The sequence below is a fragment of the Oreochromis aureus genome, linkage group 13, assembly GCF_013358895.1.
Source record: "Oreochromis aureus strain Israel breed Guangdong linkage group 13, ZZ_aureus, whole genome shotgun sequence".
In the NCBI taxonomy this organism is placed as follows: domain Eukaryota; kingdom Metazoa; phylum Chordata; class Actinopteri; order Cichliformes; family Cichlidae; genus Oreochromis; species Oreochromis aureus.
In genome coordinates this window covers 32472674-32544762 of record NC_052954.1, presented here as the reverse complement: position 1 = coordinate 32544762, position 72089 = coordinate 32472674, and the positions used below count along the sequence as shown (strand labels likewise).

The window sequence follows — 72089 nt, the reverse complement described above, 5'->3', positions numbered from 1 at the left end:
ACATTTGAAGGACCCTTAGCATGTTCAGCATTTTTCAGCTGTCCATTTTGCTTTTCCAATTTTTCTGTTTAAGTTATTACTATTGTGCTGAATCATACTATTTCTGCTATTTTATAAGATTTGTGCTAAATATAGTATTTCTGCCCAATATAGTATTTCTGATTAATTATAGTTTTCTACCAAATCATATTACAGTATTTTTGCTTTTTATAGGATTTTATAGGATATTTATATTGCTTAATATAGTATTTCTGCTTTTTATAGGATTTGTGCTTAATATAGTATTTCTGCTTTTATAGGATTTGTGCTTAATATAGTATTTCTGCTAAATGTAGTATTTATGCTTAATCACACTATTACTATATATTTCTGCCAGCTCCCCAGCCAATCATATCTGAGGTCTGCCGTTTCTTCTCTCGTCATATCTCAGCGACGGATGTACAAAGAGCAATGAAAATCGCAGTCAAAGTACACCAAAGTCCGCTGATTCACCCAGTACAAGAATTATGCTTCTAGTCCACCTAGTTTTTGAGTTACACGACGTTTTGTAACTCCAAAAACGGCGCTCTTTGCCTCTCACTGCGATCTAATTCTGACTGCTCATCACCCTGTTTCCCAAGAGCCCACTGTCTTTCCCAGTGGCGCAGCTGGTAATGACACAGGTCTGCAACACAAAGGTCGGGGTTCAACTCCACCTTGGACAATATGTTTTTGCCCTACAAATTAATACACTATCACAGACCACTAATTCATATTCATCATTTATTACAATTCTGCAAACTTTTACCAGCTTTTCTAATATGGACCTCAGATTCTTCTTAACACTCCATGGCACAAATACTCTTCCCTTTAGGCTCTGTGAATATGTGTGTGTATCAATATTTCTCCCATTTTAAAGTATTACTCCTCCATAATTGGATTTCTCTTAAATCAAAGTACTTTTACTACATCTTAGTACTTCTGCTCAATCATAGTATTTCTGCTCAATCATAGTATTTTTGCCAAATCATGGTTTTTGTGCCAAATCATCAGAATCGTGTTTATTGGCCAAGTATATGTGCAGACAAATACAAGGAATTTCGTTCCGGTAGATGGTGGCTCTCGAGCACAGCAATGTAAATCTCACACACACACACACACACACGCACCCACACACACACGTATCTATATATACATTACACATGCATACACATACATACACAAAGCTGTGTAAACCAACTATAAATAACTAATCTAAACGTATATACATAAAATACAGAAATGAAATGAGGTGGAATGAATACTACAGAATGTACATAAGGTGCAGTTGCAGTCTGGCAGTGGGGAGCAGTGTGACAGTTCAACTGTTTAGAAGGGAGATGGCGAGGGAAAGAAACTGTTCCTGTGTCGGGTGGTCCTGGTCTGCAGGCTTCTGTACCGTCTGCCAGAGGGCAGCAGATCAAAAAGTCTGTGTCCAGGGTGTGAGGGGTCTGTGATGATTTTCCTGCCCGTTTCCTGGTTCTTGAGAGGTACAGATCCTGGATGGAGGGCAGGGGGCCGCCGATGATCCTTTCTGCTGCCCGTACAGTCCGCTGCAGTCTGCACCTGTCCTGTTTAGTGGCTGCACCATACCAGACTGTGATGGAGGAGCACAGGACAGACTCAATGACTGCAGTGTAGAACTGGATCAGCAGCTCCTGTGGAAGACTGTACTTCCCCAGTTGTCTCAGGAAGTACATCCTCTGCTGGGTCTTTTTGAGGATGGAGGTGATGTTGGTCTCCCACTTCAGGTCCTGGGAGATGGTGGTACCCAGCAACTTGAAGATCTCCACAGTCGACACAGGGCTGTCTGATATGATGAGGGGTGGCAGAGTTGAGGGATGTCTCCTGAAGTCCACTGTCATCTCTACAGTTTTAAGAGTGTTCAGCTCCAGATTGTGCTGACTGCACCAGAGTACCAGCCGCTCAACTCATCATAACATTTGTGTTATGTTATAGTATTACTACTAAGTGGAGGAATTTCTAAAATGTTACAGTATATGTGCTGATTACAGTATTTCTATTAATAGAATTTTGGCAAATCTCCTCACACCAACACAAAGTCTGAAAACTGCATAGAAAGTCAATGGAGAGCTTGTTCAAAATCACCGCTGGATTTCTCTAATGAGAGGCATTTTCAAATCGTCATATCTCAACGCAGCAAAGTTAAGACATGAGGCTTGTGCCAATATATCTTCAGACACTCCTGACGCTCACAATTCAAGAATTTCTTTCTCACCTATTACCATTTGGCCATGAATTGGGTTTGTTTGAGGGTAGGAAATTCATCCCTCGCTCAGATTTCTTCAGATTTCAAACTCTGGAAATGAGGCACTTTTTCTCTCGTCATATCTTTTGATGGATTTCCACACAGACCTGAAAATTTCCATGATTGTTCACCAAAGCCTGCTGTCTCTTACGGTGAAAGAATGATATCGATACTCCAAATAGATTTAGAGTTAGAAAGCATTGTTTGAGGGCATGTCAAGGCAGTTTTCGCTTTGCCTCTACTCAGTTATGGTACATTAGAAGTCAAATATCTTCAATAATTCATATTGTAATGATAAATTGTCAATACGTTAAGATCCCCCATCTCTTCTGAACAAAACGGTGTAAGAATGACTGTTCTAGCCCCTACGGTTAGGAAATTATAGCCATTTGTTTGAGGGGAATCCTCACTATGAAAAATAGACAGCACAAATCCTGTCTCTGTGCTGCATGTGTGTAAAAACAGCTGCACCTGTTTTGGCGGAAAAAGTATACAGCCTCTCTGATTGGTGGATTCAAATTCAGCAGCTCCCAGGCTATTTGGCTGCTGCTGCTGCTAGTGTGTGTGTGTGTGTGTGTGTGTGTGTGTGTGTGTGTGTGTGTGACAGAGAGAGAGAGAGAGAGGCGAGAGGCGTTTTTATGGGAGCATCTTATTGTATGATTTAAATTCAATATATTTAGACTGGTTGACTGAATTTGATCCTGTGTCTCTCTGTGCATGTGTGTTTCCATATGTCCATATATTTTTGATTTGTGTACTTATACTTTTTTTTTTTGCTGATTTTTTTTTTCATTCAACAATTACATTTGAGGGAGCCTTAGAATGTTCAGCATTTTTTCAGCTGTTCATTTTGCTTTTCCAATTTTTCTATTTCAGTTATTACTATTGTGCTAAGTCATAGCATTTCTGCTGCTTTTCAGTATTTGTGCTAAATACAGCATTTGTGCTAAATCATACTATTTCAGCCATTTTATAGTATTTGTGCTAAAACATAATATTTCTACTAAACGCAGTATTTCTGGGTAATCATAGTATTTCTATGTATTCCTGCCAGCTCCTCAGGGAGCCAATCCTCTGTGAGTACTGTAATTTTCAAATTGACATATCAAGTCATGCATGACTTCCCAACCAGCCCATCACATCTGACGGCTGAGACATTCAAATTTCCATATTGGGGCTTTCATGGGTTGTAAGTCAACCACTCATCCATGTCATGTATCTCTACAAATTATATTTTTACTTTAAACACACAACCCTTGACAATCCCCCATCTCTTCTGAACAAAACAGTGTAAGAATGACCGTTCTAGACCCTACGGTTAGGAAATTATAGCCATTTGTTTGAGAGGAGTCCTCACTATGAAAAATAGACTGAACAAATCCTGTCTCTGTGCTGCGTGTGTAAAAACAGGTGCACCTGTTTTTGGGGAAAAAGTACATAGCCTTTCTGATTGGTGGATTAAAATTAAGCAGCTCCAGGCTTTTTGACCTACCTAGAAACATACAGGAAACACTGTATGTACAGCCCCTATTTGTTCACTTGCTGCTGCTGCTGCTGCTGTGTGTGTGTGTGTGTGTGTGTGTGTGTGTGTGTGTGTGTGTGTGTGTGTGTGTGTGTGTGTGTGTGTGTGTGTGAGAGAGAGAGAGAGAGAGAGAGAGAGAGCGTTTTATGGGTGTATCTTATTGTGTGCCTACTGGTGGTGGTCAGAGGGCCCGGTGGCGCCAGTGTCCAGCAGCCTCACCTCTGTCAGTGCGCCCCAGGGTGGCTGTGGCTACAACGTAGTTTGCCATCACCAGTGTGTGAATGGGTGAATGACTGGATATGTAAAGCACTTTGGGGTCCTTAGGGACCATAAAAGCGCTTATATAAATACAGGCCATTTACCATGTCCATATTTGTAATTGTGCAAGTTATTACTATTATGCTAAATTATAGTATTTCTGCTACTTTTCGGTATTTGTGCTAAATACAGTATTTCTGCTAAATCTTAGTATTATTGCTTAATTATATTATTTGAGCAAAATCATAGTATTTGAGCATATTCTTTCTATTTGTGCCATAGCATAGTATATTTGCTGAATTACAGCATTTCTGCTATGTTGTAGTATTTGTCCTAAATCACAGTATTTGTGCAATGTTTAGGTATTTTTGTTTAAATAAAGTATCTATGTAATCTGGTACCATGGTTGCTAAAATCCTATATTTCTGAAAAGTTATCTTGTTTCTGCTAAGTTACAATATTTATTCTAATTTCTGCTGCTAAGTTCTGCTATGTTATTGTATTTCTGCCAAGTATTATGTTTTCTTTACATTATTGCAGTTCTGCTAAGTAATTACATTTTGCTAAGTTCTTATGCTTCTGCAAAGTTATTACATTTTTTGCAAAGGTTTTACAATTTCTGCAACTTTTCAGCTTTTTCAGCTAGTTTCAGCTGACAGCTTCAGCTTTATAGCATCCACACTGCATTTTCGCAGGAAATGCAAATTTTTCTAGTTATTATTCCAGTTGCTTCCGTACGTTTTTTGGCACTTTTCTACTTCCACAATTTTCAGCCGATTTTCACCGTTCAAATTTTAAACTATTCTGCTATTTCTGCTAATGATTGCTATGACTTTTGGTATTTTTAACTCTTATACTTTTTAAAATATTACGTTTTTTTCCTTTAATTTGTCCCATTGAAATGAATGGGAAACTTCCGCAATTCTGCTAAAACTTACTCTTTTTTGAAACTTAACTACGTTCTCATACTTTCGCCTAGAACAACCATTCAAATTTTAAAATGTTCACAAATTATTGGGCTATTCATGAATGATTCAGCTTTTTCATATCTGTTACCGTTTTCATCGTATCCTCTCTAAGTTTTGAGTTTCATCTTTGTGATTTTTCACAAAATACATGCGTTGTTATGGTTGCTATGCAGTTGGTTCTAAGTGAGCCACTGTACCTTTGGCAATTTTCTCTTCATGTCCGAACAACTTCTTGCTACTCGCTCAATTTTCACTTAACCCACACAAATTATACATCAAAACGTAGGTATTTTTGCTGGCTTTCAGAAAATGTTACTATCATTGTTGTGAGATTTATAGAATTTTGGCAAATCACCTCAGACCAACACAAAGTCAGAAAACTCTCCATAGAAAGTCAATGGAGAGCTTGTTCAAAATCATCGCTTGATTTCTCTAATGAGAGGCATATTCGAATCGTCATATCTCCTTAACGAAGCGAAGTTAAAACATGAGGCTTGTCCCCGTATATCTTCAGACACTCCTGATGCTCACAATTCAAGAATTTCTTTCTCACCTATTACCGTTCTGAAATGAGTTAGACTTGTTTGAGGGTAGGAAATTCGTCCTTTGCTCAGATTTCTTCAGATTTCAAACTCTGGAAATGAACCACTTTTTTCTCTTGTCATATCTTTTTAATGGATTTCCACAGAGACCTGAAAATTTCCATGATTGTTCACCAAAGCCTGCTGTCTCTTACGGTGAAAGAATGATATCGATACTCCAAATAGATTTAGAGTTAGAAAGCGTTGTTTGAGGGCAAGTCAAGGCAGATTTTGCTTGCCTCTACTCAGTTATGGTGCATTAGAAGTCAAATATCTTCAATAATTCATATTTTAATGATAAAGTGTCAACACTTTAAGATTCCCCCATCTCTTCTGAACAAAACGGTGTAAGAATGACTGTTCTAGCCCCTACGGTTAGGAAATTATGGCCATTTGTTTGAGAGGAATCCTCACTATGAGAAATTCACTGCATAAATCCTGTCTCTGTGCTCTGTGTGTGTAAAAACGGCTGCACCTGTTTTGGCGGGAAAAAGTACACAGCCTCTCTGATTGGTGGATTCAAATTTAGCAGCTCCCAGGCTGCTTGACTGACCTAGAAACTTGATTTTCTCTGTGTGTGTGTGTGTGTGTGTGTGTGTGTGTGTGTGTGTGTGTGTGTGTGTGAGAGACAGAGAGAGAGAGATAGAGAGGGCGAGAGAGAGTTTTTATGGGAGCATCTTATTGTATGATTTAAATTCAATATATTTAGACTGGTTGACTGAATTTGATCCTCTGTGTGTCTCTCTGTGCATGTGTGTTTCCATATGTGTCCATATTTGTGATTGTGTCACTGTTATACTTTTTTTTGCTGATTTTTTCATTTAACAATTACATTTGAGGGACCCTTAGCATGTTCAGGATTCTTTCAGCTGTCCATTTTGCTTTTCCAATTTTTCTATTTAAGTTATTACTATTTTGTTGAGTCATATCATTTCTGCTGCTGCTTTTCAGTATTTGTGCTAAATATAGCATTTCTGCAAAATCATACTATGTCTGCTATTTTATGAGATTTGTGCTAAATACAGCATTTCTGCTAAATCATACTATTTCTGCTATTTCATAAGATTTGTACTAAATATAGTGTTTCTGCCAAATATAGTATTTCTGCTTAATTATAGTATTTCTGCCATTTTATAGTATTTGTGCTAAAACATAGTATTTCTACTAAATGTAGTATTTATGCTTAATCATACTATTTGTATATATTTCTGCCAGGACCCCAGGCAGCTAATCCTCTGTGAGGACTGATACATATAAAATTTACATATCAGGGCCTGCACGGCTTCCCAGCCAGCCAATCATATCTGAGGTCTGCCCTTTCTTCTCTCGTCATATCTCAGCGACAGATGTACAAAGAGCAATGCAAATCACAGTCAAAGTACACGAAAGTACGCTGATTCACCCAGTACAAGAATTATGCTTCTAGTCCACCTAGTTTTTGAGTTACACGACGTTTTGTAACTCCAAAAACTGTCTTTTTGCCTCTCACCGCAATCTAATTCTGACTGCTCATCACCCTGTTTTCCAGGCGCCGCTCTCTTTCCCAGTGGCGCAGTTGGTAATGACACAGGTCTGCAACCAAAAGGTCGTGGGTTCAATTACACCTTGGGCAACATGTTTTTTTTCCTACAAATTAATACACTATCACAGACCAGTAATTGATATTCATCATTTATTACAATTCTGCAAACTTTTATGATTTTAGCAGCTTTTCTAATATGGACCTCAGATTCTTGTTAACACTCCATGGCACAAATACTCTTCCCTTTAGGCTCTGTGTATGTGTGTGTGTATCAATATTTCTCCCATTTTAAAGTATTACTCCTCCATAATTGTATTTCTGTTAAATCAAAGTACTTTTACTACATCTTAGTACTTCTGCTCAATCATAGTATTTCTGCTAAATCATAGTATTTTGCCAAATTATGGTTTTTGTGCCAAATCATAACATTTGTTTTATGTTACAGTATTACTACTAAGTGGAGGAATTTCTGTCATGTTACAGTATATGTGCTGATTACAGTATTTCTGCTAAATCATAGGATTTCTACTATATTATATTTTTCTTTCTAAATATAGCATTTCTGCTATATAATTGTATTACTGCTATGTTATAATATTTGTGCTAAACCAGAGTATTTCTGCTGAAACATAGTATTTCTGCCGAATGATAGTATTTCTGTCAAATTACAGTATTTTTGCTAAAACATAGTATTTTTAAAAAAAAAATTCAATATTAATAGTAAATTACAGTGTCTCTGGTAAATCGCAGCATTTCTGCTATGTTGTACTGTTTTTCTAAATCATAGTATTTCTGTAATGTTTAAGAATGTTTGCCTAAATATATTCTTTCTGTTATCTTATACTATTTCTCCTAAATTCTTGTATTTTTGAGAAGTTATCGTGTTTCTGGTAAGTTACAATATTTCTGCTAAGTTCTGCTATGCTATTGTATTTCTGCCAAGTATTATGTTTCCTCTAAGATATTGCAGTTCTGCTAAGTTACTACATTTTAGCAAAGTTCCTTTTCTTCTGCAAAGTTTTTACAAATTCTGCAACTTTTCAGCTTTTTCTGCTTGTTTCAGCAGACAGCTTCAGCATTACAGCATCCACACTGCATTTTCGCAGGAAATGCAAATTTTTCTAGTTATTATTATTCTTCAGTTTCCGCCTGAAATTTTGCAGCGAAACTCGCCCCGCAGTTTTGAGACAAGCTTCATATATGTTACCTCATTTTGTGCGGCTGGATCAGGAATGGTGTGCTATGACTTTTGGTGTTTATAACTATTATAGTTTTTTAAATATTAATATTTTAGTGAAAATTTTCCCGCGCTTCTCTGCCAAACAGTTTTGAAAATAGGGTTACATATGTTAGATCATTTTGTGCGGCTGGAGCTGGACTAGTATGGTATACACTTTTGGTGTTTATGACTTTTATAGTTTTTGAAATATTTAGATTTTAGTGCAAATTTAGGCCAATTTCCATAGAAACAGACTTTATTTGTGGTGGGTTGGCTCTCTCTAGTGGTATACCGGGAGTAGTACGGCTGAAAATCTGTATGCTTGTTACAAAACTCCATATCCCATAATTCATAGCACCCTCTGCCGAAGTTAAACAATGGCGGACACCACTGCGTTTTATATGTCTTTTATTCGTGTTTCTAGGTCACAAAATACACTTTTAAGATATTTTCAGGCGAGAATGTAGGTGTGTAAACTTCAAATATCTGCTCGTTTTATCAAGACATCCCATATTAGCGACAATTCTCTTAAGTGTTGCTGATAGTCGGCTAGTTAGCTAGCACCGCTAGCTTAGCTAGCTAGCGCCTTCGTGAAAAACCACCCAGGCTTGGCTGATAGTGAGGTGGCTAAAATTTGTTTAATCGCCTGATCGCCGGCAAGGGTCTGTCTTAGCTGGACTTATTTTTCGTTATATGGGCCGATGATGCTGGTCGATGTGGAAAAAATAACTGAGTTGTTTGGTGGTGGAGCTACAACAGAGGGCAGCTATCCACCGGTGTGTGACAGAAAGGACATGCCGCGAACGAGACATACAAGGCGGTGAGGCTACCGCCGATCGTCCGGTGTTTGCTAACGCGGAGGTCAATCGTGGATCAGGGAAAGCGAAGGCAGGAGCGTGAGGTGAACTGAATTTCAGGTAAGAAGTTATGACCTGCACTCTATTTGGGTCAGATATAAACCGAGTTTAGGTGTAGTTTATTTAGCAACAGTTCTCTTACGTGTTGCTGATAGCCGGCTGGCTAGCTAGCTAGCGCCGCTAGCTTAGCTAGCTAGCGCGGCTAGCGACCCTTCGTGAAAAACCACCCAGGCTTGGCTGATAGTGAGGTGGCTAAAATTTGTTTAATCGCCTGATCGCTCGGCAAGGGTCTGTCTTAGCTGGACTTATTTTTCGTTTATATGGGCCGATGATGCTGGTCGATGTGGAAAAAATAACTGAGTTGTTTGGTGGTGGAGCTACAACAGAGGGCAGCTATCCACCGTGTGTGACAGAAAGGACATGCCGCCAACGAGACATATGAGGCCGGGCAGGCGATTGCTAACGTGGTGGTCAATCATGGATCAGGGAAAGCGAAGGCAGGAGCGTGAGGTGAACTGAATTTCAGGTAACAAGTTATGAACTGCACTCTATTTGGGTCAGATATAAACAGAGTTTAGGTGTAGTTTATTTTCGTTGTGCTGACTTTTTACAATCGTACTGCGTGCTAGCTAGCGCGACGGGAGTTTATATACAGCTGTGTGCGCGCTAAGTTACTGACGTTGGACTTTATTTTATTCATAATGGTTAGTTCGTAGAGTTGCCGTACAAACGGAATCGTGCCACATTCAGAGAAAATATTACGATTTATTCTGTCGTTACGAAGCCTCCCCTGTCATTCTCTCGCCTGTTGAAACTTCAGTCATGAAACTGATCAATGATCGGCTTTTCTCTCTTGTTTGTTTATCGCGCTAAACAACAGCAGCACGTTTAAGCTTGATCAGCTGTTGTTAGAATTCATTTGCTTTTAATTTCTAGTATCAGCTGATGTTTGCTGCAGCCACAGCTGTAAAAACGGCTGTTCCAAACCAGATATCCTTACTGAATCATCAGAGCTGAACAGGTGATGGAGAAACAGGTTTACCCTTAGGTGACATGAATGAGTTGAAGGAAGTTATGAACTGTTTCTGAGACAAACACCAAGCTCATTTTTTTTGTGTAGCTGACAGCTGGTAACTGTGCAGGGGCGGATCTAGCAAAGCTTTTGCCAGGGGCCAGGTAGGGCATTAACAGAGAAAGGTGGACACAAAGATATACTTTTCTTTCTTACTCTCATACAGGGAGTGCAGAATTATTAGGCAAGTTGTATTTTTGAGGAATAATTTTATTATTGAACAACAACCATGTTCTCAATGAACCCAAAAAACTCATTAATATCAAAGCTGAAAGTTTTTGGAAGTAGTTTATAGTTTTAGCTATTTTAGGGGATATCTGTGTGTGCAGGTGACTATTACTGTGCATAATTATTAGGCAACTTAACAAAAACAAATATATACCCATTTCAATTATTTATTTTACCAGTGAAACCAATATAACATCTCCACATTCACAAATATACATTTCTGACATTCAAAAACAAAAACAAAACAAATCAGCGACCAATATAGCCACCTTTCTTTGCAAGGACACTCAAAAGCCTGCCATCCATGGATCCTGTCAGTGTTTTGATCTGTTCACCATCAACATTGCGTGCAGCAGCAACCACAGCCTCCCAGACACTGTTCAGAGAGGTGTACTGTTTTCCCTCCTTGTAAATCTCACATTTGATGATGGACCACAGGTTCTCAATGGGGTTCAGATCAGGTGAACAAGGAGGCCATGTCATTAGTTTTTCTTCTTTTATACCCTTTCTTGCCAGCCACGCTGTGGAGTACTTGGACGTGTGTGATGGAGCATTGTCCTGCATGAAAATCATGTTTTTCTTGAAGGATGCAGACTTCTTCCTGTACCACTGCTTGAAGAAGGTGTCTTCCAGAAACTGGCAGTAGGACTGGGAGTTGAGCTTGACTCCATCCTCAACCCGAAAAAGGCCCCACAAGCTCATCTTTGATGATACCAGCCCAAACCAGTACTCCACCTCCACCTTGCTGGCGTCTGAGTGGGACTGGAGCTCTCTGCCCTTTACCAATCCAGCCACGGGCCCATCCATCTGGCCCATCAAGACTCACTCTCATTTCATCAGTCCATAAAACCTTAGAAAAATCAGTCTTGAGATATTTCTTGGCCCAGTCTTGACGTTTCAGCTTGTGTGTCTTGTTCAGTGGTGGTCGTCTTTCAGCCTTTCTTACCTTGGCCATGTCTCTGAGTATTGCACACCTTGTGCTTTTGGGCACTCCAGTGATGTTGCAGCTCTGAAATATGGCCAAACTGGTGGCAAGTGGCATCTTGGCAGCTGCACGCTTGACTTTTCTCAGTTCATGGGCAGTTATTTTGCGCCTTGGTTTTTCCACACGCTTCTTGCGACCCTGTTGACTATTTTGAATGAAACGCTTGATTGTTCGATGATCACGCTTCAGAAGCTTTGCAATTTTAAGACTGCTGCATCCCTCTGCAAGATATCTCACTATTTTTGACTTTTCTGAGCCTGTCAAGTCCTTCTTTTGACCCATTTTGCCAAAGGAAAGGAAGTTGCCTAATAATTATGCACACCTGATATAGGGTGTTGATGTCATTAGACCACACCCCTTCTCATTACAGAGATGCACATCACCTAATATGCTTAATTGGTAGTAGGCTTTCGAGCCTATACAGCTTGGAGTAAGACAACATGCATGGAGAGGATGATGTGGACAAAATACTCATTTGCCTAATAATTCTGCACTCCCTGTAAACAGCAAGCTCCTTTTTTTGTGTAGCTGACAGCTGGTAACTGTGCAGGGCCGGATCTAGCAAAGCTTTTGCCAGGGGGCCAGGTAGGCCATTAACAGAGAAAGGTGGACACAAAGATATACTTTTCTTTCTTACTCTCATATAAAATATTTAGCTTTTATTAAATAGTTATCTGAATCTTACAACCAAAGTTTGTATAATAATACACAAGATTGGCTGTAGACCATTGCTCATCATTCAGAACACTGTGTAAAAATAACAAAAGACAAAAAGTGAATGCGAAAGTGCATAAATATTTATTTTACGTGTTTGATGTGTGTGGCGGGGCTTGGTCTGCAGTGCCGCTGCAGGGGAGGTGGACCCACCTGAGCGGCATCTGCAATCACGCCTCTCGGGCGTTGTCTGTGCTCTCGCTGTTTTTGGGTGTGTGTAAGTTGAAAAGCTACAGCCGGTTGTGTGGGTACACCAACCATGTGTGAAAAGTGGTCCATAACGTAATGCTTCAAAGCGTGTTCATGCAAACATTGTCGGGTCTGCCGTGCTACAATGGGGACTTCTGCTCATGAACCTGTGTGCACAGCGTCTGCAAATCGGGGCTGTACAAAGCAACTTCATCTTTACACAAAACTGTAAGCTGTCATCTGTGAAGTGTGAGCGGTGTTTGTTTTTACCATAGTTCATGGTGGAGAATGGCTGCTCTTCTGAGTTTTGCCCTAAGCAGCCGTAAGAATGGCAAACTACACAGATTAGCAGCGGCATAGGCACACATAAAATTTCTTCAGAAATTTTCCCTTTCTAGTTATTATTATTATTTTCCTTTTTCCGCCTGAAATTTTGCAGTGTATCTCGACCCGCAGTTTTGAGACAAGCTTCATATATGTTACCTCATTTTGTGCGGCTGGATCTGGAATGGTGTGCTATGACTTTTGGTGTTTATGAATTTTATAGTTTTTAAATATTAATATTTTAGTGAAAATTTTCCGCGCTCCTCTGCCAAACAGCTTTGACAATAGGGTTACATATGTTACATCATTTTGTGCGGCTGAAGCTGGACTAGTATGGTCTGACTTTTGGTGTTTATAACTTTTATAGTTTTGAAATATTTAGATTTTAGTGCAAATTTGGGCCAATTCATCTTTTGGCGCCAAATAAACAGACTTCATTTGTGGTGTGTTGGCTCTCTCTAGTGGTATGCCGGGAGTGGTACAGCCTGTCTACCCTTATTTGGATTACCGTAATGATGACAATTTCAACGGTGCGCACAGCGTCGCTGCTTTCAGGAGCCATTGGAATTTTTAAGGTTGCGCAAATCATTCAAAAGTTACGGTAATGCTTGGTGGAAAACTCAATATCCCACAATTCATAGCACGCCTCTACAGAGTGAACAATGGCGGCCACCACTTCGTTTTATATGTCTTTTATTCGTGTTTCTAGGTCACAAAATAAGCTTTTAAGATATTTTCAGGCGAGAATGTAGGTGTGTAAACTTCAAATATCTGCTTGTTTTATCAAGACATCCCATATTTAGCGACAGTGCTCTGACGACGTCGGTCCTGCCTGACAGCTAGCCGGCTACCTAGCTAGCTGCCGCACTTGGCTGCAAATGGATAGCGAGGGGACTCTCTCTCTCTCGCTAGCTAGCACGACGGGAGTTTATATACAGCTGTGTGCGCGCTAAGTTACTGACGTTGGACTTTATTTTATTCATAATGGTTAGTTCGTAGAGTTGCCGTACAAACGGAATCGTGCCACATTCACAGAAAATATTACGATTTATTCTGTCGTTACGAAGCCTCCCCTGTCATTCTCTGCCTGTTGCAACTTCAATCATGAAACTGATCAATGATCGGCTTTTCGCTCTTGTTTGTTTATCGCCTAAACAACAGCTGCACGTTTAAGCTTGATCAGCTGTTGTTAGAATTCATTTGCTTCTAATTTCTAGTATCAGCTGATGTCGATGTGGAAAAAATAACTGAGTTGTTTGGTGGTGGAGCTACAACAGAGGGCAGCTATCCACCGGTGTGTGACAGAAAGGACATGCCGCGAACGAGACATAAAAGGCGGTGAGGCTACCACCGATCGACCGGTGTTTGCTAACGCGGAGGTCAATCGTGGATCAGGGAAAGCGAAGGCAGGAGCGTGAGGTGAACTGAATTTCAGGTAAGAAGTTATGACCTGCACTCTATTTGGGTCAGATATAAACCGAGTTCAGGTGTAGTTTATTTAGCAGCAGTTCTCTTATGTGTTGCTGATAGTCGGGCTAGCTAGCTAGCGCCGCTAGCATAGTTAGCTAGCGCCGCTAGCAACCCTTGGTGAAAAAGCACCCAGGCTTGGCTTATATTGAGGCGGTGAAACTCGTGTCAGCACCGGTCGCTCTCTATTTGGGTCAGATATAAACCGAGTTTAGGTGTAGTTTATTTAGCAGCAGTTCTCTTATGTGTTGCTGATAGCCGGCTAGCTAGCTAGCGCCGCTAGCATAGTTAGCTCGCGCCGCTAGCAACCCTTCGTGAAAAAGCACCCAGGCTTGGCTTATATTGAGGCGGGTGAAACTCGTGTCAGCACCCGGTCGCTCTCTATTTGGGTCAGATATAAACCGAGTTTAGGTGTAATTTATTTTCGTTGACCTTTTACAATCGTAATGCCACGGGAGTTTATATACAGCTGTGTGCGCACTAAGTTACTGACGTTGGACTTTATTTTATTCATTAGGGTTAGTTCATAGAGTTGCCGTGCTGTACAAACAGAATCGTCCCACATTCAGAGAAAACATTATGATTTATTCTGTCGTTACGAAGCCTCCCTGTCATTCTCTCGCGTGTTGAAACGTCAATCATGAAACTGATCAATGATCGGCTGTTCGCTCTTATTTATCGCGCTAAACAACAGCAGCACGTTTAAGCTTGATCAGCTGTTGTTAGAATTCTTTTGATTTTAATTTCTAGTATCAGCTGATGTTTGCTGGAGCATGAAGATGAAATCAGGAGATGTCCTTACTGAATCATCAGAGCTGAACTGGTGATGGAGAAACAGGTTTACACTTTAGGTGACATGAATGAGTTGAAGGGAAGTTATGAGTTGTTTCTGAGAGACAAAGACCAAGCTCCTTTTTTGTGTAGCTGACAGCTGGTAACTGTGCAGGGGCGGATCTAGCAAAGCTTTTAGGGGGGGGCATTAACAGAGAAAGGTGGACACAAAGATATACTTTTCTTTCTTACTCTCATATAAAATATTTAGCTTTTATTAAATAGTTATCTGAATCTCACAACCAAAGTTTGTATAATAATACACAGGATTGGCTGTAGACCAGGGGTGGAGCAATTCCAGGCCCCGAGGGCCGGTGTCCCTGCAGGTTTTAGATGTGTCCTTGAACCAACACAGCTGATTTAAATGGCTAAATTAGCTCCTCAACATGTCCTGTTCTCCAAAGGCCTGATAACGAACTAATCATGTGATTCAGGTGTGTTGACCCAAGGTGAGATCTAAAACCTGCAGGACACCGCCCTCGGGCCTGGAATTGCCCACCCTGCTGTAGACCATTGTTCATAATTCAGAACACTGTGTAAAAATAACAAAAACAAAAAGTGAATGCATGTGTGAAAAGTGGTCTATAATGTAATGCTTCAAAGTGTGTTCATGCAAACATTGTCGGGTCTGCCGTGGTACAATGGGACTTCTGCTCATGAACCTGTGTGCACAGCGTCTGCAAATCGGCGCTGTACAAAGTAACTTCATCTTTACACAAAACTGTAAGCTGTCATCTGTGAAGCGTGGCGGTGTTTGTTTTACCATAGTTCATGGTGGAGAATGGCTGCTCTTCTGAGTTTTGCTCTCTGTAGCCGTATGAATGGCAAACTACAGTGATTAGCAGCGGCATAGGCACACATAAAATTTCTTCTGAAATTTTCGCTTTCTAGTTATTATTATTATTTTCCTTTTTCCGCCTGAAATTTTGCAGTGTATCTCGACCCGCAGTTTTGAGACAAGCTTCATATATGTTACCTCATTTTGTGCGGCTGGATCTGGAATGGTGTGCTATGACTTTTGGTGTTTATGAATTTTATAGTTTTTTAAATATTAATATTTTAGTGAAAATTTTCCCGCGCTCCTCTGCCAAACAGCTTTGACAATAGGGTTACATATGTTACATCATTTTGTGCGGCTGAAGCTGGACTAGTATGGTCTGACTTTTGGTGTTTATAACTTTTATAGTTTTTGAAATATTTAGATTTTAGTGCAAATTTGGGCCAATTCATCTTTTGGCGCCAAATAAACAGACTTCATTTGTGGTGTGTTGGCTCTCTCTAGTGGTATGCCGGGAGTGGTACAGCCTGTCTACCCTTATTTGGATTACCGTAATGATGACAATTTCAGCGGTGCGCACAGCGTCGCTGCTTTCAGGAGCCATTGGAATTTTTAAGGTTGCGCAAATCATTCAAAAGTTACGGTAATGCTTGGTGGAAAACTCAATATCCCACAATTCATATGCGCCTCTACAGAGTGAACAATGGCGGCCACCACTTCGTTTTATATGTCTTTTATTCGTGTTTCTAGGTCACAAAATAAGCTTTAAGATATTTTCAGGCGAGAATGTAGGTGTGTAAACTTCAAATATCTGCTTGTTTTATCAAGACATCCCATATTTAGCGACAGTGCTCTGACGACGTCGGTCCTGCCTGACAGCTAGCCGGCTACCTAGCTAGCTGCCGCGACTTGGCTGCAAATGGATAGCGAGGGACTCTCTCTCTCTCGCTAGCTAGCACGACGGAGTTTATATACAGCTGTGTGCGCTAAGTTACTGACGTTGGACTTTATTTTATTCATAATGGTTAGTTCGTAGAGTTGCCGTACAAAGCGGAATCGTGCCACATTCACAGAAAATATTACGATTTATTCTGTCGTTACGAAGCCTCCCCTGTCATTCTCTGCCTGTTGCAACTTCAATCATGAAACTGATCAATGATCGGCTTTTCGCTCTTGTTTGTTTATCGCCTAAACAACAGCTGCACGTTTAAGCTTGATCAGCTGTTGTTAGAATTCATTTGCTTCTAATTTCTAGTATCAGCTGATGTCGATGTGGGAAAAAATAACTGAGTTGTTTGGTGGTGGAGCTACAACAGAGGGCAGCTATCCACCGGTGTGTGACAGAAAGGACATGCCGCGAACGAGACATAAAAGGCGGTGAGGCTACCGCCGATCGACCGGTGTTTGCTAACGCGGAGGTCAATCGTGGATCAGGAAAGCGAAGGCAGGAGCGTGAGGTGAACTGAATTTCAGGTAAGAAGTTATGACCTGCACTCTATTTGGGTCAGATATAAACCGAGTTTAGGTGTAGTTTATTTAGCAGCAGTTCTCTTATGTGTTGCTGATAGTCGGCTAGCTAGCTAGCGCCGCTAGCATAGTTAGCTAGCGCCGCTAGCAACCCTTGGTGAAAAAGCACCCAGGCTTGGCTTATATTGAGGCGGGTGAAACTCGTGTCAGCACCGGTCGCTCTCTATTTGGGTCAGATATAAACCGAGTTTAGGTGTAGTTTATTTAGCAGCAGTTCTCTTATGTGTTGCTGATAGTCGGCTAGCTAGCTAGCGCCGCTAGCATAGTTAGCTCGCGCCGCTAGCAACCCTTCGTGAAAAAGCACCCAGGCTTGGCTTATATTGAGGCGGGTGAAACTCGTGTCAGCACCGGTCGCTCTCTATTTGGGTCAGATATAAACCGAGTTTAGGTGTAATTTATTTTTCGTTGACCTTTTACAATCGTAATGCCACGGAGTTTATATACAGCTGTGTGCGCACTAAGTTACTGACGTTGGACTTTATTTTATTCATTAGGGTTAGTTCATAGAGTTGCCGTGCTGTACAAAGCGGAATCGTCCCACATTCAGAGAAAACATTATGATTTATTCTGTCGTTACGAAGCCTCCCCTGTCATTCTCTCGCGTGTTGAAACGTCAATCATGAAACTGATCAATGATCGGCTGTTCGCTCTTATTTATCGCGCTAAACAACAGCAGCACGTTTAAGCTTGATCAGCTGTTGTTAGAATTCTTTTGATTTTAATTTCTAGTATCAGCTGATGTTTGCTGGAGCATGAAGATGAAATCAGGAGATGTCCTTACTGAATCATCAGAGCTGAACTGGTGATGGAGAAACAGGTTTACACTTTAGGTGACATGAATGAGTTGAAGGAAGTTATGAGTTGTTTCTGAGAGACAAAGACCAAGCTCCTTTTTGTGTAGCTGACAGCTGGTAACTGTGCAGGGGCGGATCTAGCAAAGCTTTTAGGGGGGGCATTAACAGAGAAAGGTGGACACAAAGATATACTTTTCTTTCTTACTCTCATATAAAATATTTAGCTTTTATTAAATAGTTATCTGAATCTCACAACCAAAGTTTGTATAATAATACACAGGATTGGCTGTAGACCAGGGGTGGGCAATTCCAGGCCCGAGGGCGGTGTCCCTGCAGGTTTTAGATGTGTCCTTGAACCAACACAGCTGATTTAAATGGCTAAATTAGCTCCTCAACATGTCCTGTTCTCCAAAGGCCTGATAACGAACTAATCATGTGATTCAGGTGTGTTGACCCAAGGTGAGATCTAAAACCTGCAGGACACCGCCCTCGGGCCTGAATTGCCCACCCTGCTGTAGACCATTGTTCATAATTCAGAACACTGTGTAAAAATAACAAAAACAAAAAGTGAATGCATGTGTGAAAAGTGGTCTATAATGTAATGCTTCAAAGTGTGTTCATGCAAACATTGTCGGGTCTGCCGTGGTACAATGGGACTTCTGCTCATGAACCTGTGTGCACAGCGTCTGCAAATCGGCGCTGTACAAAGTAACTTCATCTTTACACAAAACTGTAAGCTGTCATCTGTGAAGCGTGAGCGGTGTTTGTTTTTACCATAGTTCATGGTGGAGAATGGCTGCTCTTCTGAGTTTTGCTCTCTGTAGCCGTATGAATGGCAAACTACAGTGATTAGCAGCGGCATAGGCACACATAAAATTTCTTCTGAAATTTTCGCTTTCTAGTTAGTTTTAATCTTTTAACTTTATGCATCAAGCAAAAATTTAATTATATGCAACATTCTCTGACTGGAAGAAATTTGTTTAACATTTAAACCTATTTTCTGCACATTCCAGCACATAAAATAAAATATTTTTTTGTGTTTACATTCACTCTTTCAAATAGATGCAAGTAAAACACAGCAGAAAATAAATAAAATCAAAGACTAGCGGTGTCAGGGCTCTGTGTGCAGGCGGATGAAGAGGTGGATCCAAATGCAGGACTCAGACACTAACTTGAAACTCAAAAACCTCAGCTTTATTGCTGGTACGAAAAACGAAACATGAAGTGAACACTGAACATGGAGAACCAAAACACACAGGCATAATCTGATGGTACGACGCGACACTGAGCAAGGGCAAACACAGGGCTAATATACACAGGGAAGTAATCAGGGAATGGACAACAGGAGGGAGACGAAGCTGGGAGAGATCAGGGCTAACGAGACAGGGGGAACAAAGCTGCACACACTAACATGAGGCACACTCCTTCAAAACAAAACAGGAAACTATAAACCACTAAACAAGGACGCAGACTGAAAGGCAGAATATAACAAATGAAACTCAAACAATACATGACCACAATTCCTAAAACACAAATAAACAGAAACATGAAACTCTAATAATAATCATCACCATCATCATCATCATCATCACCACCACCACAAGAGAATGAGAAAACAATCCCAGACGCAAAATTAAACCAAAACATAATAAACTCAAAATACTGGGTCCAACGGACCCAGAACCGTGACAAGCGGTCCTGTTGCTCTATTTTCACCTGTAAAGCAGGAGTGGGGTAGGCGGAGGTTTACCCTGGTGCAGGTGAGCCGCAGCGGTCAGTTGAAGACTGCTTGCTTGGAAATTTAGGGGTTATTTTCGCTGTAAAAAAAGAATATGTCTGTGAAGATTCTCAGTCATCCAGGTCATCGTAGTCAAAGGAGTTTGCAAAGAAAAAAGCGTCTGGACTTCTTTAAGTTGCACATTCAAGCAACTTAAAGAAGTCCAGACGCTTTTTTCTTTGCAAACTCCTTTGACTGTAAAAAAAGAAGTTTTCTTCCCACGCACAACGGACTGTTTTTGTCACTTTTTATGGAATCAAACTCAAAATAAGGTCAGTACTTCCACGCTTTAAACGCTGCACGCTCATACTCTCTCCCCACTTGATATATTATCCATTGTTGATCTGCACACGCTTGTTGTCACCAACGTCGCACTCGCTTACGTCACTGTCATGAGACATTCTCGCAAAAAAATTCATGGTTTTAGTAATGCAGTAACGCAGCGTTCCTACGGGAAAGTAACGGTAATCTAATTACCGTTTTTGCAATAGTAATCCCTTACATTACTCGTTACTTGAAAAAAGTAATCGGATTGGTCATAATAATGTCAAACATGTTTCAATAAACCATCAAATGCATTATTGTGTTTGTTCATAATGCATTTTCAATATGTTACAATCACCTGGTACCATCTGGAGGTGCAGTGACAATGAACAGCACAGCTTGAGCTACAACTCATGTTTGAAATGCCTGATTAATGAGAGCATGAGAAAACACACAGAGCTCCTCACTTCCTACAAACAGTAAAACTGCAACTTTAAGGGAAGTAAAACAATTTGAAATCAACACCAACAAAAATATATCAAAATGTACCAAATTATATATGTCTGGATATACAGTATTTATGTTCCAGTCCTAGTTATTGTTTTCACACTAACTGTCTGATTTCTGTATTCTTTAATTAAAGTTGGGATAAACATTGAAAAACATTCTCAATAAACTTCTTCAGATTTCAGATTGATAAACAACATTCATTCAGTTTTGTATTTATTTATGTTTTGTTACCAGCTCTGTTTGCCTCTCTGACTGGTTTTCAGGCTTGTTATTGATTTGAATGGAGGATTTCTGCCTGCTTCTGGTTTCTTTGACATTTGCGACTGCGCCCCTGTGAACTGTTAACCTGCTTATTGTCAGGATGACTATTGATCACAGTCCTGAAAGATCATGTGTGAACAGCAGATGATGTGAAATGTTGATCACCTACCCGACTTATTGAGCTGTGCTAATACTTTGAAATTCTTCAGCTCACAATCTCAACATGTTAACCAGACCCAGTTTCACATGATAGATTTTCTATCTGCCTCTCACCACATAAAGCTCCTCAGCTGCACAGGGAAGTTCTTCAGAGGGCAAAGAAAGTCATTTATGCATTCGCATCTCCTGAAGTGTTGGAAAAATGTTAGTGTCTTATGCAAAAACACTGAGTTATGATATTATTTGACAGATTTTTAGCAGCAGGACAGGAGTTTGTGTTGTCCAGCAGACAGAGGCCCACTCAACACTTCACAATTCTCTAAAATAAAAAGGCAATTTTCCAGAGAAGTGAACTGTTCATTGTTAAAACTTTAACTAAATAGAGCTCCACTGAGATCCACTGACTGCCCTGTTTATAGTGTGTTTGCGTGCCCATGCGTGAGGGGTGGGGTATATAAAGTACCACAATTTCCCCGTTCAGATTCAGTAGAAACGTCAGACTGCTGATTTTACAAACTATCTCAACAGGAAGCCGTCCTGAGGTGAGTCACATTCACATAATCTTTAGGAGGAGAACAGTTTTAAGGAAACTGTATGTTAATGCGCACAAATTAGAATTATGAGACAGGAAGTTACACAAAGAAGTTTTATTAATTTCTTTGTTTGTTTGTTTTTTATTTTTTAACGTGTGAGGTGCTTTTATATGAATGACATGAATGTTGTATAAATAAAAACCCAATGGAAATGTCTGTATTAACTTTAATTAACTGAAAGACCCTGATGATGATGATAGATTCCACTGTTGAATCTAATATATGTAACAGTGTATATGGACATACAGTTAGGTATTTATCAGGTAAACATCAGTAATTAAATTAATCCCTCTTTCACTAAAATCATATTATTGCTGAAATTACTGAAGTGCTTTTCTGTTATTGTTTCAAAACTACCAAAGATCTCTTTGTGTATCCTGTGTGTGTGTGTGTGTGTGTGTGTGTGTGTGTGTGTGTGCGTGTGTGTGTGTGTGTGTGTGTAGAGCATGACACCAACTGCATAAAATGTTTAGTCCAGTTTAAACTGTGTAGTGTGGTGAAGTTTGCAGGTACATCTGGCACAGAGCAGACTGTGGTGATAATGGCCCATACATTTAGATTATCTAGGAGATTAAAATCAGCATTGATTTCTGGTTTAACATGTGCTAATATCTTGTTTAATTCAGCTGTCGAGCTGATCACGGCCTGTATACAAAGAAAAATCTTAAACTCATAAAACTATTATGTGACTTATTTCATAATAATTCTGTTCCCCATACTGCACTCCTATCCTGACCTTCTCCTGATGAATCCCATTTTTATCTGCTGGTTTTGAGTTGAGATAAAACTAAGTTGAAGTTTGTGAGTCAGAAGGTTTTTTTTTTTTTTTACTACTTTTGAGAAAAGAACGAAGATTTCAAGAAAATCATCTTTTTCTGAATAACCAGGCTGCCTTTGAAATGCGCTGTGATGCATTTTTAGGTTACATTTCTGATGCCAGAATATTGTTAAATAATTCAGTTCAGCCTTGTTTTCATCTTTAATTTCAAACTGATATAAGAGCAACGTTAACATGCTGCATATTCAACAAACTGTTTTTCTTTACTGCAGGAAAGAGTGAACAAATTTATTTCAGCAGCTCCGTCACACAGAGAGAAACCAGAGATGGAGTTTTTCATTTTGGTGTTTCTGAGTAGCATCGTTGTGTGTCTGCCTTTGACCATAGTGTTCGCCTGTTGTTTGGTATGTAAATGTTGAATTTTATTAATCACTTTTATATCAATCTGACTGTGAATGATATGAAGAATCATCCAAAAACATTTGTAGTAGTGATGGGTCGGTCACGAACGAAATGGCTCCTAGAGCCGGATCTTCGACGTGAACGACACGAGTCGGCTCCTTATCGCGAGCCATGGTTTTTCTCTCTCTCTCACCCTCTCTCTCGCACTTTTTTCCGCTTCACTCCGCACGCGAGCCTTGTGCTTTGTGCTGGGCAGAGGGGGGAGGGGCGGTAGTTACACTCGCAGTAGCACAGGAACAGAGCGGGAGGGAGGGAGAGAGAAAGAGAGCCAGAGACAACAACGTCACATTAGAAAGGTATAGTAATCATCCACAACTATTTTCAGTTACGGATGATAAAGGATTCAGAAAGTTTATTCATGCAGGCCCATATGACAGAGAATGTGCATCTTCTTTTTGTTTTCATATTTTAATTTATATTTAATTGTGTTGTGGTTTGCAGTGTTTTGTGTTGTTTCACTTTAAATTTGTTTAAAAGGAAAAAGCTGAAAATTTAAATAGTTAAAATCTGAAATGTAAATAGTTGGTTTTTGTATTATATGATTTATTTATTACATTTTATGTGGAGTGAATAAATAAAAGTATATTTATGGTGGCCGCTAGAGACAAAGCACGTACAAACTTCAAAACACAACAGAAGTGCTCCAGGATGCTAGGGGGCAGTGTTGAGCTTTTGTTACCTAGTGGCTACACAAGCCAGGAAGTACCAACGACCGGATTTGTTGTGTAGTAGTAACAGGTAAATGAACATTTTTTTTTTTTAATTATTTGAATATATATGAGTGCTTGTGTATAAATACACAAACAATACACATATGCTTTCAATTGTGTAATTTAAGTGATCTAGGTAGCTCTGTTTTGGAAGTTCAGTTAACGCTAGAAATGTGTTTTGTAGTTTGTATGTGCTTCGTCTCTAGGGGCCACCGCATATATTTATATATAAACATGTATAAATAAAACCACTTTTTTTTTACATTAGTAATTCCTTTTGTGCATAATTTCATATTATCGTTAATAATAAATTAATAAAAAGCAACAAAACAAACTGAAAAGCCGGTTCGGAGCCGAAAGAGCTGGAAATCCCATCACTAATTTGTAGTACTGCAGAGAGTAAAACATTTCATCATTATTTTGACTGTGATTCATTTATATATGACATTTGTTTTGCTCTATAAGTCACAATAAATACAGACACTGACAAACACAGTATGTAGCTGTGCAGGACGCAGGTTAAGACCCAAAATGCAGGACAAGTAAACTCAGAAACAGCTTCATAGCTGGTTAATGGACAATCAAGCTGAAGAACAACAGAAGTAGGCTAAGAACTCACTTACACTCACTGGATGGAGGAATGAGGGGGGATGAGACAAAGAAAGACTGAGACAGGAAACTAACACTGAGACGAACCTTATACAGACAAATTGGGGAAAAAAAAAAAAACGTGCAGACACGACTGACTGAGGAACCCATGAAGGGGAATAAAAAGAGACCAAATACAGATGAAACTAAAGGATAGACAGGGAAACACAAGGAGGTTTGAATAATAAAGGCCTTCAAGAAACAAAATGAAAACAGGAAAAGATTAAAGTAAGATACTAGACCTGGAAAAATAAAGAAAAATAGACTAAAAAGCTGAAAACACTGAGTCAGCGACGTGGGAACCCTGAGATCAACAGAAAGTCAAATGTACTTAATGACTAAAACCTATGATATTAACATCACTGTTTTTTTGATTAAAACTTGTTTGAGATAATATGAGATGCTTCTCTTGCATTTTGTGACTTTCATAAATATTTCTGCAGGTACGAAGAGATCGGGCCCAGACCATTTATTACACAAACCTCCTCATCTCCAACGTAATCCAGATCTGTGTAAAGATTGTTTGGATTACAACAACAGGAAGATGTCATCATGACATTGTCATTGCTTTTTACTTCATCAGTGTGATGGCCAATGTTTACTTCCAAATGTGCCTTGCTGCTGAAAGGTAACAGTGTTTATTACTGTGTTTTTACTTGCATATATCTGGATACATATTCTGTGATATTTAGAGAAATCATCTGTTTTCTGTTGCAGATATTCCCTCATCAGCTGCCCACTGCTGGCCTGCATCAGACAAATAAAGCGTTCTCTGCTGGTCTGTGCTCTGGTCTGGGCCTTTTGCATTATCACTGTAGTTCCTGCCACAGTCTTTGAGCGGTTTATAATCCCCCCTATTTTTGCCCTGCTCCCTGCTCCTCTGTTCATCGTCTGCTTAGCTGGAACCATCAAAGGCCTGCGTGCTGCCACCTCAGTGCCCACAGAGGAAAAACGGAGAACTGTAGGAACTCTTGTTCTGTTGCTATTTAACTACTGTCTGATGATGGTTCAAATATGGATTGTTTGGTGGTTATTACCTTGGGTCTGTGGGCCACCTCCCTTTCACTGCTGTTTCATAGAAACTGTGGTGTTTTGTTTGTTTCTGCTACATCCTTTTCTGGACTTAATTCTGTTTGTTTTCATGTAGAAAATTTGCATTGACAAGCTGCTGGCACGTCTGTGCTGCTGCAGGATGGACAGCACTGCAGCAGCTGTCAGCACCACATCAGTGTGACTGATGGTAGCACAGAGAGGTGGCCTGATGTAGAGTTCATTGGAAAGAGGAAAATGGAGAAAATCGTTTGTGAGATTGCTGATGAATTAAAAAGAGAATTTAAAAAAAAAAATTCTTATAGGTGTCAGCTGACAGTAGATTTAGCTTCTGGCTTTTAATTTTTTTTTTTTTTTCAATTTTACCTTGCTTTTATATTTAGATAATATTTTCAGTGATGTCTTTTTCTTCTGGACATGTTTGTTTGCCTTCACAATGTTTTCTTTCCTGCTAATCTGCTGAGGAAGTGGGAATAAAGTTTTAAGTGTTATGCATAAATAGTCATATTGTACTGTGCAAAAGTCTACCAGTATGTGAATTATTGTTCATTTAGCTTTGTTTTGTACACACGGAAAGATAATTATTTTATTGCTTGTTTTGGATTGTTTGCTAGCTTTTGTATTGACTTATTTTTCATTTTTATAAAAATATTACATTCATAAAAGGTAAAAAATGATTTCCTGTTCCAGTTTACATCATTGAGATCATGTAGAGTGAATTGTCATGTCATCAGTTAATGCCATTGTGTCTGATTTATAGCATGTGTCCTTTTGCATATATGCAATCTTGGTGCATAGACACCAAGTTACAGTGTTAAAAATGAGTTTTTTACTTTTGCTTTAATGATTATATGTCTCTAAGCTTTTCACAGGCCGTTTGCTCATCAACAAAGACTGTAGAGCAGATAGTTAAGTTCATACATACACAAAAACATCTCACAGCATGGCTACTGACCACAACCACATTCACTTCTCTTCACAATAAAACAGAATACTTACACAAAGGAATCCTATATAATGCAAAGTCATTTTTTCTAAATACTTTGAACATTTTTTAATTTACACTTTAACATTTATTTCATCATTTTAACATTTCAACACATTTTAATAAATGGCAGTTTTAACTTGGTTACAATCAAATAAGTAGATTAATTGAAATGAACCAGTAAAAGAAAAACTGGAAATATAAACCCCCCCAAAACCCACATGTACTGGATAAATCAATAGGCTAACACAGAATAAATTATCTTTGTTTATAAACGATCTCTATTCATATGCATCATGTTAATAACAATAATGCTGATATTTATAAATAAAAAAGCATAACATTTATTAATGATGTAAGTCTCCTGCACCTGTCATAGACGAGCCCATAGAGGCCTAGATTGGAGGCTCTGAGGTCAAAGACTGTCTTCTTGCTCCAGTCACATCCTCCAGGTAGCATCACCGGCATATATGAAGCAGACTCAAACAAAGTAATATTAGACACTGCAGTCATTTATACATAATCATCTTTGGCTCCTACAATGTTGCTGCTGCTCATCAGAATGTGGAGCAGACTGTGGTGTCATGGTTAGGATACCTGTGAACAATGGCAGTGGTACACTCTAATGTCCTGTCATGGTCCCTGTAGATATCTAAAAGTAGATGGTTATCTATCATCAGTCAGCATCGGTAGTTTGTGCTTCTATGAACCAGTGAGATTAAAGCTTTGTAAAACAGTGAGATGCTGGCAGCATCAGACAAAACTGCAAAATGTGATGACCCAGAAAATGTGTGTGTGTGTGTGTGTGTGTGTGTGCGTGCGTGTGTGTGCGCGTCAATTGAAACTGTTTTGTTTTACTATCATCAGCTCTTGACAGAAACCGCAAAGACAAAACAAAGTTGAAACTGAACATAAAAGCAAACCTCAGATGAGCTGCTGTGACTTCTCACTGATGATCTATGATTCATTGTCCACAAACTGGTTTTCAGTTTGTCAGATTGATTTTACATGAAGAAGAAGAACATAAACAGGACTTTGCATTCACTCTCCTTCATTCATGCCTTCTAGTTTTGTATACTACTACTGCATGTCGTTACCTTTTGTCTGCTTTCTGCTGTTGCTTGTGGTTAATTTTAAAACTTTCTCTCCTCATTTTGACACTTAAAACTAGCTGCGGAAGATGGCTGTCCTTTGCAATAAGCTGTAATCATAAAAATACTTTGAAATTTCCAAGCTCACAATCTCAACATGTTAAACAACCATCTGCCCCTCACCTCACCACATAGTGCTCCTCATCTGCACGGAGAAGTTTTTCTCTGCCGTGCAAATTAATAAATCTATTAGCATCTCCTGAAGTGGTGCAAAATTTACAATGTGTCTTCAGAAGTCCCCAAAACTATAACAAAATAGACATTTTCATGTCAGTATATTGTTGCTGGTCCAGACCTCTAGCTTCAACACTGCTGACTAACACATCGTGCATGATTAGCTGAGATACTGGGGGAGTGCTTCTGGTCCTGATTTGGAAATTTTCTCTTCATATCTGTCTGAATGATTTGCTCCATCTCCAAAACATCCAGACATCACTTTTAAGAGTGCAAATTAAATTCTTCTCAGTATTTAGACACCTCCCTGTCATATTCACCTGCAGACTGTTGCAGTTAGTGCTGCACTGCATGCTGTTGACAGTCATGGGAAATTGTGACGCTCACGGCATGATGACAGGATTTAGCAGGTGGCAAAGGTCAAAACAGGCTATCTTGAATTGTTTTATTGTTAGAATATTTTTAATAATATTACAATATTTTAATTTTATGATATTATTATTTTACAGGGGTTTTTTTAATTTCTAAAGGACTAACATCTGTTATCTGATTCTGACTCTTAAGCCAATTTATTCCCAAGAACTCTGTTTGAAAAGTCTCCAACAGTTGCAGATTTAAATTAATCTGTCTGTAAAACCCTAAAACACATTTCACAATAACTCAGCTCTGATGCACAGTGCTAACCACAAAAGGGTGAGGTTAAACACATTGGCAGATGTAGCTCCTAATGCAACAGCTTAAGATTCCTCACACTAGGTGCATGAAGTGTTGAAATTCATATAAGCCAGATCAAACTGTACAGCCACCAAAGGTGAGCTGCTAAGAACAAAGGTGAACAAGAACCTGACAGCGAGCAGAGAACGACCAGGAAGCAGAATCATGAGCAGTAAATTAAGATCAAATTCAAGCTACTGCGATAGACGCTGTGTTTGTTAACTACAGTAGATATACACACATACACACCAATACAGGTAAAATATTTATAAATATATATGCTGGTACTGCATGTGTGTCCATTTCACAGTTTGAAGAGACAAAGTGTGGACCAACGTGTCTATGACCCCCTTTGCTGTGATATAAGGTCGGAGTGGGGCAGGAAGTCAGAGCTATGACATCCATATTACCAACTTAATACAAGGTCTTACTGTTTTCATTTGTGTTTGCAATGTGCCTCTATATAAATGTTATGAATCCTGTGTAAATGAAAGCCTAGTGGAAAAATGCCTTCATTAGTGCATTAATACAGAGCTAATACAGATGTCTCTAAGTGTGATTCAGGTGCTAAATATAATATAAATAAATGCCTATAATACCTCTTTGAAAAATATAAAGTTATTTTTTATATCTATAGATCTTTCTATCTATGAAATTTTGACAAAAATTTCTAATATACTTACAATACTTATTAATTTACTTTAAGAAGACAGTAAATTGTAGAAAACTAAACACAAGAAAGTAGAAGAGAAATAACAATTTAACATAAACCGGTGACACACTCTGCCTGATAAACCCTGGCGGGCCCCCTTGGATGAGGGTGTCCAGTTATAATGGCCGAAACACCCGATGAATCCAAGGTCCACTACTGATGATGTGCCCCAGATTTTAATATTATAATCTAGATCAGATCTGTAAACGTATTCAAGGAAGGTAAAAAGAAACTAAAAAATGGCAGAAGAGCTTGTGATAAAAGACCGAAACACCCTGTGAAGTTGAGGCACACAACAATGTTTTCCGCTGGGAAAGTTCTGGGCTGCCTTTCCTCATAGCAGCCATACCTCAAGACTTTCTACATTTGAAGCAATGCATTACAAGGGATTGCAACATCGAGTCCTTTTACTGAATTATAGAGTAATGAAGACTCAGGCATGGTGTTGTTTTCTGTGAAAGTAAAAGTGCAATGACAGGAAACAGCAGATCTGTTGGCAAATTACATAAATATTTGACAGTGTCAGGCCCCCTGCCAACACAGCTGAGGGGGTAAAAGGACTCAACACCCAGCCTTATGTTTTTAAGTATGTGTTTAAAATGATTTGAGTGCTCAAACAGAGCTTTCCTGTATCTGCTAATAATAAATAATTTTCATTCTTAATCAAAGTTAAATCAGAAATATAAGTTTGAGCAATACTTTAACAAATAACTACAGTCGGTGTAGACATGATCCATCACCAAACTTTTTATTCACATCTGGGTTTGAGAAGATAATAACTGTGTCACCAACGACTCATTATACTTTTGAATAGCGTTAAGGGTTGTAATGGCTAAACACAGAATTATTATTCATATGTAATTAAACTGCAAAGATTTTACTATATATAGGGCTTTGGAGCGTGATGTTACTGGAGGTGGGCCATGCTCCCTTTCCGCCATGACAGTAGGCTAGACACAGGATACAGCTTCAGCTATGGTTTGTACGTGTTGTGTTATCAGTTGCAACGTTTGATCACACGATCGTGAAGGCAAGAAGCTGGATAATGGGCTCTCTTTTCATCGTTTTTCAACCTGGAGGCAATGTGAGGGATCCCATGTATCCGATATTACTAAACAAAGACGTCAGGCTTGCATTGCAGCGGTGAGACGAGCGGATCGAGTTCTGTGCAATCCCCAGCTTTTTGTTGGTTTGGTCTCCGCATCTTCTTTCCGGTGAGTTCTAAATTAATTCATATCACTCTTAAAATGCTTTTAGTGTTATTTTCAATGTGCTGAGGTCATAGATAATGAGATAAAACATGCTAATGTGTGATGCTGCAGAACCACGTCATGTCATCATGTCGACTGAGTAGCTTATGATTTAGCATTATTGCAGGCAAAGCAGCATATGAAATGGATGTAACAAATCCAGACTGGGCACCAACACTGCACATGGGCCTCTAAAAACATACTAAATTGCTCTCATTGTACACTAATCCGCACATAACTTCCAGATGAATCACACACCTGTCATGTGCACTAATTTTATCTTACAGGCTTTTATGCAGCTGCAGAGTCTGAAGGTGTGCCCGTGCAGAAGTAATCGATGAAGATCTGACAGAAGAACAACAACAAAATTACAATGTCATAGCTGTGGACAGCAGTTGTGTTGGACAAGTGGAGGTTGAGGTACCAGCTGTAAATGTGGACAGTGGTGATCGGACAGACAGCATCACAGAAGCTAAAGGGCAGACGAAGCATTGTGTGTGCAATGAACAGGGCAGAGCAGAAATAAACACAACACTGCTTGATAAGATTGTTAAGGTTTGCTGTGTTTTGGTGAATATGTGCCCCAGTGTGGTTGTCAAACCAGCGCCAAATGAAACTTGCTCTTGTTGAGTATTCATAAAGCTGTTGTGTTGCATGTGTGGTTCATTGTAAATAATTGTACTTTGTGTGAAGTAGTTTCAATAAAACAGAAAAGAATAGTATACATGTTTTGTTTTTTTATTCTTGATCTTATCACATGTACTTAGCAAGTACATAGAAATGAAATGCAAACTATTTACATGGCAACACACAGCTGGCATCAATCTTGAACCACAAAATGAAACATTACAGGCTATTTAGAGCAGCACGTTGTTTGGAGAAGTATTTCCCAACAAGTTCAGGAAGACACACTTTAAGAAAGAAGTCTTGTGCTTGCTTTAAACGTGGTTCCCAGAAATCCACATCAGGGAAGATGCGTATGACAGAAGGTCTCTCTGTGTCCACACAACGAGGTCACAGTGCAGTTTCATTCAGTCGTTGTGAGTGCAGTACCTGAAACACACAAAACCACTTTTAATAAAAGGTCTGTAATGAACCAAGGCTAATATAGATGGGTTGGCTGTACGTGCAAATCAAAAACTGTAACAAGGAAGTTGTTTAGAAAGTTATCATGTTCAAACTGACTTACCTTTGTCTTAACGACAACGTACAGTTGTCGCATGAGCGTGGAGGCATAAAGATGGACAAATCTTGCACCCAGCCGTTCGTGAATTGGATGTGGGCCTCCAGGGATTTATAATTCTTAAACTGGTTTGCTGTGTATGCGCTGACTCCACAGACAAGGTATGCAAAGATCGGGATAGGACAAAGGCGGTAAGATAAAATTAGTGCACATGACAGGTGTGTGATTCATCTGGAAGTTATGTGCGGATTAGTGTACAATGAGAGCAATTTAGTATGTTTTAGAGGCCCATGAGCAGTGTTGGTGCCCAGTCTGGATTTGTTACATCCATTTCATATGCTGGTTTGCCTGCAATAATGCTAAATCATAAGCTACTCAGTCGACATGATGACATGACGTGGTTCTGCAGCATCACACATTAGCATGTTTTATCTCATTATCTATGACCTCAGCACATTGAAAATAACACTAAAAGCATTTTAATAGTGATATGAATTAATTTAGAACTCACCGAAAGAAGATGCGGAGACCAAACCAACAAAAAGCTGGGGATTGCACAGAACTCGATCCGCTCGTCTCACCGCTGCAATGCAAGCCTGACGTCTTTGTTTAGTAATATCGGATACATGGGATCCCTCACATTGCCTCCAGGTTGAAAAACGATGAAAAGAGAGCCCATTATCCAGCTTCTTGCCTTCACGATCGTGTGATCAAACGTTGCAACTGATAACACAACACGTACAAACCATAGCTGAAGCTGTATCCTGTGTCTAGCCTACTGTCATGGCGGAAAGGGGGCGTGGCCCACCTCCAGTGACGTCAACTCCAAAGCCCTATATTCCTTACATACTGCACCCACAGTATGTTTCACACACTACTCTCAGTGCGAGAGTGAAAGAACCTACAGAGTGATCAGCACACCTGAGAAGATCATCGGCTGACCCCACCCTGCAGGATCTCAACTGTTTGATCTGCTGCCCCCTGGGAGGTGCTGTAGCTCCATCCAAACCAGGACCAACAGACTCTTTCCATAAGTCATTACTCTACGTACACACGCACCCTGCCGAAACTCACACATCAATACCTCTCATATGCATACAGCATGCACATACAGACACACACATAGAGATACACACCTCTACCACACCAGACAATTTTTTCCCCTGGATCTAGATCTGAACCAGGAAGAAGCCCCAAAAGTTATAAAACTTTCATGCAATAGCAGTCACATAACCTCTTTGACAGTGGTTAAAAACAACAACAGCAAAAAAAACAAAAGATACAAAAAAGAGTTTTGTGTGTTGTGACAAAAACATTCCTAAAAAGCCTCCCAGCAGAACAGCATTATGTAATCAAGCCTTCATATTCTGGCCACTCTGTAATGTGGTAGACCTGCAATGGCACGTTTATGACTTTAGGAATCATGCATGTATGATCTATAATTAGTCAGCCCACATAGCAAAATTGGTATGGCCCAGATCTGTCCCACACAATGTGCTTACACATGGCCCACATACCCCAAAGAATGACGGCCCTTTAGTGGCCCACATCTGGTTTGCCAGAGGTGGCCCACACATGGGCCAACACAAGGCCAGACACACTGGTGGTCCTGTGCTGGCCCAGAACAGTTTCAGCTCTGGCCCCAGGTGTCAGCCTAATGTGTTCCTTAATCAAGCCATGTAATAACAACATGTGCCAGAACACAATAGTGCAAAAGTAACATGACAAAACTCTGTTCAGACAGTGAATAGACTGATTATTATATAGTGCTTTTCTACTCTCCCAGATTACTGAAAGTGCTCCATACAACATGCTAAATTTGCCCAGTCACTCACTTTCTCTAAAGTGAGTGCTTCCTAACTACATTCACACTCTTGACATGCAGAGCCAGGGTGACCTGCTCTACCTCCTGAGCTACAGCCACCCAGTGATAAACATGAATAAACCCTCGCTAGGTTTTGGATAAAGTGTACACTCACAAACATGCATTTGAAACGTTGGCTACCATAGCAGTATAGTATTGCAACATGGCATTTGGGTCTTCTAACTAAAATAAGAAAATAGGAACATAAATAGTGGTATCATTGCCAGACCTGGCCCACATCTGGTTGAAATACACCCTGCCATGACACCAGTCAGTCAGAAGTGCCAGCTTGATGCCGGATCCAGGCCAGACCTGTCTGCTATGTGGGTAGGTTCTCTGGAAAAACAGGAACGAAAAATAACTTGCAAACCTTGTATAGCTGATAGCTTAGGATTATATGAGCTTCTGTATGTTTCAGATCTATTTTCTCTCATTGTTTTTTATTTCTCCCATATTAAAATTGGCACATTATCACATTCAGATCATAATTTGATTTGCAAAAGCTGCTGGAATGGAGGGATTAGCTTCTCTACATTAAGCTCTATGTCAGGAGTGAATGAAACACTGATTTACGGATCCACACCACCAGGCTCTACAGGAACGACATTAATCCTGCACAGCATGTACCACTGTCAGATACAAAAACTGGACTGAAAGACAGCACAGAGGCGCTCATCATGGCAGCACAGGAACAAGCTCTAATCACATGATCGATGGAGGCCGGGGTCTTTTGTTGACCAAAGTGCTGTGCAAAGGGTAAATTGAAAAAACAAAACAAAACAAAGCAAAACAATAAAAAACAAGGTAATAGATAAGAAATAAACAGTTATTTGATGCTAAACATACACACTTATGGCCAGAAAATGTTTACTGATTATTTTCCCTGAAGGAAGCAGGTATAGAAAGAACAGAAGGGGAACTAAGGTGGAACCCTGAGGTACACATAACAAAGTGTTGTTGTTGAAGAAGAAAAGTTTGCAGTGCTGGCAGAGAAGGATCAGATTTACAGGTATGAGGTGAACCAGTGAAGTGCAGGGGGGCAGGGGGATATTTTCACCAGTGGTATCAAATGCAGCACTGAGGTTGAGGAGGATGAGGATGTTTATATATGGAATAAGTTGAAGGAGAATTACTTTTCCCAACACTTCTGAGAGGAATGAAAGTTTAGAGATAGGTCAGCAGTTTTTAGATAAGGTGGAGTCCAGGTTGTTCTTCTTCAGCAGGACAACTCTGTTCTCCTTGTCCGCACCTCTGCCCACTGGAACCTGATGCCATTGCACCAGGCTACAGCTTAAGTCCAGCCACAGGCTCCAGCGCCTTCCAGGTTTAGCCTGGTAAATGCTAATCACTGGAAAATGAAACTTTTATCCTTACAGATTTTTTTAAGCTCTCTGACTTGGATTTTCTCTGTGGAAATGAGACATGGCTCACAGCTGCTGAGGTTGTTATTATAACTCCCTACGTACATCGACCAGAGGAGGGGGAAAGACAATTGTCTATAAAAAGGACTGGGAATGCAAGCACTGTTTTTATTAACTTTATTCTAAAATTTTAAATTGAATATAGTTTAGGAGGGTTGCGCTAACCTGGTGCTGTATGCTGTCGTCTGCCAACCCTCCAAATATTATTGGAGGGTTTTTCTGCATATAAAAACGGTCAGGTGTCTCTGAATCCTATCTTAGTTAAGCTGGTGGCTTCCCATGATTCACTGAGGGCAGGTGTTGGATTTATCTAAGTACAAACGCTGCTGGAACAATTAGACAACTAACTGCAGCAGCAAAACAAGACACAAGACAGAGCTCTTTGTGTGATCACATGCGAAGGAGGTCAAGCGCTGTTCCTTCCACTTGAACCCCATCAAACTCTCGGCCGGACACCCTGTAGCGCTCCTTTTATTGTGATTACATGAATATGCATGGTTCCATTAACACGTGACATCTTAAAGAGGCATAGGTGTGTAAGCAGAGTATACGCCTGTCTGTGTGTGGGTGCAGGTGTGTGTGTGTGTGTGTGTGTGTGTGTGTGTGTGTGTGTGTGTGTGTGTGTCAAAATATGGCCCTGTGAAAACTGCTCAGCCACGCTTTACGATGTTTTACTATGTTTATCTGCAAATGAATGCAACTCCCCAGATGACTGGCGCCAGGTGCCTCACGGGAGAATAGTGGGAGTCTTCCTTGCAGCAGCCCAACTAAGACAAACGACTGTTGTAACTAAACAGATATAGAGTGTGTGTTCCGCCATACCATATACCACCAAACAAGATGCGACCTTTCCATGAACTTAACATGTATGTGAGGTATGCCAGAACACCAGAAGGGAGTGAACGTCCTCCCCTCTCATGGTGCACAGAGTGCACACAGAATCTTAGCGGACCTAAATAATGATGAGACATTTTACTAACATACAAACAATTATATATCTCTAAGCATAAATGATTATATGTTTCTAAGTACAAATGACAATCTTAAATCATCACTCTGACAGCAGGAATACTATATTGTTCCTTCTTTGTGAATGTTTTTCCTTTAGTCATTTTTTGCTAATTTTGTTTAGTTTTTTGATGGTTGGGGAGCCGACACAATCTTTATGGGATTTGGGTTTTGGGGGGATGACAAAAGGACAGAAAGTACAGCGAGGCATATTAGACTGACCTTCTCTGTCAGCTTGTCCATCATCACTGTAAACAAGGAAGGGCTCAAAGCTGATCTATGATGTAATCCCATCCTCACTTTGAACCCATCTACCGCACACATAACCAAAATCTTCCTGTTTTCCAGCCTGACGTACTTCTCTGCCACTCCTGGCTTCCTCATACAGTACCACATATCCTCTCTCAGCAGAAAAGCCTATCACATGCTTTCTTTGGATACTACCAGCAAGAGTCTTTTGAGGCTGTGTAGCATGTAAAATTCCCTCCATGCCATACATGAACAAATCCTTGTATCCCAAAGATATGATATTATCCTAGGAGCATCAAGATATTTATCTATATCGTTCCCTGTATCCCTATATTTCACACAAAAAGAGCATATAATGCCCACTTTGTAAGTTTTTCAGGTTTTTTCCCTTTACATTATCCATTTAAATAGTTTGTCATCACTTACTGAATTTGCATTTTTTTTCATGTGAAAGCAGTTCTGTGCTATTAGTCAACACAGAAGTTACGTGTGACAATATTTAAGTGGTACTCTTGCAATATGTGTAATGTAATATCCATAATGTGTGTATGGTACTGTATTGCAACATAGTGTTGACGTGTTGAGTGATTTGATCTCTGACAATATTCCAAGAAAAGTTTGTCATTTCCAGCTGTTTAATAAGATCAGCAAAGGTTAAAGTGACATTTCCAGAGTGCAATTTGCCAAGAGGGTATTTACCCCCTCTAGTCTACTTGTCCCTGAGACATAAAAATTATATCCCCCTTCTGACATTATTAACACTGCAAGTCACTGCAAAGGACACAATGCAGGAAAGTAGAAAAGGGTCATTATCAAAGCTGACTATTTTTAAGCTTCATATGTGAGAAGCTACAATAGTGGAACATCTATTTAGCCCAATAATTTTAAATTTACAGCATTTTGCTTTGCCTAATTTGAGGCAATTTTTAATTTATTGTAAAAAAAATTGAAGTACAGGGAGTGCAGAATTATTAGGCAAATGAGTATTACTCCAAGCTGTATAGGCTCGAAAGCCTACTACCAATTAAGCATATTAGGTGATGTGCATCTCTGTAATGAGAAGGGTGTGGTCTAATGACATCAACACCCTATATCAGGTGTGCATAATTATTAGGCAACTTCCTTTCCTTTGGCAAAATGGGTCAAAAGAAGGACTTGACAGGCTCAGAAAAGTCAAAAATAGTGAGATATCTTGCAGAGGGATGCAGCAGTCTTAAAATTGCAAAGCTTCTGAAGCGTGATCATCGAACAATCAAGCGTTTCATTCAAAATAGTCAACAGGGTCGCAAGAAGCGTGTGGAAAAACCAAGGCGCAAAATAACTGCCCATGAACTGAGAAAAGTCAAGCGTGCAGCTGCCAAGATGCCACTTGCCACCAGTTTGGCCATATTTCAGAGCTGCAACATCACTGGAGTGCCCAAAAGCACAAGGTGTGCAATACTCAGAGACATGGCCGTGGTAAGAAAGGCTGAAAGACAACCACCACTGAACAAGACACACAAGCTGAAACGTCAAGACTGGGCCAAGAAATATCTCAAGACTGATTTTTCTAAGGTTTTATGGACTGATGAAATGAGAGTGAGTCTTGATGGGCCAGATGGATGGGCCCGTGGCTGGATTGGTAAAGGGCAGAGAGCTCCAGTCCCACTCAGACGCCAGCAAGGTGGAGGTGGAGTACTGGTTTGGGCTGGTATCATCAAAGATGAGCTTGTGGGGCCTTTTTCGGGTTGAGGATGGAGTCAAGCTCAACTCCCAGTCCTACTGCCAGTTTCTGGAAGACACCTTCAAGCAGTGGTACAGGAAGAAGTCTGCATCCTTCAAGAAAACATGATTTTCATGCAGGACAATGCTCCATCACACGCTGCGTCCAAGTACTCCACAGCGTGGCTGGCGAGAAAGGGTATAAAAGAAGAAAAACTAATGACATGGCCTCCTTGTTCACCTGATCTGAACCCATTGAGAACCTGTGGTCCATCATCAAATGTGAGATTTACAAGGAGGAAAACAGTACACCTCTCTGAACAGTGTCTGGGAGGCTGTGGTTGCTGCTGCACGCAATGTTGATGGTGAACAGATCAAAACACTGACAGAATCCATGGATGGCAGGCTTTTGAGTGTCCTTGCAAAGAAAGGTGGCTATATTGGTCGCTGATTTGTTTTTGTTTTGTTTTTGAATGTCAGAAATGTATATTTGTGAATGTGGAGATGTTAGATTGGTTTCACTGGTAAAAATAAATAATTGAAATGGGTATATATTTGTTTTTGTTAAGTTGCCTAATAATTATGCACAGTAATAGTCACCTGCACACACAGATATCCCCTAAAATAGCTAAAACTAAAAACAAACTAAAACTACTTCCAAAAACATTCAGCTTTGATATTAATGAGTTTTTGGGTTCATTGAGAACATGGTTGTTGTTCAATAATAAAATTATTCCTCAAAAATACAACTTGCCTAATAATTCTGCACTCCCTGTAATTGAACACTTGGCCAAATAGTGCTAAGTAGATCACATTAGATTAGACAAACATGTAAGTACAAATTTTGTACATATTGATTTAATTAAAACAACAACAACAACAACAACAACAACAACAACAACAACAACAACAACAACAACAACAACACACACACACAAAGCCATTCTTCCAGCTGTGGTTAAGTTCAACCTCATAATTTGTTTACAGTTATTCTAAAGTTTACACTTAGAGCGATAATAAAAGTAACATCAGGCTTCATAATAAATATACATTTTATAAAATAAATACATTTTACAAAATCCTCCTAGAAGGCAGCAGGTTGTGTTCTGGAGTCACCTCTCCCCTCTTAAAAGTGTTTTGCTTTGATCGACTATTAATTAAAATATTTTTCTCACTTCATTTATTTCATGTTGTGAATGAACATGCAGTTGACATTATACAAAGAAATAAATTTAAACACGAGCTACAGTCTTAGTTTACATTTTTCCAGGAAAGAGATGTTAGCTCAGATAGGAAAAACATTTCCATGCTGTGATAAAAATAGTATTCTTAAAAAGCCTCCAGGCAGTTATGTCTTCAACCTTTCATTCTTCAGAAAAAGTATATGATAGAACAAATAATGTGTCTATGCCATATTTTAACAGACATGAAAAATCAAACAAAATTTGCAAAGGAAAACTATAACTTTAGAACTTATGTATCGTGAAGCATGAAAAGCAGTTTAAAAATACATTCAGTGTCACAGAAACCAGGTATGATCTCAATAGTGCTGGGGGCTAAAAATAATAATAACATTTCTCTAACCAGTATTTAAAGTATATCACTACACAGGATCCAGAAAACTTTGATCATTGCCCAGAAAAAAGGGATGAAAAAGCCACATATTTTAAATTTTATTCAGTTTTGTTTGTTTGACCTTATGAATTTTAATATGATGTCAAAGGATCCGATGTGAGCCTTCTTAGTGCTGCTAGTATTTACTTCTTTTATTAGATTTTTTTTTAGTGTAGATTTATTGTTATTCAGTCACTCTTTTATATATTATATATTTGTGTAACTTGTAATGGAGGTTGATTAAAAGGTTGCTATACAAATAAACTGGTGGTCACATGACCATATGGACCATTGCTAGGGAAGATTTTTAGGGAAGATAGATGGATTTAAAAAAAAATGCAAAGTTGTTTCTTATGTTTTAGTGTCGGTTAAATGTGCAAAGACCGGGCCAACATACATCAGAACAGTTGTTGTGAACTTTGTTCCTGTTGATGTGACACAGAGATGATAGCTGATGGCAGCAGAGGAAGGAACTGTTTTAAAATATGACAAAGGCAAAATGATTGGCTCACAGACATTTTGCCAAATCTTATTGGTTCACTTTAGCCAATCAGTAGCATGGGTACACCTGGACCTGGTGTGGCTTGAAGGGCAGGTATTGATAACTATCAACCAGTGGCACGTTGTCATCACTTTTCATATTTATTGTAGACTGTTTTTAATGCAGAGGACAAAACAGCAAACACTGGTGTAGAGACCTGAGGAGTGATCTTGAAACAATTAAAGGTAACTATAATTATAAACTTTGGGCTTTTTATTTGCAAAACTGTAGTTGCAATATTTTATTTGTGTCTATAGAAATAATTCATGAGGTATAAATCATGTGTATTGTGTTATGAGGGTGCTGTAAGCGGTGTGGTAGGCAGGAGGAGGACTCAAAACATGAAGAGGGGAACTGGAAAAAAAAGAGGACTAAATACACTGAGGGGTGATGAGGGACGTGAAAAGACATGGGGATCACAGCTGGGAGAAATCAAACATAAAACTGAAGACGTCACCTGGATGAGTGACGAAACATTTCTCCCACTGAAAATGCTACGTCCAGATGAACAGAATCAACCTTTAGGGAAAACTGAACACTCTAACATAAGATGCAAAACTGTCAAAGTAAAACATGAAGCAAGAGACACTCATTAAGATTTTGACTGACTGCACAGGAAACAGAGGGAGAGACATGACTGAGAACATCTGAATCAACACGGTGACAGAACTAAACATATGTGAAAGACAAGACAGAATATCCAGGGAGGCACAAAGGAACAGACGAAAAGAACCAGAAACTCAAAACCAGAAATACAAATGAATAAACTACGAAGAACAAAAGACAACACAGTGGTCCCTCGCTATCACGCAGTTCACCTTTCACGGCCTCGCTGTTTCGCAGATTTTTTTGTGTGCAATTTTGCATTTTTTTAATTTTTTATTTATTTATTTATTTTTTACAGCGCATTGTGTTCTGGGTCCTGATTGGCTGTAGATCATTGTCAATCAATTTCCTCCGTTCCGTGTCTCCTGTCCAGTACAGAATGCGTTCAGCTTGTCAAATTTACATCAGTACTCTGAATTGCTGTACTGTTTGTTTATAAGTTTTCTCCCCAACAAACACAACAATGTCGACGAAACGTTTTGCACCGTCAAAGGCGCCTGTGGTTGCACCCAAAAGGCAGAGGAAGAAGCTAACCATCGCACAAATAGTTGGACTTCTGGACATGCTAAGGGAAGGTAGAAGTTACCGTATTTCCTGGATTATAAGGCGCATTAAGTGAAACAAAACAGTCAGATAAGTCAAACTTTACTCAACTCATTCTTCTTGCTTCCTCTGCTTCCATACCATTGATTAATTAATGTTGAATTCTCTGGCAGCTGCTCTATTCCCATGTCCTGGACCTGAAAACAGGGTTTGATCTTTGGTTTCATTCTATAATATTGGACTTATTTTTCTACAAAGGTTTGAACTTTGAGAGTGTTTAAACATGAAAATGTATATGCCTGTCTGAGAAAAGTGTATAAAGTGTGTAGTGAGAGGTTGTAAAGTCTTAAAACATCTATAATAATTGTAAAAACTAAAGCTGACTGCTTCGCGGATTTTACCTATTGCGGGTTATTTTTAGAACGTAACTCCTGCGATAAAAGAGGGACCACTGTAAAGACAATAAAAGAGAAAAAAGCAGCCTCACATGTGTGACACAGTATTGTGGACTTAAAATATAAAGGCTTGAAAGGTCTTATTTCACCAGTCCAAAGGCTGAGCATTTGGACTCATTCAGACGAGCTTTAGTCCAATACTACATTTAGTCCGTTGCTAGTACAGTTCACTGTGGCTCATGGGGTTAAAGGCTCAGGAACATGCAATTCAGTCTTGTCAGTATGTAATATTTTACCACATAATTGTTTTTGTTTGAAGTACTTCTTGATAAAGCAACACACTGAGAAGTACAGTTAAGCTAGAAACAGCAAACTGAAACATCAGTGAGAAAAGCAGGAAATCTAAAAGTTAGCGATAGATTAGAATAAGTTTGCATTAGCTTGCAACATGCAGCTGAACACTGTGATTAACTTTTGATTTCTCTCTTAAAGGTTTCTCTGTAAATAAAATTAATATGAATTCACCGACCCAAAATTCCACTACCAGCAGCTGCAATGATGCTGATTATAACTACAGCAACGACACATACCCTAAAGACTTCTGCTGGTATTTTGAGGACAAGATTAGCATCTTGACATGGATAATTGTTTGTGTCAGCCTTCCTTTGACCCCACTGGCCATCTTTTTTCTTTGTAAGCAGGTGTGTATATAATGAATAAGATTGTTTTACTACGATCTGGGTTTTGCAAGACTCACTTTGATTTTGGGACTGAATTTCATAGGAGTAGAATAAACTGACCAATAAATTAAAAGTTGTGATTTCAGTTACCTGAGTCCACAGTAAATAAAAGTTAAAAAATCTATTAATTTAATAAAGAAGGGTGTCTTTACAGCATCATAGCTGTTCAAATGAAGCAAAACATTACATCATAAGCCATTAACTCTTTTATTTTCAAAGGTAAGGAGAACAGTTTACCTGTTCTTGTCTGTTTTTGTTAGCACTATGCAGATTTACAATTTTTAACTCATCCTATTAAATACAGACTGCAAAGTTCAACACTCTTTACAGCTCACTGAACATTTACTCAGCTGTGGAATAACTGACACTGTTGCTGCTTTTTGGGGGATGCCCAAAAACTTTACAGCTGTTTGTAAGTCACACTTCAGATTTGGGTCCAATAATGCTTTAATAAACTACCCTACCCTGCAAATAACTTAAAAAAGCATTCTGACAACAGCCCAACTACTACTACTTTTAGAGATCTTGAGTCACTTTTTGTCAGTGCTCACAATGAAAGTTTCACTTTTAATAATCATTTATTTAATTTATTAGCTGCAATTGCTGGTAAAGCACCGCAGACAAATCCATTCAATTCAATATAAAATATAAAATATTGTTGTTTACTATTATGCAACTAATATTCAGTGTTACAAAGCCTGGTAATGAGTCACAACAATAAACAAGTTTGCAGCTGAGTAGAAAGGTGCGCTATAAGTACCAGTTCTTTTACCATTGAATGCACAGAACATATTTACACTACTTTTGTTCTTATATTTGAGCATTATAGTAGTCTATAATGTGAAAACATCAACCCAATATCACCTCATAATTATTAGATTAATACTACATCCCAAGCTCAAAGTCTGGCAAAGAAAAGCAGAAAAGGGGACTTTAATTAAAAAATAGCAGCCAACTTAGAACTTTAGTGTGTGGCATGTAATGTGAAATGTGTTTATGTGGAAACCATAATGCATAAATTGTGTTTTTCTTTGTTTTCCTTTAGGTGCGAAAGGATCACATCGGTCAAATCTATCTCATCAACCTTCACATTTCTGACCTTGTTCAGCTCTTCTGTATGGTTGTTCACATGTCAGGTGTCAAGGACGGCCTCACACAGATAATATTCTTTTTCTATGTCTACCCTTCTGGTCTGATGGCAAGTGTTGGCTTCATGGTGTGTGTCTCCATGGAAAGGTAAACATCTGTGCTGTGTGTTTGTAGCTACACCAGTGTCTGAGCATTTACTGCTTTTTATTAGTATATCTTTTCAATACTGCTCTGTTTCGACTCCTTTGTGTGTCTTTCTTGTATAACAGGTATTTGGTTGTTGCCCATCCAGTGTGGTACCAACAGAGACGAACAATCAAGGTCACTGTGGTGGTTTGTGTCTCAGTCTGGATCCTTTCTATCTTTGTTGGCCTCTTAAATAATGACTTTTTGGGTGCCTTCCTCATCATTCCCCTTCCTCTTCTCTTTTTCTTCCTTATTCGAACTATTAAAGCCGTGTCTGCAACCAGTGTCCCCTCTGATGAAAAACAAAAAATTGTGGCAGTTTTGGTGGTGGTGGTGCTGATTTACATATTGGTGTTTGTGCCCAGAACCATTTTTGAAATACTGCTCCTGACAGATACAAAATGGCAGACATTGTACTTTGTGTATGACACTACCTGCAGTTTAGTTCAGCTGAATCCCCTTATAGACTTGATTATGTACTTTTTCATTAACAAATGGGTGTTAAACAAGCTTTTCAGTTGTCTGTGTTGTTGCAAATTGGACAGCAATGATCTCAGAACTTCAGTGACAACAACATGAAATCAGAAGCAAATTGTGCAATTTCTGAATCACCTTAATGTGGACAAGTGACGCATGATTTTGTTGGTGTGTTGGTTTAATGGGAAATGGCTGTTCAGGCAATGTTTCTGTTGTTTATTAGGATTAAAATGTAAATAATATGTATCTATTAATACAATCACCATTTAATTCCTAAATCTTTATTTGATGTCTTTTTTCTTTTTCTGATTAACAATTTTATCTATTTTTCTTTTTGATCATACAAGTATCTTTGTTCATTTAAATTGATTAAAAAATTTGCTTACTACCCATGTCAGTCATCGTATATATATTTTTTGTGAATAATACTCTATTTTAGTTTTGTTGAGACAATTTTTGTTTGATCTTTTGTGCCATTGGCTGAAAAATTATCTGCTCTTTCAGCAGTGATCCAACAACCTACGCTCTTAAATGCCTTTCTGCAGTCTGACAGTGCCCTGTGGTCTAAAAAGGCATGTATAAAAATGTATTTTCAAGAAATCCATTTTGTGCTTAATAATCTACAATATGATAATATAAATAAATCAATGAAGACTTTATTGTTGTTCATATAGTCATAAAAAAGGGAATAAAATTAATTAACTCAAATTCCATTGTGCAGTGTCACATTAAGAGGAATCGAGTTAATTGATCTAACACACTGCTGTATGTTTAATATCATCTTGCATCTAAACATTGGAGCCTGTTGATTTAAAACCAGTGCTTGTAACTTTTCCATTTTCTTTTCCATTTTTGTGATAATAAGAGATTAAAAACATGTTTTGACAACTGCTTTGTTTACTTTAATAAATTGTTTACTGGATGTGTGAATCGTGTTGCTCCAAACTACAAAAAACATCTAATTACCTCTTTCAGTTCTCTGGCACGATTCATAAATACAGTTATTTATGTTTATTCTTCATTAAGGAGCTCATATAGAACGTGTTTGGTATCATTTATAAAGTCTAAATAAGTTATTAACAATGTATTTAGATGCACTTTTATATATTGTCATTCTTCTTTTGAGAGAAGAAAATATGGTCAATTATAAGTTTTCAAAATTTATTATCAAATGGTTAAAATTTGAGTTTAGCTTTTCATTGCACCACGAACATAAATGGTAAATGGTAAACGGACTGGTTCTTATATAGGGCGTTTCTACTCTCACTGAGCACTCGAAGCGCTTTATACAACCGTCTTTCTCCACACCTCAGAGAGACAACTGCTCTGTCCAAATTCAGGGGTAGCATGCTTCGAAGGACCTGACCCACCCAGTCCACGTAGGTCAGGTCCTTCAAATGCCGGGTAGGCCGGAAGTGAGCGGCTGTGAAACAGGATGGTCTAGCCTTCAGATTTGCATCACCAGCTGTCTCGGTGGAGCTTAATAAACTCAGCTGTCTGCTCCTTGCTCCTTAAAATATGACAGGACATTGGAGTAAATTCTTGACCATCTCACACTTCTGTTTAATCAGTTTTCTGTTTGACGTTTGTTCAGCTGTGTGAAAACTATAACTTTAATCTCAGCCAAACCGATTTACTCAGGAACAAATAACGTTTCCTTTTGCACCTTTTGGACATCTCCCTGTAATAGGAGATGACTCTTCCCATTTCACCATGGCAACCACCTTTAGGTTGGTGTCAGGCCTGTTGAGGTAGAGAAAGAGAAAGAGAGGGGAGAGACAGAGCTCTCTTGTAGGGCTGGGTATTGATTTAGATTACTATAAGTGATTTGATTTACAAGGTCCTGATTCGATTTGATTCCATTTAATTTGGTCTCAGACAGTCAGAAATATTATTATTCTGATTATTTATGAGTACATATCCATATTTTTATTAGAGAGGAAACGATACACTTTTTTATGTCTGATACTGATATCATCAGAATCGGGTCCCCCGACACAAACAGAGTAACATAGTGTACGCTGTTAAGTGTCAGGAGGATTGCCAGGATTTATACATCAGGGAAACCAAACAACCTTTGGCAAAGTGGATGGCACAGCACAGAAGAGCCACCTCGTCAGGCCAGGACTCTGCAGTCTATTTACACCTACAGGCCAGTGGACACTCTTTCCATGAGGAGGATGTACACATCTTGGACAGGGAGGAACACTGGTTTGAGCGCGGAGTCAAGGAGGCCATTTACGTGAAAAGGGAAATCGCTGAATTGAGGGGGCCTGAGGGTACATCTTTCGCCATCTTACAATGCTGTGATTGCAGCCATTCCCCAACTCTCTGTGAATGGTACTCATGGCCATTGTTGTTGTTGATCAATGGTCATGACAATTTGCATATTAATGATCAAGGAACGGAACTCACAGCCCATTGTTCACTCAGTGGGCTATACAGTTTTAGTCTTCTTTTGCAGTGTGTTAAGTGAATTATGGTCAGAGCGTGATGACACTTGCAGTTCTGGAATCTGTGAGATGACTTTTAGAAAATGTATTATTTGCCCAGTCACATGCCATCGAGTGAACGGAGGATTTCTTTATTTCTGTCTCTGCAGATTTTCCGCAATGACGTAACTGCTGTTTTAATCGTTTGTTGTTTTTGCTGTGTTTGGTGGTTGTAGAAGTGGTTTCATGAGCTTTTTGCTGAGTTAAGGAGTTTTCTGTGGACACCACACATGTCTATATTTATATAGAGACCGGTTTCACAGCCAGTGAAACCAGTCTCTAATTGAGGTGCAGTGCCAAATAGCATGCAGCTAAGTATCAGGGGTGTTTTGAGCAAAATGCAATTTTTGTAATTCAGTAAATTCTATTTTGTGTAATCTGTTACCCTGCTAGAGATGAGGGCTGAGTTTTACAGTCTGGGGCCAGTTTGTAAGAAAGTCTTTTATCCAGGCACGTGAGGGTGGGGTGGGGGAGCTATGGTGACCAGTTTGGTGATGAGGATATCTGGAATGATTGTATTGAAGGCTGAGCTGTAGTCCACAAAGAGGATCTGTTCATTTGGTATGATGTGCTTAAGGACTAGTCTCTCGAAGCATATCATGATTACAAGCGTGACAGCCACGGTGCAGTAATCATTCAGGCTGGTGATGGGAGACTTCTTTGGCACTGGGATGATTGTGGGTGATTTTAGACAGGATGGGATGGCTGCCTGATCTAGTGAGAGGTTGAAGATTCTGGTGAAGATGAGGATGAGCTGGTGGGCACTTGCTCCTAGCACCTTGCCAGGTACTATGTCTGGACCTGCAGCCTTCCTGGGGTTCACTGCTAGGAACACGCGTCTGACATTGTGCTCCGCTACAGTGAGTGAAGCGGTGCAGGAACCAGGTGAGGATGAGGATGGGAACAGGGCTGAAGAAGCTGAGTGCTACTGTTGTGGGTTTTTTAAAGCGGGCAAAGAAGCTGTTTATTTCCTCTGCCAGCTGCACACTCAGGTTTTCTGTTTTCACATTGCAGCCTCTGTTGTTTATGATGTCTTGTATTCCCTGCCACACCGGTGTGTTGCTGCTCGATAAGTAGGACTCTGCTTATTTTGTGGTCTGTCTTGGCTTTTTTAATTCCCCTTTTCAGGTCAGCTTGAGCAGCCCTGTACAGAGCTCTGTCACCTGTCCTGAAGGCGGCGTCACTGGCATTGAGGAGTGTGCGGACTTCGCTGGTCATCCAGGGTTTTTAGTTTGGGAAAACCCAAATGCTTTTGTCCACAGTCACATTTGCCATACAGAACTTGATATAGTTCAGTACTGGTCCTGTGAATGTTTCTAGGCCCTGGTGTTCAAATATGTCCCAGTCTGTCTGTGTGAAGCAGTCCTGTAGTTTGGAGAGAGCATTTTCAGCCCAGGTTGTAACGGTCTTTGTGGTGGGCCTGGCACTGTGTCTGAGGGGGGTGTAGGCTGGGGAGAGCAGGAGGGAGAGGTGGTCAGACTGGCGGAGGTGGGGGAGGAGTATGGCGTGATGATCACTACTGTTAGCTCTCTTGGTAGAAAAAAAGGCCGGTATTTTACCGACGTGTACTCAAGGTTCAGGGAGCAGTGACTGTTTATAATTGTCCCGTTGTTGCACCAGCTTTCAAGCACGTGAATACAGAGCCCCCCTGCTCTTACCAGAAACATAAAAAGGCAGAAGGCAGAAACATAAAAGGTTTTTTAACCAGCTTAACCTTTAAATGCTGAGTAACCTTAGCCAACAAGATTTTGTACATTAGGCTAAAACAGAGTGATCATCAAACATTTTAGTGCAAAAAATGTCAAACCCATTGGACTCACAATACTTCCATGCATATTTACTGTCTGTCTCTTTCATGAAGTTACTTAGACAAACTAGCCCATTCACATTTTCAGAGCTCAAAACAGCTCTCTTTTTTTTGTTACTATGTGAACTGTCCAGTGCTACTGGACGGTAGTCATTGTGGCAAGTGGGCTGTTGTTTCTTTGGAACAGGGACAATGATGGACTGTTTGAAGCACGTGGGAACCACTGCTTGGGCCAGGGAGAGATTGAAGATCTCCGTGAACACCAGTGCTAGCTGGTCAGCGCAGGCTCTCAGGACCCGGCCAGGGATTGCATCTGGTCCTGCTGCCTTCCTGGTGTTCACCCTCCTGAAGGTGTTCCTCACGGCATGCTCTGTGATGATGAATGCATTGTCTTCACTGGTGCACTCCGAGTGTGCACAGCCATTTGTTGTTTTAACTGCTGCGGTGTCGAAGCGAGCATAAAACGTGTTCAGCTTATCAGCCAGTGAAGCGTCGGCATTCATCATTGAAGAAGCTGGTCGTTTATAGTCCGTTATTGTCCGCAGTCCTTTCCACAGACTCCTAGAGTCGCACTGTCGTAGCTGTGACTCTAGTTTTTCCCCGTAGCTCCGCTTTGCCTTTCCGACCGCGCTGTGCACGTTGTAAGATGCAGCCTTGTATAGGTCCATATTACCGGAGACGAGCCCTTCATTGTAGGCAGCGGTGCGTGATCTCAGAGCGTTGCGGATGTTTTTTTCCACCCACGGCTTCTGGTTGGGAAACGTTCGGATGATAGATCTTTCTGCTGTGTCGTTCGCTAGTTTCCCGAGAAATCCCACAACCGCTTCCGTAAACATGTTGATGTCATCAGAGCTGCGCCAAAACATGTCCCAGTCTGCGTCATCCAGTGCGTCCTGCAGCGCGGCCACTGATTGATCCGTCTAGCGAGCGACCTCCCTCCTGATTGGTGGTTGCTGCTTCAGCCTTTGTTTGTAAGCAGGCATGAGGAAGATGGCGACATGGTCCGATTTTCCAAATGCTGGCAAGGGCTGAGCCTTGTAACAGTTCTTGTATGGGGTGTAGCAGTGGTCTAATGTCCTAGTGCCCCGGGTGGGGCAGTTGATGTGCTGGTGAAGGTTGTGAAATGTTCGTTTGAGATTTACTCTGTTAAAATCTCCCATAACAATGAGTGCGGCATCTTGGTGAAGTGTTTGTTGATGTGTGAGAGCCTCATGTAGCTCACATAAGGCAGTGTCCGAGTCTGCGTGAGGCGGAATGTAAACAGTGCAGGCAATGACCGCAGTGAATTCCCGAGGGAGATAGAAAGGGCGACATTTAACGATCAAAAGTTCCAGATTTGGTGAGCAAGAGCGTGTGAGTGGGGAGATGTTTGTGCTGTCGCACCATCTGTTGTTCACCATCAGACACACTCCACCACCTCTTTTCTTCCCCGACTCCATTGTCCTGTCCATGCGGTAAACCGAAAAGAGCCCCGCCGGCTGCACGGCGTGGTCTGGTATCGCTGGGTTCAGCCAAGTCTCGGTGAAGCAGAGGAGGTTGCAGTCCCGAATGTCTCTCTGGAACTTAATTCTGGCTCTGAGTTCATCAAGCTTGTTCTCGATGGATTGAACATTAGCTAGCAGGATACTGGGCATGGGTGAGCGGTGTGCGCGAGCCCGTAGCCTGTTCCTGATGCCGGCTCATTTCCCTCGAGGCCGTCGCTTAGGGTCGCGTCCTTTGTTCTCTCTCAGGATCTCCTTTGGCCAGGTTGGGTCCGGAGTTAAACATGGTGAAATGTTTGTGTATTGTAGACCAATAGAAACCAGAGTGTCTCTACTGTAGCGAATTTGTGTGTTTTGCATGTTGCCCATGCAAGATTATGGCAGATATAGCAAAAAGTGACGAAAAAACGCAAAAAGTGGAGAAGCGTAATATGTTGATGATTTGTCACTTAGCTTAAAATATTATGCTTTAGGAGTGAGAACGTGTTGGTCACTGATAGTTGAGTGTCGCTACACGTTGGGATAGGTCCTTTATGAAGGCAGTCTCAAATTTCACCATGTAGTTTGAGTCATCATCAGAGACCTCCATGGTGTTAACCATTGAACATGAGACTTATATCTTACCTCCATGAAGCTTAGTAACAAACCTGTAGTAGACAGTTCAAGAAAGTAATTATTAATCTACACAATAACTGTCAACTATAGAGCTTTTTGAAGAAACAGTAACAATAAGTTAAAAAATAGTTTTATTTACCTGAATGGCTCAAGGACAGCCGCCAGCTTTTGGAGTTTTACCCGTTCTGATGGAGTTAAAATGACTAGCTTGCACTTTGTTTGTCTAAAGCAGCAAAAACAGCCTCTTGATTCTTTAGTAGATTAGAAACGATGTCCAGTGTTGAATTCCACTATGTGGAAACATCCTGTATGAGGGCCTCTGTCTGTTGCCTCAGTCTTGTTTGCTTCTGGTGTTGTTCCTCCATATTAGCAGGGCTGTCTGTAATGCATCTAATTTCGCTTGTTTTTCAGTGTCATAAAGCTGTTGGATTTTACTTGAAATAGTCTTTCGGCACGGCAGTTGGAAAGATGGATCACCTGACACTGACTGTAGCTCATTTTCTAACCCCCTATCTTCTTCCACCTGACAGTGGTCCAGAGCAATACATTTTGGGAGAGAATTTGTAAGTTTGTAGAATGTTGACTTACTAATTTTGATCCTGGAGCCAGTCATTTCATCAAGCTCTGATGTGCATCAGTAGTTGTTTTTCAAATAATCGCAATTAACATGTTAAATTCCCATGACACATTGATTCACTGATCCACACCACCAGGATCTACAGCAAGTACATTGGAACATCGTTCTGATTGGAGAAATGTAGTCGGATGGTAACAAAGAGAGGAAAGATAGTCAGAACTGAGGGAATTAAACTACCGAAAGGCAACACTGCAGACACTGAGGACAGTTACAAGTACCTGGGGATCCCACAGGCAAATGGAACCATGAAGAGGCCGCTAAGAAAGCTGCACACGCCAAGTACCTGCAGAGGGTCAGGCAGGTCCTGAGGAGTCAGCTGAATGGTAAGAACAAGATCCGGGCTATCAACACCTACGCCCTCCCCATGATCAGGTACCCTGCTGGGATAATATGCTGGCCAAAGGAGGAGATAGAAGCCACTGACATCAAGATGAAGAAGCTCCTCGCCATACATTGAGGGTTTCATTCCAAGACCAGCACCCTGAGACTGGATGCTAAGCAGAAGGAAGGAGGCCAGGGACTAGTGAGTGTTAGTACTACAGTCCAGGATGAGCAATGAGCATCCTTGAGTACATAAGCAAGATGGCTCCATGCTCAGTGAATATGTCAGGCAGCAGAAACACAAGTAGTACGAGGAGCAAGAGAAGCACTCATGGAAGGACAGGCCGCTACACGGTATGTACCACTGGCAAATAGAGGAAGTGTCTGACATGCAGAAATCCTATCAGTGGCGGGACAAGACAGCACAGAAGCACTAATCATAGCAGCACATAAACAAGCTCTAAGTACAAGATCCATAGGTGGTCGAGAATGACCGAGCTAAGATCCTGTGGGACTTCCAGATGAAAAAAAAAATGGTGATGGCTAACCAACCGAACATAATGGTGGTGGATAAGCAGAGGAAGATTGCTGTAGTGATAGATGCAGCGATACTGAATGACAGCAACATCAGGAAGAAGAAACACGAGAAGCAGGAGAAGTACCAAGGGTTCAAAGAAGAGCTGAAGATGTGGAGGGTGAAGGTAACAGGGGTCCAAGTGGTAATCGGAGCACTAGGTGTGCAGACTCCCAAGCAAGGCGAGTGGCTCCATCAGATTCTAGGAACAACATCTATCCAGAAGAGCGCAGTCCCAGGAACAGCTAAGATACTGCGCAGGACCTTCAAGCTCTCAGGCCTCTGGTAGAGGACCCGAGCTTGAAGGACACAAGACGGCCCACAGGGGGCGAAAGGGGAATGATTATTATAACTATATGTACATATATATCAATTCATTTTAAATTTAAGTTCTCAACTGTAACTGTACCGTTTTTTGTTTTTTGTTTTTGTTGTTTTTTTTGTTAGCCTGTCTTGTGTGGCAGCTTTTGTAATCAGAATTGCAATCTGAATGCAATGTTGTGCCAAACACAATTACATTTTCAAAGATGAGCTATTACTTTTATCTGTTTATCTGTTTATTTTTTTATTAGAGATTTTTTTCTGTAGGAGCAAAAAAAGGGAAAAGGTAAAGGAATGAGAGAGAAAAAAATTGAAAATATAATGAAAGGATAGAGTGTAAATAGATAAATCATCCCTAGGGCAGTTGTTTGCTTGTAAAAGTAATCTGAGGATAATAATAATGATACAATATAATGTATAATACTCAAATAAATTACTTATGATAAGAAATAATTGTATATAATTAACACTAAGTAATTGTCATTAGAACTAAGCATACTGTTCCCATATAAAATAGTATTCTCTGCTTTCAGGACTCTCGTGTTTCTATTTTCAGTTGTGCAATTTTTGAGAGAAACAGTGAGAGTGTAGGAGCAGACTTGCAAACTTGTTATAGCTGATAGGTTGGAAGCTCCTGCTTCATGAAATTCATGAAAAGCCCCCCAGGACCATGGTGGTAAATAAGACAAAACTTAATCATGCAAATAGTTTTTGAAAGCATAAATAATTTGGCTTAAGTGTAATGTACCAGGCCAGCAAGATTCTGCAAAATTTGCACAAAACATTAAGATATAAAATCATTACGAAATAAAATAATATTCCTGTTGATCAAGATCAAGCCTACACCAAACCATTGTTTTCCGGATATCAGTGTGCCTATTTTTAACTGTCTAATTTTAGTGGAAACAGTAACAGAGCACAGAAACACAACTGTGATGAAAGGAACCCACTAAGGTTGAGGGCCTGAAGCTTCGGTTTCCTTGTCATATTGCTATTTTAAAAACCAGAGATGCAAAATATTATGCAAACTTTGTATAGCAGAAAACCTGGGACTGTGTGAGCTTCTGCGGAAATTCATGAAATGCCTCCCAGCATGATAGTTAGATAACACGAGAGTTCATAATGTGAATAAAGTACAAATAATCCATCTTAAGTGTAATGTAGCAGACCTGCAAGATTCATCTCTGTATTTTTGTTCTTAGTCAGCAATGATTCACTGAGAGCTTTTTCTACAGCAGTTTGGTGTTTTACAAGAAATATGTGACAATAAAATTATTAATTAAAGGTGTCACAGCAGCGCAGTTATTTAAGGTAGGAAGGGATCAGGTCCCCGTCATCTATTACACAAAAGCAAAACCAGATGATCATACATGATGTCTTTGGTTATTTACTATTTCAGTGTCCTGGCCAGTCTTTACTTCAAGTTGTGCATTGCTCTGGAAAGGTATCTAACTTTTGGTGTGTGTACTTGTTATGTGAAGGCTGTGTGCAGGCAGGAGTGGTGGTAAGGAGGACCCAAAGTGCAGACAGTCAGAGACAAAAGGTGAACTTAAATACAGCTTTAATGCTGAACTCCAAAAGGTAACAAAACTGAGACTTCCAGGTTAAACTTACACAGACAGAACACACAGCAAGTTAAGGGTAGATCGCGACAATGACAAACTGAAACACAGGGCTTAAATACATAGAGGGAACAATCAGGGAATGGGCAACAGGAGGGAAACAGCTGGGGCAAATCAGGCCTAACGAAACAGGGGAAGCAAAACCAGACACATTAACATAAGACACGCGCCTCCAAAGTAAAACAGGAAACATAACACAGACTGAACTTAAAGACACAGACTCACAGGCAGGCACTGCAACAGAGGGAACAGAGACGTGGGACCAGGGCAGACACAGACACTGACTGGACACGGGGAGACAGCAACTAAGGATTACACAGAGACATAAACCATAAGACAGAACTCCAACTAAGAAACCAAAGACTAGAAATGATAAATAACATAATAAACTCAAAACTCTGGGTCAACGACCCAGGCATCCTAACAGTACTGGCATGTGCTTGAGTACTATATTGTACTGTGAATCATCCATATTTTCAGAAATGCACGATTCTCTACTGTAAAATTAAAACATCTGTCTTGTGTTGCAGATGTTTTTTTCATCACCCGCCCACTGATGGACTTTATGAGGCCAACCAGGAGTTCTGTGCTGGTCTGAATCTGAGTTAACTTTCAAATTTCATCCACATTAAACTGTTAGAGATGTTGTTTTTATCTTTTTCTGTTCAGTCCTTTTATGGACTTGATTCTCTTTTTGTCATGCAGAAAATGCCCACTGACATGCGGCTGGCTGGTTTGTGCTGCTGCAGTAGGTGTAGCAGCAGCTCATCAGTGTGAGGAAAAACCAAACGGCTGTTGTACTACTGCTTTAATATTGTTAATATTGTTTATTAAATAGGGAAATCTTTTTACGATGTTCACTGCAGTTTAAAATTATAAGGCAAATTTACTTCCATCTACAGAACCTTTTGTCTCTGCTTTCTCCTCAGCAGTTTCCAGTGTCTAAAATAATTTAATATAAAGCCGTTACTATGTTGTCCTTTAAAAAAAAAAAAAAACACTGTTTCTTTGTTTTTTCTTTATGATTTTATGAACTTTTTATGGTCTGAATTGCTGTTAGTAATGCTACTGTACTTTTTCCAGGAGGACTCATGAATGAGATCACCATGGCTGTATTTCACTAAACTCCACAATGAAAATAAATATTTAAGCGTTTTAAAATTCATGATGATAATGGTTTTAATTTTGACTATGCTACTTAAATCTCTCAGTGCTACAGACTTTTAAAATATATAATTGACCACTAGATGGCGGCATGGTGCTCCCAATAGAAGGTGCTTTTGTTAACTCCACTGTCTTTAGATTTGAAGAACAGTAGCGGTTTTAGATACGGGCGACACGGGCGGTTGCCCGGGGCGGCATCGTGGTGGGGGCGGCATCACGGGCATCGGCAAAAAAAATAAAAAATTGCTCGTACTCATGCTGCCCCGACATCATGCCAGCGCATATTGGGGATGGCATAGGCACCGATCGGTTTTCTATCGCCCATTTGCTGGGAGTAAGGGCGCCCTCCGTTTGCGAGGTGCGCCTGCTGCTTGCGGCACAGGGAGGAGAGGGCGGGGCGGCGGGGGATTCACTGGCTGGCTGGAGCAGCATCTAATAACCAACTCGCAAAATAAAACAAAATAAAAACAAAACAACAACCACGAAAACACCGGACATTATGATACAGACTTATAATTTGCACCGATGTTTTTCTATATTTCCCTCGGGATGAATAAAGCATAATCAATCAATCAATCAATCAATACACGAAAAGTGAGCGAGAGCCCTCGGTGCGCCTGCTCGCTGCTGAAGTCAAAGTAAACTTTATTGTCATCTCTGCTACATACAGTGCAGTATATAGAGAGACGAGACGACGAGGCTCCAGTTACAGCAGTGCAAATAAACGAACAATAAATATTTAAGAGTAAAAAAATAAATATACACTTTAGGACTCGGGGTAAAGGGCTCAATAACAATTTAAAATTTATATTTTATATTTTGTTGATTTAAAGTCTCACACACAACCCGTTTTTAAAGTTTAAAAAAAGAGAAAGAGGAGGAGTGTAGCGACTTCCACAGTCGCTAGAGGCCGGGGACTGAGCCTGCCTATTTGCCTGATGCGCTGTCAACTTTACGCAATAATGCGAGAGGTGGAATTGCTTGCTTGTTTATTAAAGTGCTTGAAAAGTTTACAGAGCAATGTGATCGGCTCGCGATTCAAACTCTTAAAACATCACAGGCTCTAATGCAACAAGGGGAAACTCGTTGTGCTGCGGTCAACAAAAAATACAGCTACCCAGTCCTCATCTCTGTCAAAATCAAACCAGTGAAAGACAGACTGACTCTTAATGTCACCGCTAGCACCCACGTGACTCCAGTTACACATCACCATAGCAACCAAACAAATAAAAACCCAGTGATCATTAAAATTCAATACATTTAATTATGCCTCCTACAAGGAGAAACGAGCAAAAGATACAGGTAAGCACATGTGTCATTGGATAATGGCAGGTCATGTATCCTAAAACTTTCAGAATACTTTCTTAATTACGTGGGTTACAGCTCCTCCAAGAAGAAATGGTAAAAATAGCTAAAGTAACAGACTAAACTCCAAACAATATATACAATAATATAATATTAATATAATAGTAATTAGTCAGTGTCAATTGTTGATTTGTCCTGTTCTCATTGTATGTCTAATTATGATGTCTGTTTAGTAGCTGTTTGCATACTATATTTTCTCCGTCTTCATACGTGTGTGTGTGTGTGTGGGGGGGGGGGGGGCGCCAGAGGGAGTGTTCGCCCAGGGCGCCAAATAGGCTAGGACCGCCACTGTTGAAGAATCATAGAAAAATAGTCCACAGTGTGAGCCTCTTAGCAATAACTTTGTAATAGTTTATGATATGATATTTTTCTTAGGCCACTTGTTTTAATAGTCAAGCTGAGGTCTACACTGTGGTAATTTTGAGCAGATGTAACCTTAAGCTACTCTCACTTTTGATTTTACGTGTGTGGATTTAATGTGGTGAGAACAGGACGATTACATATTTTACATATATATTTATTATAGCTTCATGACAGAGTTGCTAACTACAGTTTTCAAAAATTTGGTTACTGGAGTTTAATATCAAAAATAAAAACAGAGTGTTTTTATTTATTTATTTATTTTACATATACCAGTGTTTAAAATGTTATTATGTGAACAGTGTTATCAATGTTAACATGAACAACATCTATGACTTTTGATGAAATGGCATTTGCCACTGTCTTTCTTTAAGTAATAAATAACAAGAAGGCAATGATTAGTGTTAGTACCATCAATGAACAGCTGGCATGATGGATTCAGATTTAAAAGCTTAGTTGAAAAAGTGTTTTGGTATGAAATCTTACATATTGTATTTGATAATATTTTGAACAATTCTTTTTTATTACTTGCATTTTTTTCTATTTACCACTAAATGGCAGAAGCAGTTTCTTTATGTTATCTATCACTGCCTCACTTCAAGATAACCTCATAATGTATCATACCAGGTGTATCACATTTGATAAAAGAGATTTTGAGACTTTTACATCATCAGTGTGACTTTTTTCGAAGAAACCTGATGTATACAATCTAACACATGGTGTGAGAAATAAGCTGTGCAAAAAATTCAAATGTAGCCAGAATGATAAAACCAAGGTGATGTTAATACAATACAGGGACCATGTTGAATATAAGGAGCACTTCTGTCAGGCCATTCTTATGAATATTCTACAGAGGAAGTATCAGTGAGAAGAGGTAAGTGACGTCATCCTGATGTCTTGCCTATGACTAAACCAGTGTTGGGTGTAATGCGTTACCAAGTAACGCGTTACTGTAATTAAATTACTTTTCCACTGAAAAAGTAGAGTAACTAATTACTGTTCATTTTTAGGTATTTTAATTACAGTTACTTACAATGTACTTGCGTTACATTGTAAAATAATTAAACTCGCTGAATATCATTATTTAATTTCAATAATTTATCATCTAAATGTAGAAGTAAACTCTGCCGCTTTAACATCGTTGTAGTGCAGCTGCACGTCATTTCGTGCCAGTTTGCTGCATAGTCGTATTCTAAAGCGGAAGATGTCGGACTCGGCTGAAGCGTGTGGCTGTTTTATGAAGTGGACATATTCCCGTCTCTTCACTTTTCTGAAACAAGCAGACAAGAACATTACAGCAATATGTAAGCTATGTCCTGGGGAGAAAAAACTATCGGCTGCTGTTAATAGCACGAGTAATCTACTGAAGCGCCTGACACGAGAGCATAGATGAACACTCCTGAGTGATCCTTGTTCATCATCCATGGATAACACCGAGGCAACTCCTGCTAAGCAGACAAAACTTGATTTTTCTTCAGCAGCACAGAAAGCGTCTGAAGGTGAGCTTAAAAAAATGATTGCAGGCTACATTGTGGAAGAGGTGCTACCGCTGCGTACTGTAGAGTCTCCGTCTTTAAAAAAAATCTATTTATTATTTAAAGAGTTTAATTTCTATTGTTTTTCCACTCAAGCTTTATAGGGATTTTGAGAAGTATTTAGTTAAATTACTTATTTGGTAATTAAGTTACTTTTCTGACACAGTAATTAGATAAGTATTTTAAATACAATATTGACTAAGTAATTAGTAATTAATTACTTTTTTTAAAGTAACTTACCCAACACTGGACTAAACGACATCAGCGCCACCTATTTCCTCTCTATGCACACAGAAGAAACAACACAGCAGCTACCTCATGCTGATGAGAAAAGATATATCTTCATTATTTAGCAGTTCCCACCACGAACACACGGTATATACATCAGCAACACATTGCAATTACGCTCTAGGAAATAGAGTTTGGATATTATTTTTCCATTATTGTTTAACAGTTTGTCACGGCACAGGGTCTGTGACCAAATGTTTTGTGTTTGTGGATTAATTTATATTCCTTGATTATTGTTATTCATGGTTTTTGATTCTCATTACTGTTTTCTGCTTATGTTATATTCTTAGTTCTGGTCCTTAGCTTTCTGTTACCTAGTCTACCCCATGTTCCATGTTTCATGTTAAGTTACTCCGGTTACTGTGCTCACTATTCGCTCAGTCATTGCTGTCTCTCTGTTTGTGTGATTCCTGTTTTCCTTTGATAGTCTTTTTTCCTTTGTTAATGTTTTCAGTTTTGCTCCCTTTGGTCTCGTCTTGTCTGATTAATTACAGCTGTTTTCCCCTCCTGTTGCCCATTTTCTCATAGCCCTAGTGTCTGTTCTCCTTTGCTCCCTGTCAGATCGTCTGTTGAACACGTGTTCCCTCGTTAATCGCGGGAGTTACGTTCTAAAAAATAACCCGCGATAGATGAAATCTGCGACGTAGCCAGCTTTATTTTCTACAATTATTATAGATGTTTTAAGGCTGTAAAACCCCTCGCCACACGCTTTACCCAGATAGCAAGACGACATTGAATCTATGTTGATTTTTCATCCAAACCGTCGTATATGGTCAGGGTTGAAATGCCAATGTTGTAACAACATTGAAATACTGTGGTAAACCGACGGTCTTACTATAGAGACGTTGTAACAATGTTGATTCACCGTTGTTTTTTGTCATTGATATTTGATCTATTTATAGTCGACCAGGTGACAACAACAACGTCGAGAAAACGCTCTATTTATAGTTGACGATCATTCGCCCGGTCACCATCAAAACCATCAATTTGTAGTTGAGCATTAAATTGCATTGCAACTGATCAGGTATAAAGTACCAGAGAAAGTAGATTTATTGTTCATTTGTTATCAATGACTTGGTCTAGTTCACCAGCTTTAAAAATCGTGTCTACGTGCAATTTATGTATAGTTGACCGAAATTAAAGCAGCGATCACTTGGACTATTCCGCAGCACCCTCTCACATTGGTACATCCCCAGGTATTCATTGTCTTCTACAGTAGAGCGGGACATTTGATTTACTCTCAGCGGAATTGACCGGAGGAGGCATCAGGTCATGCACTGCACTGGCCTGCACCACGATTAGTATAAGGTAAGAATGAATGATTTTTTTTCTACTCGTTATTTCCATGTTTGCATTTGAATAACAGTAAAAAACTCGTTAATGTTGTACATTAACGAGTTTTTACTGTTATTCTGAGCCGGAAATTGTGTCTACTTCTTACAATCCGCAACAAATAAATTGCACTGCGAACAAAGTATATCAACAAAGAAAACATTTTCGTTTCATAATTTCTTCGTTATATTCCCTTACAAAGCTAGCTTTAACGCTTTGAGGTTTCCTTTGTTCTTGCCGTGGCCTCGGCGCTTGACCCAGACTTTCGCTCTGTAGTTGCTTAGTACTACAAAAAATTCTAAATCTGTGATATATGATTGATAAACGTAAAGTTAACTGTATAAACGTGTTCAATGACTTTGTTACTTTTGATGATTGGAGAGCACCCGCTTCCATTCGCAAACGAAAACTTTAGACTCAGTTTGAATGCTCACGCGGCATGCCCACGTGACTGTACGTTGCACGGTCACCTAACTTTACGTTGCACGCGTACATGACTTTCCGTTTGTGCCTTGAATAATGAATAAGGCTACGTCCACACGTACCAGCGTATTTTTGAAACCGCTGGTTTTTCTATGCTTTTGCACCTTTTGTCCACACGTAATGTATGTCTGGCCGTACATTGTGTTTGTATTTCCAGGCACATTTCACGAAGCAGAACGCAGTCGTCAGAGATATCCACGTGAACGCTGTGATACGTCTGACCTTCAGTCCGAAAAAGAAAACCCGGACCAGTCTTAAAAGAAAGCACAAGTAAAACCTTTTTATTTGCAAACATATCTTTGATTGTTAAGAATTTATGATCTTGTCTTTTATACATATCTGTGGTGCTTGCATACTGCAATATCACCACATAATATAGTCAAAAAGTGGAAGTTTGTAAACTTTTAAAATGCAAAGCCGTGTACACTTGTGCACTTGAAAATTCATTGTATACTGTACCTTCTTGCACGTCTCTGTTTCCTGTGTGTGTTGTTAGAAATCAAACTAACTTTAGGAAACAATATGCCAAAAGCATATTTACAATTACTTAAGACCGTTTTTAATTTCTTTTCTTTAGACCAAATCCCTGTACACATATACGGACTCAGAGGATGAGCAGCCTACAAAAAAACGGTTTCCCCAGGCCCCTCGGTGAAAATACCAGGTAATAAAATACTGTCTAGTGTCTGTGTACATATCTGTGTCTGACACGAGGAAACTTTTTGACAAGTTGTCTGTATTCTTAAATACTTAAAAATTATCTTTTTCTAAACAGCCCTCATCCCTCCGCAGTCTGCCCCCAGCCCACTGATAGCAACCATCATAATGCCCCACCCAGCTTCCGGCACCTTTCGCCACTCCGGCACAAACCGACACAGCTTTGCCATCTCGCCAGCATGCAGTCTGATGTCTTCCCTATAGATGGTATGCTTTTAAAAAGCTTTAAAGCTGCATCACAATGTCATTGTACTCTTATCTAAAAAAACCAATTTATACTCCTGAATGTCATCTTGTTGTGTTTTTTTTTTTTCTGTAGATTCCAGACACTCTGTGAGGCCACTATTACAAGGCAAGTTTGAAAATCTTGGAATTTCACAGTTTACATGGTATGACAAATATATGTGACAGGCAAAAACTAGTAAACACTTTTAGCAGTTACAAGAACTAACAAATGAATATCCAACAAAGGGAATAGAAATACATTGTACTGCCAATACTTTGGTTTATTCTTTGTATGACTTGAAAATCAGGCTTTAGGGAAAACTAAATGACATGTTTCTATCATCAATTACATGAAGTAAACACCAGCTCTTGCATACACATTTAAGACATGAGACACGCTAATTCCATCTCATAAAATGTGTCTATAGGTGAGACGCTTTGCGTTGATTGGTGCTGCTGGACCACACTGGAGGTGCGAGTCCGCCGTGTAATGGTTTATGCCATTACAAAGGAGCTGGCCTCTGTACTCAACTGGGCAGGGGAAAAAAACCAAGGACCAGACAAAGCAAAAAGGGCATTTAAAGAGACAGCGCTGTGCAGATGCATATTTGGTAAGTTTTAACATTTATTGTAGTTTTATGAGCCTAAAGTGAACAATAAAGGGATCAATTGATGTGCTGGGTGCGTTTCACATTTCCTATGTCTGTTTTTTGCTATATTACTTTGTCTTTCTTAATAACAAGACTTTCATGTCCGGTTAATCTGGAGATGGAGTCTTTGGTCTTCGACTTGTTTTGTCCTCGGGTTGTACACTTTGTACAGCCCGAGGACCCTATTTTTTTTTTTTTTTTAAAGGATACACGGCACACCATGCTAAGACATATCACATTTTCAGCTTATAGCTCTTTGGGAATCAAATGCGGCAGTTTGCTGATTTCCGCCTGGTGACTTTCATGTTTATCAGCCTAGAGTTTACATACTTTCTCCCTGCTGAAGACAGTTAACAAGAGCTTATTCATGTGCTCTAATTCCCTTTTTTGTCTTTTTTTTTTTTTGTGTGTGTGTCTATTTTTGTCCTAGATGGCCTGGCGCAGCAGGTAGGGGCGAACTCTATGTCTGAGTTGGTCTTTGCTCAAGCAGTCCAGAAATGGCTCAGATATGCTCCAGATCGTGCACGGGTGGCGCGCAGGACGCACATCATCCATCCCCATCCCGGAGTAAATAATAAAAGTGACGTGAAACATAGAAATGTAAATAGGAAACTTTGTCTTTTAATAAAGTATTTTGCAAATGATACATGTCTATTGACCTTTTTTGTTTTTTTTCAATAAAAAGCAACTGTGCAAAAGAGGTGGAAAATTAACACCATAGCTCAACAGTGTTTCAATATCAGAATCTGACATTGTTTCAATGTCAACAGTATTCGAAAATATAACGTCGAATCAATGTCGAATCAACCTGACGTTGTTTCAACGTTAAAAATGGGTGCAAGAATGATGTTGGGTCAACGTCACACTTCAACGTTGCTTCAATGACGTCGCCTGATATTGACTCAACATTGTTTCAATGTTTCCTTGCTATCTGGGTATACACTTTTCTCAGACAGGCATGAACATTTTCACACTTTTCTCTGTTGTTTAAACACTCACAACGTTCAAACCCTCAGAAAAAAAAGTCAAGTATCATAGAATGAAACCAAAGACACCCGCGGCTGCCTTTGACGGTGCAAAACGTATCGTGAACATTGATGTGTTTGTTGGGGAGAAAACTTACAAACAAACAGTACAGCAATTCAGAGTACTGATGTAAATTTGACAAGCTGGAAGCATTCTGTACTGTACACGAGACACGGCACGGAGAATATTGATTGACAATGATCCAGAGGTGTGGACTCGAGTCACATGACTTGGACTCGAGTCAGACTCGAGTCATTAATTTTATGACTTTAGACTTGACTTGAAAAAAGGTTGTAAGACTTGTGACTTGACTTGGACTTTTACACCAGTGACTTGGGACTTGAATTGGACTTGAACCTGTTTACTTGAAAAGACTTGATATTTTACCCAAATCTAAAATTTAACATACATATTAGTGATGCGCGAATCATGAACGAATCGTTCAATACTCGAGAATCACTTTACTGACTCGTGAATCATGATTCACAAGCGCAACTGACTCACTGACTCATCCCTGTTGCTGTTAGCAAACTAATTTCATTAGTAGAAATATATCTAGCTTATAATTCAAATTGTGAAGAAAAACACAACATCCAGTATCTTAACAAAAACATTTCTGCTCTGAACTGGAAGAAAATGGTAAATGGCCTGTATTTATATAGCGCTTTCTAGTCCCTAAGGACCCCAAAGCGCTTTACATATCCAGACATCCACCCATTCACACACACATTCACACACTGGTGATGGCAAGCTACATAGTAGCCACAGCCACCCTGGGGCGCACTGACAGAGGCGAGGCTGCCGAACACTGGCGCCACCGGGCCCTCTGACCACCACCAGTAGGCAACGGGTGAAGTGTCTTGCCCAAGGACACAACGACCGAGACTGTCCAAGCTGGGGCTCGAACCAGCAACCTTCCAATTACAAGGCGAACTCCCAACTCTTGAGCCACGATCGCCCTGAGTAGAAGCTCACATCAAGACAATAGCTCCTCGGTTCACAGTAGCATCGCTCTGCTAACATGCTAACAGCACATTTGAGCTACTCACCCCCTCCCTTCCTGCGCTGAATCGTAGGGGAAGCAAATCACTCAGGACTCACTAACCCCTCCCTCCTGTGCTGAATCATAAAGCGCGAATCACTCATGACTCGCTCACCCCCTCCCTCCTGTGCTGAATCATAAAGCGCGCGAATCACTCATGACTCGCTAACCCCCTCCCTCCTGTGCTGAATCATGGGCCGTTTATCAATGCCCAAATGCACGCGTGATGCGTAGTACTTGCTCGCGTGCTCGGTGAGTACGTACTCGCCGAGAACGCACGCGAAAGCACGCACCCGCCCGAGAACGCGAGCACGGACTCGTGATTTGTACAGTCGGAACACCAGCGACGCGTGATGATGTCACAGGTCCGGAGTTTTTACTGCCGCCCCTCCTAATTTAACTGAGTAACATGTTATGAAGCTTAACTGTAATCACAGCCAAACCGGTTTACTCAGGAACAAATAAAACACTGAAATAAACCAAACATTAACATTTAGAAGTGATCTAAGTGACTTATATATCATTTTTAACCTCAGTAGTGAAACCTCTATTAATAAAAATAGTGTACATGTACATACGTGTACATACCTTAATAAAAACAAGCAGGTGAGATGTTAGAACGCTTTTATTCCTATTTTAGTGGACACTCAATACTATAGACAGCTGCTGGAGTTTCTTTAACCTGAGTAGTGAGAAGACCGCGAGCGGGGGGGTGGGGGGGTGGGGGGGCAGGGGGCGATGTGCCGGGAGTCCGCTGTTGAGTTTTGGACGAAATGCATTCTGGGATATATAGCTGTACCAAGTCTACACCGATGCATGCTCGATAAAATGGGCGGATCGAGAACACATCCGGGACTTTTTCGCGTTCTCGGCGTGATGCGTACTTCGAATTGGAACAGTACTTGGTCTCCGACTGATGACGTATCACGAGTACACGAGAACACAAGTACGCACAAGTACGCATATTGATAAACGCCCATAGAGTGAACGAATCACTCACTCACTCACTCACCCCCTCCCTCCTGGCTCGCAGCTACTTCTTCTTCTTCTTGGTTGGCAACCAATGTTAAGGCGCACTACCGCCCCCTGGCTCACAGCTCAGTGGACATTTAGATGAGAAAATATATATTTGACACATGTAAGGACAATACTAATAAAATAAAAATAAACAAAATAAATATTCCCTTTAGAAATTCTTTTGCTCTTTTTTGCTATATAAAATAGTTGTTTTCTTTAAGAATCACTCATCTTAGCAGTAGGATTTACATTAAAAGAGAAACAAATTAAGTTTGAGTGAAAATGTACATTTTTGGCACTCTCTGGTCAACTGACTCAGTGACTCAAATGACTCAAAAAACCCGATTCACTTTGGTGAGTGACTCATTAAAACTCGATTCAGTAAAAAGAATCAAATTTACCATCACTAATACATATTATATAAAAAGTGCGGACCATTAATTCACTTTATTCATTCATTCATTGTTACCACACTCCGTATGTATGTGAGCGTGGGCTGTAGCACAGCCAATCAAATTAACCAGATTTGAAAAAAACAAGAACAAAAACGCTCGAGCCAAAAATGCTTCCAAGAGTAATTTCTAAACTACATAAACTACGAAGTAGTCAACAAAAAACGAAATGCAATATGCAAAACATGCAAGAAGAGAATCACAGACGGAGATGGAACAACTTCCAACTTTGTCCGACATTTGAAGTTGCATAAAGAACGGTAGGTGGTGCTTTTTTTTTCTTTTGTTTTTGCTACGATGAGACAGCTGACTTAGCTAACTTCATCTTATTAGCAAATGTTCTTCGGGCTACGTTGATGGTACTGTTTGGCTTTAACAGGTATGATATGTTTGTCATGCTATTTTAAATCCGGTCCTGCAAGCGCATCCAAGAATAACATGCAACTTGTTAGCTCAGAATTGTCGGTGAATGGTGAGCAGGGTCCGTTTCAGAAAGTGGGTTCTGTAGCTGTACTCAGTCTCTCTCCGTCTCCTCCCCATCATTAACCCCGTAGATTTAACCCAGTTTATACTGACAAATATTTATTTTACCATCACATCACAATTCAAAATCACTGTGTTTAATTTGCAATTAGTGTATGGTCGTGTTTAACTTTTGCATGTCTCTGAGCCAGGGAAAATTTTTTTGGTTAGAAAATCTGGCCCACCTTAGTGTGTAATTGAGTAGTCCTGCTATACATGGCCTTTTTCTTCTGTCATTTATGTCAATACATCAAATAAAATACTTTGATCTTATATTATTAGCTGTTGTTTATTTGCAAAGGTTATTCTCAACAGGGATGCTAGACAAAAACGGCGTTTTCTACAGACAGCCTAGCATACGCTCTCCACTTGCGAGTGAAAAAAGGAAAAGAAAAAACACCCCTTCCCTATTGGTGTTAGAGTTTACCATGTCAGCCAATCAAAAAAAAAATGATAAGGCAACATGTGACATTTGGTTGTTTAGGGAGAAGGGAAGTTTTAGGAGTGACACCGCGACGGAAAGCGGGCGAGCGAAAGAAAAAGAGAGAGAGAGTTTTCATATGTGAGATATTAGTGACGTTTAGCGTGTTTGGAGGCTATAGTTAGTTTGTTGTGTAGTTATTGTTTTGTATTGTGTGTCGGTTAGACTGCTGAATTTCATATTTGATCTAAAAAAGCTGTCAAAGGCAGATTCCAGTGTAAACGCTGTCTCCACATAGAAAACTGGACTGATGCACCTCCAGTTGTCAGACCTGCAGGGTTTAGGCCTGTGCTGTTCTCCTCTGTCTTATACTGAACACACACTACATTTTTGGACTGGCACAAATAATTTGTGTGCCTTCTTATTTGATGCAGCACACCTGATTGTTCTGTAAATAGATTTAAATGGTTATATAAAAACGCCTGAGGCCTTGGCTGCATTTTTAGGTAAATAGTACCATATAACTTTGTTGTTTGCAAAACTTGTGCATAATTTTTAGAAATGTACAATTTCTATTTGCATTTCAAGTTATGAAAATGATTCGATTAAACATGTAAAAAATATAACTTTTTCTACTCGGATTCTGAATTTTTGTCTGAATTTAGATCAACTGTGCTAATATAGTATACCAAAATGAAAAAATAACTCAAATTTCAGATATTTGAGGTTGTGCTGTAAATAATGATACCAAACAAGGCAAGAAAAACATATTTTAAAAGTGAAATATAGAAGTAAAATCAAAAGTAGTCAAGAACGGCCAATTATACCCGGGACCCCAGAGGGTTAAAAAAAAGACTTGAAAGGACTTGAAATTCAAAGTTTCGGACTTGGGACTTGACTTGAAGGTTGTCTGTCTTGACTTGCGACTTGACTCGGACTTGCTTGACTTTACTTGAGACTTGACTTGTGACTTGAGGATAAAGACTTGGGACTTACTTGAGACTTGCAAAACAATGACTTGGTCCCACCTCTGCAATGATCTACAGCCAATCAGGACACAGAACACAATGCGTTGTAAAAAAAACAAAACAAAACAAAACAAAAAAACAAAAAACAAAAAACAAAGCAACATGCAAAATTGCACAAAAAAAAAAAAAAAAATCTGCGAAACAGCGAGGCCGTGAAAGGTGAACCTCGTTATAGCGAGGGACCACTATATCTCCCTCTGCATTTCCAGGTTTCAGGTTTTTAGTTATGTTTTTCCAGTTTCACGTTTAGCTGTTTCCAGTTTAGGTATTGTTAATTCCCTTCCTGCTTTTCCTTTTGTAGTGTTTGTACAGCCAACAATAAAGGCTCGCCTTTTGTTAAACATTCACCTCCGCTTCATGTGTCTGCATTCTCTCTCCTCTCCACACGTCTGCTATCTCAGACCGTGACACTGTCATTTAACCCATCATTATTTAACACTAAGGTCAATGGTTTAATTTTACCTACTTCTGATTTTACATTTAGATTTCTTTTTTTTTTTTAAAGTTTCTTTGCCTTCTTTGTCTGCCTTGCCTTGTTTATAGTTATATACAACTATTAACATTAAAATGTAGATGATGCCTCAGCCATTCTTTTTTTATTTGTACTGTTTATAAAACAATCACCTGTCACAATAAGATACCACAAATTACTTGTGCCACTCCAAAACCATGTTCACCCATCGCCTATGCTATTCCATAGAAACCAAATTATGCGGTAACTGTAGGAAATGGGGCATCTGAAGTCTCTCCAGATAAGTCTCTCTCATTGGAAAGTTGTGACTTTCCTTCCAATCTTTGCTCCCTGCAGGATTCCATTCAAAGTCGAAAAGATTCAGGGAGCTGCCACTTGTCACATTCGGTTCTGCATTTGTAAACTCAGAGACCAGAATCCTTATCACCTGAGCTACATTTCATTATCTTTAGAACTTGACCCTAAAACATAGCTATGGTTGAGGTCATAGACATCACACATTGATTTGCATCTGATAATATCATCCAAGTGGTTCAATTCAATTTTATTTATATAGTGCCAAATCACAACAAAAGTCACCTCAAGGCGCTTCATAGGTATAGAGAAAAACCCAACAGTCATATGACCCCCTATGAGCAAGCACTTTGGCGACAGTGGGAAGGAAAAACTCCCTTTTAAGAGGAAGAAACCTCCGACAGAACCAGGCTCAGGGAGGGGCAGGGCCATCTGCTGCAAACGGTTGGGGTGAGAGAAGGAAGACAGGATGAAAGACATGCTGTGGAAGAGAGACCGAGATTAATAACAGGTATGATTCAATGCAGAGAGGTCTATTAATTAGTGGTGCAACGGATCACGGTTGATCCGAAATCCGAACCGATCCCATTCCACGGTTCGTTGAGCGTCCACTTCAGTGACAAGATCGTTCCAAGCATGTATGAGCAGGAAAAGTTTAAAGTTATGGCTGAACTGTGCCAGGCATCTTGCGTTGCTCAAACTACAAATTGGTGGACCTCCCGGGCAACTGAAAGCCATATGACCGTGACCACTCGTTATATCACAGCGGAGTGGTACATACAAAGCCCTGCACTGCCCTATAGAATGTGAGCAGAAATATACCATATATACACACATATAAATTCAGAGAATACAAAAGGAATAAATACAAGGGAACGGCACATTTCAAGTATTGTGAATCTATTACACCATTGGATATTAACAAAAACTATTGCACAGTGAAGAGGCACTACAGCTTACTTCTTCCCCCCTCCTTAGTCCCGTTTCCCCTCCCTCTCCCCTCCAGCGAGGAGTTAAACAGTTTGATGGCGTGTGGGACAAAGGAGTTTTTAAGTCTGCTGGTCCTTGACTTTGGGAAAAGCAACCTGTCACTGAACAGACTCCTCTGGTTGTTTATGGCCGTGTGCAGAGGATGCAGAGGCTGCGCAGCATGGTCCATAATGTCCATATTGCACCTTAATTTGTTTTTATATAAGTGGGTGGAATGAGTCTTCAGTTGAATGTTTTTTAATAGGCAAAAAATACTTAAATAAGTAAATGGCGAGTCGAATTTGTGTCTTTTTTTTCTGCTTTTGCTGATCCGAAAATTGATCCGATCCATGACTTAAAACCGTGATCCGATCTGAACCGTGAGATTTTTGATCCGTTGCACCACTACTATTAACACATAGTGAGTGAGAAAGGTGACTGGAAAGGTAAAACTCAATGCATCATGGGAATCCCCGGCAGCCTACATCTATTGCAGCATAACTAAGGGAGGATTCAGGGTCACCTGGTCCAGCCCTAACTATATGCTTTAGCAAAAAGGAAAGTTTTAAGCCTAATCTTGAAAGTAGAGATAGTGTCTGTCTCCCGAATCCAAACTGGAAGCTGGTTCCACAGAAGAGGGGCCTGAAAACTGAAGGCTCTGCCTCCCATTCTACTTTTAAATACTCTAGGAACAACAAGTAGGCCTGCAGTGTGAGAGCGAAGTGCTCTAACAGGGTGATATGGTACCACAAGGTCATTAAGATAAGATGGGGCTTGATTATTTAAGACCTTGTATGTGAGGAGCAGGATTTTGAATTCAATTCTGGATTTAACAGGAAGCCAATGAAGGGAAGCCAAAACAGGAGAAATATGCTCTCTCTTTCTAGTCCCTGTCAGGACTCTTGCTGCAGCATTTTGGATTAACTGAAGACTTTTCAGGGAGTTTTTAGGACATCCTGATAATAAAGAATTACAGTAGTCCAGCCTGGAAGTAATAAATGCATGAACTAGTTTTTCAGCATCACTCTGAGACAGGATATTTCTAATTTTAGAGATGTTGCGCAAATGGAAGAAAGCAGTCTTACATATTTGTTTAATATGTGCATTGAAGGACATGTCCTGGTCAAAAATGACTCCAAGGTTCCTCACAGCATTACTGGAGGCCAAGGTAATGCCATCCAGAGTAAGAATCTGGTTAGATACCATATTTCTAAGATTTTCAGGGCCGAGTACAATAACCTCAGTTTGATCTGAATTACGAAGCAGAAAGTTAGCGGCCATCCAGGTCTTTATGTCTTTAAGACATTCCTGCAGTTTAACTAATTGGTGTGTGTTACCTGGCTTCATGGATAGATAGAGCTGCGTGTCATCTGCATAGCAGTGAAAATTTATGCTATGTCTTCTAATGATGCTGCCTAAGGGAAGCATGTATAATGTAAATAGAATTGGTCCTAGCACTGAACCCTGTGGAACACCATAATTGACCTTAGTGTGTGAAGAGGACTCTCCATTTACTTGAACAAATTGGAGTCTATTAGATAGATATGATACAAACCACTGCAGTGCAGTACCTGTAATACCTACAGCATGTTCTAATCACTCTAATAGGATATTTTGGTCAACAGTATCGAACGCTACACTGAGGTCTAGCAGGACAAGCACAGAGATGAGTCCACTGTCAGAGGCCATAAGAAGATAATTTGTAACCTTCACTAAAGCTGTTTCTGTGCTGTGATGAGCTCTGAAACCTGACTGAAACTCTTCAAATAAGCCAGTCCTCAGTGAGAATTAACCGTTCATATTCTGAAATCATGGTTTAGTAATATGCACACTTGCCACTAAGCCATCAGTACATATCTTGTTGTCTGTTATTCAGCTTGTAGACTATACTGCGGCGTCTGAAGATCCACTGACCTTGTGATTACTAAACATCTATTTTTTAATCTAAACAAATAACACACAATAGTATCTCTTTCACTGAGGGTGGTAGGAACTCTTGAAGTATAATATTCGTCACTTGAGTCTGATATTTTGTCTGTGTTTTTATGTATCTATGGAGATGATAGGCAGAGGAGTTTGCTGTGTATGCAAACGTGCAATTATAAGATCATCCAAAACCCAACAACATGTATCTTGACGTGGATGATGTCATGCATAGGCAGAATGCTGATTATTAAAAAGTGTGCAAGAAAAAGGAAGGGAGTGGAGTTGTGTCAGATTTTCCACAGTCAGTGGGTCCAGACATCAGCATAAAATGATAAAATGTTTGACCCCAAAAGATGTGTAAGCACCAGTTATACTCCTCAGCCACACGGGGGCAGAGGAGGAGCTTTATTGAATGTGAATGTGAGTCAGAGAAATGTTGGGAGCCACAGTCACGAGCAGACAGTAGCTGTCACAAAACATCAGTCTGTCATCTTGCACACAGCAAATACATTAGCTCACTTACAAAGTCTGTTGACAGGAAGTCATCAACAGTGTGTTTGATAATAAAACTGAAAGCATCACTGTTTGTTTATTGTCACTCAATCTGTTTTGGTTACTCACTCATCAGCAAGAGCGTGAAACTGCAGAAGCGTTTGCAAAGCAGACACTCTCACGTGTTTGTTGTTTTCTTTGTCAATGCAGCTGCTGAGTTCTACACATGCCACTTGGTGCAATACTTAATTATGCCCCCTTTAAGTAACTTCTAGTGCAATAAATACAATAAAAAAACCCCATTAAAACCTAAATTTCATGACAGCTTTAATGATTGCTAAGTATACACCTGTCACTGACTATATTAAGGTTATTGGTATGATGTACATCTTTTATATGTATTGAGACCATTGAAATATTGTTCTTCTTCTGTTCTTTCTTTTTCTTCTTCAGTGAATGAAGAATGACAAAGTTTTACAATCACGCATTTCTATGTACACT

The 72089-nt window shown here is 39.8% G+C and overlaps 1 protein-coding gene across 1 annotated transcript; it reads left to right on the top strand.

Annotated features, from left to right (window-relative positions):
- Positions 1-14101: 14101 nt before the first annotated feature.
- LOC116309972 (proteinase-activated receptor 2-like) lies at positions 14102-44752 on the top strand. Its single transcript, XM_039621979.1, has 4 exons — positions 14102-14161; positions 41939-42147; positions 43232-43422; positions 43545-44752. The coding sequence occupies exons 2-4, from the start codon at positions 41962-41964 to the stop codon at positions 44038-44040; spliced, it is 873 nt and encodes a 290-aa protein (XP_039477913.1). The 5' UTR covers positions 14102-14161; positions 41939-41961; the 3' UTR covers positions 44041-44752.
- Positions 44753-72089: the final 27337 nt, after the last annotated feature.

What these genes read in the sequence shown, in the direction of transcription:
- LOC116309972 (XM_039621979.1), top strand. Translation starts at nt 41,962, where the DNA reads ATGAATTCACCGACCCAAAATTCCACTACCAGCAGCTGCAATGATGCT. An exon ending in TCTTTTTTCTTTGTAAGCAG is followed by an intron (nt 42,148 to 43,231) that starts GTGTGTATATAA and finishes GTTTTCCTTTAG; the next exon opens with GTGCGAAAGGATCACATCGG. An exon ending in GTGTGTGTCTCCATGGAAAG is followed by an intron (nt 43,423 to 43,544) that starts GTAAACATCTGT and finishes CTTGTATAACAG; the next exon opens with GTATTTGGTTGTTGCCCATC.